General features: G+C 33.5%; 4 protein-coding genes and 1 non-coding gene across 5 annotated transcripts; all 5 read left to right on the forward strand.

The window, feature by feature from the left end:
• Positions 1 to 3816: 3816 nt before the first annotated feature.
• On the forward strand, positions 3817 to 4746 carry LOC141516968 (olfactory receptor 4P4-like). The gene has a single exon (XM_074227917.1). The coding sequence runs from the start codon at positions 3817 to 3819 to the stop codon at positions 4744 to 4746; it is 930 nt and encodes a 309-aa protein (XP_074084018.1).
• A 24603-nt stretch (positions 4747 to 29349) lies between these two features.
• On the forward strand, positions 29350 to 30279 carry LOC141516969 (olfactory receptor 4P4-like). The gene has a single exon (XM_074227918.1). The coding sequence runs from the start codon at positions 29350 to 29352 to the stop codon at positions 30277 to 30279; it is 930 nt and encodes a 309-aa protein (XP_074084019.1).
• Positions 30280 to 33006: 2727 nt separating this feature from the next.
• LOC141519811 (U6 spliceosomal RNA) lies at positions 33007 to 33115 on the forward strand. Its single transcript, XR_012477446.1, has one exon. It is a non-coding gene; the product is annotated as a U6 spliceosomal RNA (small nuclear RNA).
• A 10572-nt stretch (positions 33116 to 43687) lies between these two features.
• LOC141516970 (olfactory receptor 4P4-like) lies at positions 43688 to 44617 on the forward strand. Its single transcript, XM_074227919.1, has one exon. It carries the CDS (start codon positions 43688 to 43690, stop codon positions 44615 to 44617), a length of 930 nt encoding a protein of 309 aa, XP_074084020.1.
• Positions 44618 to 61867: 17250 nt separating this feature from the next.
• LOC141519637 (olfactory receptor 4P4-like) lies at positions 61868 to 62797 on the forward strand. The gene has a single exon (XM_074231817.1). The coding sequence runs from the start codon at positions 61868 to 61870 to the stop codon at positions 62795 to 62797; it is 930 nt and encodes a 309-aa protein (XP_074087918.1).
• Positions 62798 to 72089: the final 9292 nt, after the last annotated feature.

Here is a 72089-nt window from a genome sequence, read left to right on the forward strand (position 1 = left end):
AAACCTATGAATAGCATAAAGAAAAAACTGAGAGCAAGTAGTTTAACAGTATTGACTGGTTGCAAGATGCACTCACTCATTTGAACTAGCATGCATTAAGTCTTTAATTATGTGCCAGTCATTTTCTTAAGTTTTGAAGATTCAAAGAAAAGTAAAAATTCTTCATTTCACAAAACCCTCATTCAAATGAGGGAAACAATAGATAAATAACTATCTTAAAGTAAGATATTTAGAGAATAAATTTGGGTTACAGTAGGTTGAAAGAGAAATGGCAGTAATAAAAGGAGACCTAGGAGAAATTTCTTGCAGAAAGTACAGAAATTGATGTGACTTTTAGTAATCCAGAAAATCTAGGAGCGAGAGATAAGGGCAGAGATATTTTTAGGCATGAATGGAAATTTATGAATATTCTCAATGTTGATGGAGTGACCTCTGGGAAGAATAGGAAAAAAACACAGTGCCAAGGAATCAGAGTATTTAGCTGGGATAAAAAGAACTAGGATATAAAATTCTTTAAACATCAAAGGGAAGAATTCTTTTTTTTTCTGAAGCATGATAGAGATTTAATTAGAATTTATTTAAAATGAATAAAAGTGTTTTAAGGCAAATCAAATTAATAGATGGATTTGAGAAAAATAATATTTGTGTGAGGGAAAACAACGAAAATGCTATCTCAATTATCCAGAGAAGAGTTAATGAAGGACTTTACTATTATATTAATAATGTAAGAGGAAAGTAGAATATACCTACAAGAGATTTTGGAAAACTAAAAATCAAAGAACTTAGAAATGAATTGAATATTGAACATTTGGGGTGGATAGAGAAGTGCAGAATGATGTCCATGTTGGAACTGAGTGCTTGAGAGACCATTCATATGCTTGACATTATTAAGAATTTTAACATGAGGAGAGAGTTTAGAGGGAGAAATATTGAGTTTAGTTTTAGTTGCCTTCCCTTTAGTTGTCTACAGAAAGTTCAATTTGAGATGTCTGATACCGTTGAGGAAGTGATCAAGGAGGTTTGAGTTTACTTAGTCCAGAAAAAAGTATCGTTTTACTAGAGATCATCATGAATGATGAAATATGAGGTCTAATATATATATACATATATATATATATGTATATATATATATTCAATATAATAAAATAGCAAAAGTAAACCTGACATGGTCTTTAAAAGTCAGATGAGCAATTTCTTATTAGATTTATCATATTTTTAAAATCAATAGGAAATCATTAAAAGTTTTTTGGTCAAAACAATGGTATTATGAAAATTATGCTTTGGAGTAGCATATTGGCTGCTGAGTGAAGAGTAGATTATATACAGGAGAGTATACTCTAATGTTCATTTAAGGCTACTGTACCCTTTTAGGCAAGAGATGAAAATTTAATAATTGGTTTTCTGTGCTCTGTGTAGGAAAATGTAAGCTGATGAAAAAGATGTAGAGAGTATAGAATTGACAAGAATTGGCCAATTATCATAGGGAGATGATTAGAAAGAATAAAGAATCAAGAGACAGACAGTGAAAATGTCGTAATTTGGAAATGCTTTGGGGGATAGGGGAATTTACAAAAAATATTAGTTTAAGGCAAAAGCAACTAATTGTGCAGGGCATGTTTAGTTGTTCTTGGGAAATTCAAATAGAGTTAAACAAAATTCAAAAAGAAATGATGCATTTGAAATAGGGAAAATTATATGGTATATTTGAAAATATGAAAGCAATTTGTATCATTAATAGATAGAAGTGTCTATGGTTATAGAAAAGATTATGATGTGAATAAATGTAAATAGAGAAAAGAAAATTGTTTAAAATAGGATATATGGCAATATCTGCTTGGAGAGATAGGCGTATTGCCAAGGAAATGCAGGTTTAACTGCAGGATAGGCAGGAAAATTAGCACACTATATCCTCTTTGGGGATATATTTCAGTATTTTTTTCTGATTCTCTGTCTCTGTCTTTGTCACTCTTTCTTTCATGTGTCTGGTTTTGTTTGTGTGTTTGTGTGTGTGTGTGTCTGTGGGTGTGGGTGTGGGTGTGAAAAGGAGAAAGACTTGGAAACAGACAAAGAGAAGAGACAGAGAGAGGAAGAGATGAAGGAGGAAGAGGAGGGATCAAAGGAAAAGAGGAGAGATAGGGAGAGAATGGAAAAAGACAGAGGGAAAAAAATTGAGAAAATGAAGGGGGAGAAGAAAATGACAGGTGGAGATTTTCGAGAGAACTTCTTAATGTTTTCTCAGGTTTCACATCTTTTTAAAATTCACTCAGATATTGGAGGCATCAGTTTTGTGCAGTTTCCATATTCAGTCAATACATCTTTGAGCAGACACAATGCTACACAGAAACAGAAGGGAGCTAAAGAAAAAAGAATTTCTACTAGTTGATGTTTGTACTAATGAAGCAGTCTAATTATCACTGAAAATTAAAAGACTTAAGTGATTTCCCTATGCAGTAAAATTTGCTTGTGGTTGATCATCGTCTATATGTTGGACTGTTTTGAAAATCCTCTTGGGGCCCCTCTTGCAAGCCTCTACTCTACCTTTAAATTTAGGTAATTCACAGAAAGTCATTCCTGGACACTTATTTTCTTGTAAAGAATAAAGAGGAGACAGAGTTTCCAAATGATGACTTGATATTTTTCAGGACATTGCTCTAAATGGAGAAGGGCTGTCTACAGAACTTTAACCCAACTTTCCATCCAAAAGAGGAAGTATCACTATAAAAATATTACCTTCCTTCCAATTGAGGAAGCACCTTTTGGACAAACATTTAATCACTGTTTTGGACCACATAGGTCAAAATCTATTAACAGTCCTTCCTCAGGTAAGAATCAAATTTTTTAATGGTTATCATGAGTTTTATATAATGCAGTATAATTTGAGCTGTTTCCCATTTGATTTGATTTCCATATATTTATTTGTCCTGTTTTGAGTGTTGTATTTTTCCTTGTTTAGGGGGTGGATTTTTGCTGGAAAACCTTTGGATGTCAGGAAACACTTGAGAACTCTTAAGAATAATGTTGCTAAGTGCTTAAAAAATTCATAAAATTACAGATTTATTTGTTCCTATCCAACACCAATAAAACCCTGAAATCTCTCCCGGGTATCCAGTATATCCTTCTTATACTTAGTATCTTTCTGCTATCAGAAATATCTAAATTTTATTGTTTCTGTATATATTTATGTATATTACCTCTAATATCATAGCATTGTTATATTAAATTTTCAAAGCTCTTTAATGATGTTGGGAGAGGAATACAACTATTTCTCAAATTTTCTTGCCCCGTTACCCTTTACAAACACTTTCACCTCATTCATAGGCACATTGATGAGTGGGAAAAATATATGGCTAATTAGGCTAACATGAGTAAAGTACATTCTAAAATTGTTTTCTGTTAAATAAATATAATGTTTTATAGATTGTGGTTTACTTCTCTCATATACATTTTTGAGGCAAATGGCTCTATTAAGTTTAAAATACCATCTAATTATTCTTAGACAATTGTTATCTCTAAAACTGATGTCTTTTTTTGAACCTAAAGCTATCAATACATTTTATTGTTAAAAAGGAACTCTTGAAAGGACAATGAATTTGAGAAACTTTTACATGGCATGGAGAATATTGAGTTTCTTTAATCTTCTTTTTAAGAAGTGTTTGAAAAACAAAGTCAAATTGAAGAACAAATTGAGTTGCAGTAGTAATGTACAAAGATTTGATTTCAATTTCCCAAAAATTATGTATGTGATATTACCTAGACTTTATCATGTTACTTTATATTTTTAGATTGATTAAACATCTGGACAGGAATTGTCAATCTATGGAAAACCATAATAATGCCACTAAATTTATACTTTTGGGACTTCTTATGAAGGAAGAAATGAAGGTAACATGTTTTGCCATTTTCACAGTGTGTTACTTATCAATCTTTCTAGGGAACTTTGTTGTCTTCATCACCATCACATACAGCCATCTGATACAGCAACCCATGTACTACTTTCTTTGGCACTTGTCCATCATTGATCCATGCTTTACTTCCACCACAGCTCCTAGAATGATCAGTGACTTAATTGACTCAGATAACACTATCTCTTACAATTACTGCATGACTCAGCTGTTTGCTTTTCACTTTCTGGGAGGTGTGGAGATGTTCATTCTGGTGTTAATGGCATTTGATCGCTATGTTGCCATCTGTAAACCCTTACATTACATGATAATTGTTAACAGGCAGAGATGTAACATGCTGATCATACTTGCATGGCTGGTGGCATTTTGGCACTCTGTGGCTCAGCTATTCTTGATCCTCAGGTTACCTTTCTGTGGACCTAATCAAATAGATCACTATATGTGTGACTCAAAAGCCCTCATAAAACTTGCCTGCACAGACACACATGTTGCTAGTATTTTAGTCATTGCCAACACTGGGATGGTTGCCTTAGCAACCTTTCTTGTTTTGGTGGCATCTTATATCATCATATTATATAATCTTAGGAACAATTCATCTGAAGGTCGGCGTAAAGCTCTCTCCACCTGTGTTTCCCATATCATGGTGGTTGTTTTGTTTTTTGTACCGGCCATCTCCACCTATATCCCACCTCCCAATGCTGTAGATAATGACAAAGAGTTCTCAGTGTTTTACGCTGTGATTGCACCTATGTTGAACCCTCTTATATATACACTTAGAAATGCAGAAATGAAGAATGCAATGAGAAAGGTGTGGTGTAGAAAATTGTTTTTCTTATTTAAATAAAAAGATGAATATCACTGTGTAATTTTTTAAATGTTATATCTATTTAATTAAGACATAAGCATTTCTATCATAAAATTTTCAGCTATGACCAGTACCTGACTACTGAGATCCTGAATACCAAGAAATGAAATGTTACATTTTTTGCCTTTTCCAAGATTCTTCCAAAGCCTTAGTGAGATTTTCACTGTTGTGTTTTCCTGAAGCTATTGACTCTATCTCATTTAACTGGTCTCACTCACATCCACTCAAGTTTTATTTTAACGTTAGGCATTAGATTGAATTAATGAAGAGATATAAAAGTAATTGAAGAAATATTTATCATTAATATTTATTTCTTGAAGGGGTAATGAAAGTAGTCTCCTGCATAAGCTCAGTTGTTATATAACACACATTCCTAATTTCAAATTCAATCTCTTTGATAGACTTAAATACCAGTCACCCTTGCTTCCAAGCTCTTCCCTGCTAAATGGGCTCAATGTAATACCTTACTTGATTTCTGATTCATATGTTATTTTCACTAAAACATCCATATTGAATAGAGGTTACTCCTTAGATCTAGAAAATGAGATCAAATGAAACAGAAAATGACAAATACCCTTCCTTCATTTCTCAAGGCCACAATGTAAAAGTGAGAACAAGAAATGGAAGACCCTCTTGGATCAATGGATTATTTAGTTCGTGGTGGCCATGCCAAATGTTAGCTTTCATCCTGTCTGAAAAAACATAACCAAGAAAAAGCAACTACTATCCCTTTCCTCCTTGTTTTAGTTGCAATATGTACTAACTTTTAGGATCTTCTTATTTTTCAGCCATTCAGTGGGAATAACCCTAATCCTGTGTGAAAGAGGAATCAAGAGTTGCAGGCTTTTTCATGGGAGGCTGTTTCAATATGTTACTCTCTTTCATTATGTTTTAAAAAATCATGCTATCCTCCATAAAATGCAGTTAGCTTGCGATTGAAAGCGATTGTCCTCTGTAATATCTATATCATGCTTGTACAGAGCGGACATTTAATAAATGTAAATTGTGTCTCACTGGCAGAGATTGGCAATCTGCCTTTTTCACCTATTATCAATTAACTCTATCAAATCTAAGATAATTTTCCTTGAAAAAAGTCAATAATGCTTAGGGACAAGGCTAATCTTAGGTAAAACTGTGCATTCTTCAATTTTCCTTTCATTGTCTTCAGCTTCCCCCATCTAAAAACCACTCTGTATTTTTATTTCTTCTTCAACAATCAATATTGTCCAACTGTTGGTTTGTCTCATTCCTTTTCTTTCTCTCTGATATCTTCCAGCAACTCTTTTTAGAAGCATGCATCTTGCTTTTAGGGCCTTTAACATAAGTCAGTGCCTACTAATATCTGTTAGTTATGTTGCAAAAGGAAAGAGATAATCTCAGAAATATCTATCCAGGTTAACAGGAAGGATATTTATAATGTTGTTAACTGATTTCAAGACTAATCCTTTTCTATGTTGTGATATTTTAAGTATCTTGGAGAAATAAACATTTTATTTTTATCCACAGGGTCAAGGGTAGGAGAGGAATAAATGGGTCTTAGTCTGCTCCTTATATTTTCCAGGAAAGAAAAAAAATACTTTTTCAAGGCAATAAACTTTTTTAGCTCCTACTTTATTCTAAGCAATGAAATAAACAAGGAGGAAACAAAAGTAAATACAAGATATTACCATCTAAGTAATCTCACAATGAAATGGAGAACATAAGCAAAGATACATCTAAAAACAAGTTCTGCATAAGATTAAATAACAAATAATTAAGAGAAGGTTTTGGGAAATTCTTCCTTTAGGAGAAGTGATTTTACTTGTGATTTGAAGGAATATAAGAAAGTTAAGAGGAAAATATGAGAAGGGAGAACATTTACAAAAGATGCCCAGAACTGAGCTATGGAGTATCTGTTTTGAGAGCCTGCAAGGAGGCCAGATTTGTTGGATAGAAAAGGTTCATTTAAGACTAGATAGATATGTGGAGGTTGGAAGGAATAAAAGAAGGAAAGAAGGAAGGAATAAAGGGTTAAGGACAGGTAGCCCTTCTGAAAACATCCTGTAAATAAATATATAAAGATATTTATATGTGACTATAATTGATATATTTCCATATGCATATATGTGTCTTTATTTGTATATGCATCTTATATTTATTATATAAATATCTCATTAGTTTTTAAAACTGCATATGAAGCTAATTTATGCTAGTCTTTTCTTTTTTTATGAAGGATTTTGAGTTTTACAGATTTGTCCTTCTCTTCTCTCCCTCCCCCCTCAGAGAAGGCAATATGCTAAAGGCTTTACATTTGAAACCATGCTAAACAATGATTGAAATTGAAAGTGTTGTGAGAGAAGAAATCAATAGGAAGAAAGAAAACATTACAGATAACAAAATTACTAATCCTTAATTGAACTTTTAAATATTGAAGATAATAAGCTTTAGTCTTGATTTAAACTCCAGAGTTCCTTTCTACTATGGATGACATTCTCTATGTTAAGTTAATTAAACTTCTCTTTTATTAATGTACTCCAGAAATGAACAAGTCCATCATGGTTATTCCTCACCCCATGTTGCTGTTAACATGCACAATGATCTCTTATTTCTGCTCATTTTATTTGACATGAATTCATGCAAGTTTTTCAAGGCTTTTCTGAAATCCTGTCCCTCATGTTTTCTTATAGAACAGCAGTGTTCCATGATATTCATATACCACAATTAGTCCACTCACAACCTAATTGATGGTCATCCCTTCAATTTCCAATTCTTTGCCACTACAAAATGGCATTACTCTTTTTCATGATGCCTTTAGGGTATAGACCCATTAGCGGTATTGCGGGATCAAAGGATATACACATTTTTATTGCCTTTTGAGCATAATTAAAAATTGAAATCAAGAAAAACTGGATCAGTTCACCACTCCACCAATAATGCATTAAAGTTCCAGATTTTCCACATCTCCGTTTATGTTTTCTAGGTCTTTTATATAATCGGTGTGGTATGAGGTGGTACCACAGGGATACTTTATTGTGCATTTATCTAATCCATAAATATTTAGATCAATTTTACAAATGTGTATAGATAACTTTGATTTCTCTCTCAGAATTGCCTTTCCATATCCTTTGACCATTTATCAATTGTTTAATCACTTGTTTTTTGTTTTAATGTTTGACCCATTCTCTGTATATTTTAGAAATGCTTCCTTTCCCAGAATGACTAGTTGTAAAAATTCTTTTCCAATTTTCTTCCTTCATTTTAGTCTTGGTTTCATTGCTTTTAGCTGTCAAAAACTTTATAATTAAAGGGAATCAAATATATCCACTTTGTTTTTTTTAGTTTTTTTTTTTTTTTTTTTTTGCAAGGCAAATGGGGTTAAGTGGCTTGTTCAAGGCCACACAGCTAGGTAATTATTAAATGTCTGAGACCGGATTTGAACCCAGGTACTTCTGACTCCAATGTCGGTGCTTTATCCACTGTGCCACCTAGCTGCCCTCACTTTGTTTTTTTATAACATTCACTATCTCTTCTTGGTCATAAACTTCTTCCCTTTCCATAGTAACTGGAAAACTACTTCTTGTTCTCCTAATTGGTTTATAATATTACCACTGATTCCTAAATACGGCGCCAATTTTGACCTTATCCTGGTATAAGATGTGAGTTATTGTTCTGTTCTTAGTTTCTGCTATACAGTCTGCCAGGTTTCCCAGCTGATTTTTTTTAATTGAAGAGTGAGTTTTTATACTTGAAGTTGAAATCCTTGGGTTTATCAAGCATTAAGATACTATAGTAGGTTCTTTCTATCTCATTTGCACCTAATGTATTCTACTGATCTTAGAGAGTAGTACCAAGACAATCTTCATGTCTAATGTTATATCATTTTACATTTGTTATGGCTAGTTTTTCTACCTTTGTATTTTTTTCATTAATTCCCTTAATATTCTTGCATATGAATTTAATTATTACTTTTTCTTGTGCTTAAATAATTTTTTGGAAATTTGATTGGTAAGGCACAGAATAAGTAATTTTATTTATATATATTTTTATATATTTTATATATATATACATTTATATATTTATATATATTTTTATTATAATAGCTCAGACTATCTATGAGCCATTGATATTTCCTCAGTTATATACATCTGCTTTTATCTTTGTGAGAAGTGTTTCATACTTGTTTTCAGAGAGGTTCTGTGCCTGCCTTGGCAAGTAGACTCCCAAATATTTTAGGTTGTCTCTTGTTATTATCTCTTGCTGTTGTATATTGTTAATAATATATAGAAATACTGAGGATTTATATGCATTTATTTTAGATCCTGTGACTTTGCTAAAGTTACTAATCATTTCCAGTAGTTTTTAAGATTATTTTCTTGGGTTGTCTTAGTATATTGTCATATCATCTGCAAAGAGTGAAGGTTTTTTCAAATTCCTTCAATTTCTTTTTCTTCTCTTTTTTCCAAATTAATGTTTCTAAAACAATATTGAATAATAATCACGATAATGGACAGCATCATGTCACCCCTGATTATTTTAGGGAAGACTTTTAGCTTATCCCCATTACATAGAATCCTTGTTGATGGTTTCATATAGATACTTCTTATCATTTTCATAAAAAAAAAACATTGATGTATTCCTATGCTCTCTACTGTCTTTAGTAGGAATAGGTGCTATATTTTGTCTATATCTCTTTCATCATTTTTTGGGATAATTATGTTTTTCTGTTAGGTTTGTTATTGATATTGTCAATTATTCTGATAGTTTTACTTATATTGAACCAACCCTGCATTCTTGTTATAAATGCATGATGGTGGTGTATTATTCAAGTGGTACCTTGCTGTAATCATTTTGCTAATATTTCATTTAAATTTGTCCACTACAGGTTCATTATGGAAATTGGTGTTTGATTTTCTTTCTCTCTTTTGACCTTTCATGGCTTAGGTATCAGTACCAGATTGGTGTCATAATAAGAATTTGACAGAATTTCTTATTCACCTACTTTTCAAAAAGTTTAAATAGAATAAGAAGTAATTGCTCCTTGAATGATTGATAGAATTCATTTGTGAATCCATCTGGCCCTGAATATTATTTTTCTTATGAAGTTCATTGATGACTTGTTGAATTTCTTTTTCTTAGATTGGGTTATTTAACTTTTTAATTTTCTCTTCTTTTATCTGGGGAATTTATATTTTTGTAATTATTCTGTAACTTCACTTAGAACATCAAATTTATTGGCATAAAATTTGGCAAAATGGTTTCAAATTATTACTATTATTTTCTCATTGGCGGTGAATTCACTTTTTTCATTTTTAATAGTAGCAATTTGACTTTCTTCTTTCTTTTTTTATCTAGTTGAGCAAACATTTATATATTTTATTGGCTTTTTCATAAAATCCACTTTGTTTAATTATTAGTTCAATAATTTTTGCCATTAGTTTTGTTAATTTCACCTATAATTTCTCATTCTGTATTTAATTAGGGAATTTTAATTTATTCTCCAATTTTTTGGTTGAATGCTTCACTCATTAAACCCCTCTTTTTCTATTTTATCCATATTAGAATTTAGAGATATAAATGTCCCCCAATAAATGCTTTGGGTGTATACCACAAATTTCAGTATTTTGTCTCATTATTGTCATTGTCTGGGTGGAAATTAATAATACTTTGTACGGTTTGTTATTTGATCCACTCATTCTTTAAGATAAGTTTATTTAGTTTCCAATTTGTTTTTTTCCTATTTCTCCTTTATTGTCCATGACATTTATTGCATCATGATCTGAAAGCGGTACATTGAATATTTCTGCTTTTCTGTATCTAAATATAAGGTTTCTATACCCTAACATATGGTCAGTTTTAGTATAGATACCATGTACAAGAGGGAAAAAAGTAATATATTCCTAATTGTCACCCCCATCAATTTTCTCCAGAAATCTATTATATATGTTTTCTAATATTCTATTCTCCTCCTTAAGTTTCTTCTTGTTTATTAGATTTATCTAATTCTTAGAAAGGGAGGTTGACATCCCCCATGAGTAGAGTTAAGGTCTCGGTGTCTTCCTGTAACTCATCCTCTAAAATTTACATACTATTCCATTTGTTGTATACATTTTTAGTATTGGAATTATTTCACTATCTATAGCACCTGTAAGAAAGATGATGTTTTCTTCCTTATCTTTTTAATGAGATCCATTTCTGCAACTTCTTTGTCTGAGTTAAGGATTTATTTTGAAAGTTTTAATTAAGTTTGCATGCCCTAATACATGGCCCATTTTAGTGTAGGTGCCATGTTTAATAGAAAAATAATTATATATTCCTTGCCATCCCCAATCATTTTTTCCAGAGTTCTATTATATAAAGTTTTCTAAAATTCTATTAATCTATTTGTTTCTTCTTGTTTATGTTAAGGTTTGCTTGATCCCTTACTGAGAGAAGGTGACAGAATTTTACTGTTTATGTGTTCCTTTAACTCTGATAGCTTCTCTAAGAATGTGGATTTAATGCAATTTTATAGTCTATGGTAACTTTTAAGAGGATATGATTTCCTATCTTATCTCTTTATATGAGAATTTTTGCAACACCTTTTTTCCTGAGATAAAATTGCTCTTGCTGATTTTCTACTTCAATAAAGCATAATATATACTTCTCCAGCCTTTTACTTTTCATTTAGGTATATCTCTCTGCTTCAAATGTATTTCTTGAAAGCAGCATATTGAAGAATTCTGGTTTTGAATCTACTCTGATATATGCTTCCATTTTGTGGGAGAGTTCATCCCATTCACATTCACAGTTATAATTGGTAACTCTTTTTTACCATCCACACTATCTCTCCTCATGTTTATTTTTTCCCGACTTGCACCTTAAACTTCTTCCCCAGCATTTTGCTTCAGAATATTGCATTGCTCAATGGGTTTGCCCCCTTCTTTCTATCACTTCCATTTTCTTTTCTTTTTTTCTTTTTCACCTTCTTCCTTCCCTCCCTTCTTTCAGTCTCTTCTCTCCCTATCCATTCCCATCCTAAAACTTATAAGGAAAGATAAATTACATGTGAAAATTAATCCTTCTTTGGGCCAATTTTTTTAAGAATAAGGTTCAGACAGTTCTTGATCTGATAATTTTGGAGTTTGGCCAAAGCATTCCTTAATGTTTTCAGTTTGAAATTCCTTTTTGGTAGGGGATCTATGAATTCTTTCAATGACTGTTTTGTCCTCTGGTTCCAGGGAATCATGGTAGTTCTCCTTAACTATATTTTGAAAAATAGATTTGTTCCTTTTTTTTTTTATCAAAGTTTTGAATTAGCCCATGATTCTTAAATTGTCTCTTTAGGATCTGTTTTCCAGGTGAGTAGTTGTACCAATGTAGTATTTCTCCTTTTCTCCTAGTTTTTCATTTTCAATAGATTGTGAGCATCTCATGAAATCATTAAGATTCACAAGGCCTAATCTATTTATGAGCAAGGACTTTTCTACATTTAGTTTTTGCTTCTTCATATACATTTCACCAAATCTACTTTGAAAGGATTTTTTTGGCATTTGCCCAATTTTTTTTTTTGAGGGAATAATTTTCTTTTTGCATTTCTTCAAATGAATTTGCAAAGAATTTCATTTCCTCTGTCATTGTTGTTGTAAGATGATAATTTTCTCTTGCATAGTGTTAATTGTCTCTTAAACTTCTATCCCTGATTTTTCCATTATTAATTTAAAGTCCTTTCTGATCTCTTCTAAAAAGTCTTTCTGGGCTGGAGACCAATTCATTTTCTCCTTTGAATTGTATGTGTGCATGTGTGTACGCATATATGTATATAAACACAAGGATATCTATCTATCTATGCATCTATTTATATATGGATACACACATAGACACACACATATAATATGTATATATGCATATATATATATATATATATATATATATATATATATATATATATATATATATATATAGCAGCCTTCCTATCTTTCTTTCCCAGCTAGCACCGCTATTCCATGCAGCATTCAAATGACCCTGCTTTTGAGGGATTACCCTTCCCTAGAGTGTTATTTTGGGTGATGCATTGGTTTGCAAACCTTCAATGCTGAGAGGTCTAGATGACTTGCTTATTGGGGTTAGGAACCCCAGGGGATTGCTCAGTGGACCAATCCATAAGGAACACCAGAAACTTACTCTGTACTGCCTGTGATGTGAATGTCAAAGACTCAGTCCCCTGGCCTGGGACTGAATCTGGTTGATTCTCACCACAACTAAATTACTGGGCTAAACCAACAGGACTAGAATTGCATTGCCAGAGAGTCAGAGGTGAGGAAGTCCTGATATTCACAACAGGACTTTGGGTAAAGTTTCAAACACATGCAGTTGTTTCTTTATATGTACTAGAGCAAGACCAGCCTTCCCACAGGTAAGCCACGGACACCTCTGGGAAAACCAAGATTTGGGTTCAGGCTGATTTCCAGAGCAGTCGAGTTGGGTATGGTGGGCAACCACACAGGAGTTCTCCCAGTCTCCCCAGAAACCAGAAATACTTCTGCTCCCCCTTCCATGGTTCTCAGGTAATTCCATGCCTCACTCTGCCTCCTGGGTCTCATGCTCCACCCCACCTCAACTACCTCATGACAGGCCTTCCTATTAGATATTCCCCTTTGTTCATTTTTTTGGGTTCTGAAAATCTAAAATTTGTTCAGAGCCTTGATTCAATTTATTTTTGAGGTAAGGCCAGGAGAATGTTAAGCTTCTCCCCGCCATCTTGTGTGGAACATATGTATGATTTTCAATGTCACTTATTAGTGGATCTAGTATATACATCCACAGTAGTCCCTGAGTTAATAAGTGCCAGAAGTGCTAAAAAAATCATATTCTTTATTAAGTATTTGACTTAGCTTTCATTGTTCACATCCTAGATGTTTCTGAGTTATCTATCTTAGAGTTCATGGACTTTGATTACTGCTGTCAGCTGTAAACCATTCTGCTGCATGATCACAGTGACATAGATGTAACATCTTTTTGATTGACATTGACCAGGTATTTATGTTTGCTAGGTTAACATTTTGGAGCCCTTATCAAATAGATCACTATATATTATATATATATATATATATATATATATATATATATATATATATATATATATGATGTCAAACCCCTCTTCAAACTGGTTACTATCGACACATGTATTGCTGATATGTAGTCATAGCTAATTCTACTATGATGGTGTAAATTACTTTCTATTACTTTCTTTTCTTGGTGGCGTCTAATTTGTTCAATAATTTTGCATTAGAAAACTCTCATCAGAAGGTCTTTACAAAGCCCTCTCCATTTCTCATTCCTATGTAATGGTTGTTTGTACCCCATATTTCTGTGCATTTAAATTTAACCTTCAAGTGTCAGCAAAAATGATAAAGAGTTTCCATGTTTTACACTCCAATTGGACCCATAATGAACCTTCTTATCTACAAACTGAGATATTCAGAGATAAAGAATGCCACTCAGAAGGGTGGTAGAAAAGGTCATGACATTTAATTAAAACATGTTTATTAATTTTATTTTTTCATCTTTGTGTCTTTCATTACTGGGTGTTGTGTACTAAACATAGATTGATGAGCATTCTTCTTTTTGAAAAAATCATCAAGTGCATCTAGAAAATTCAGTGATGCATCCTGATGAAAACTTTGTACAACTATTGGTTTTTGGTGAAAGGTCATATATAATTTAATCACTTCATAATTAGTATACAATGGAAAGAATGAAAAGAAAGACAAATCTATCTTTGTTTCTTCTCTTTCATGATTCATTATCCTTTATCCAGAATATTTTCCTATTCTAATAATGGCAAATAAGTCAAATGTGACATAGGTCCTGGCTCTATCTCAAATGTGAAGTTACCAAAGTTTTTCTTTTATGGATAACCAGTTCAGTCAAATCCACAAGTATTTATCTAACACAAATTCTTTTTTCAGACATGGTGCAAAGAATAAATAATAAAAATCCAAGTAAAAACAAATATAGTCCATGCCTTCAAAAAGCCATTCTAATGATGAACATTAACATATAAAGGAGTTCAGAATTTGAGAAGAGAATGAGGTAGACCTACATAAATCTACAGGTTCTTGTTAGGAATAGAAATTCAAACCAAAAGAGCAGAGGTTTGATTTAAGTAAATGAGTAAAAATGACTAGCAGAGATCCTTAAAAGAAATGTTTAATTAGGAACTGACCAGTAAGAGAAAGGGTTTATATAAGACAGTATGTTTTGTCCAGAATATAAAGTCAAAGAATGGTGTTGAAATAAAAAAAATTAAAGAGAAACATTTTCCAATCTGTCCTTCCTTGCTTTCTGCTGTCTTTGAATAAAAGAAATTCAAGAAATAATTGCCTGTGTCCCTTTTTTCCCCTCTGATTAATATAAATGTGTCCTTTCAAAAGAAAATCTTTACATTTTAAAAATTTTATTAGAAGGTAGGGAACTCTAATTATCCCACAAATCCATAAAATGTATAATGGATGCTGGATTTGTAACTCTGGGTTTGGTATTAGAACTGAGTTGAAAGTCTATCACAGATATTAATTATGTATATTGCATCATATAAGTAACATTGCGTCATCATCACCATGATAACAATTATCATCATTTCATAAGCAATCTCAATTCAATCACTCAAAATGAAATTCTAATGAAATTACCCTATGGTTAAAAGCTATAAGTTAGAGATTGGGACAAACCAAAGAAAATGTGGTGATGGTTCTGATATCACTCTTTTTCTTCCACAGAAGAAATTATTCCTTCAAAATCATGAATGTGCACAGAGGAAAAATAACTGCTAAAAAAGTATCTGATTTTTAAACTTTCAATCTTCCTTTGTACAGAACATAAAAGAGTTAGTCTGAAGAGGAAGAGGAATAATCACATTTCTCCTCCTTCTTGAATATTGTAATTATTCCTAGACTAGTAGAGGTAAAACACCATTCAAGATACTTCTTATACTATCACATGGCTGCTTTTTTTTCCCCTACTTCAATTATTCTACTGTGGTGATTCCTGGTTGTATTAATTTAACACCAATACTTTTGAGGTCAGGGAATTCACAAGAACAAGCAGAGAAGATATCAGACCTCTACATTTTCCAAGTATTTTTTAAATTCATAGAATAGTGTATTGGCTGATGCATTTATCTCAAGTCTACTTTAATCTGTGTCAGTTATTTGTTTTTTTCTTCTTCTTTATGTGGATCAGCAATCATTGGAATTGCCTAGACTGTTCCTTATTTATTCTTCCAAACATGACCAATGACATACATTAATTAAGGCAATTAAGTGACAATTCTTAACTATTTAGGAAAAATCAGTCTTTCTGATGCAGTTAGGTTTCACAGACCTGGAGTCAAGAGGAACTGAATTCCAATCCGGCCCCAGACACTTAACAATTATCTAGCTGTGTGTCCCTGAACCCCATTGCCTTGTAAAATCAAAATAAACAAAAAACAAAAGAAAATCAATCTTTCTTCTCCTTTCCATTTTTCCATATCCTTCTACCACAGAATATTGAAGCTGAAAGGAATGGAAAGTGAATTGATATGTGAATCTTTAATATTTCATTGCTAATCTCACAGCAGATGTGTAGTAGGGGAGAACTCTGAGCCAATTATAGAAAGGAAGGAGTATGCAGAATTGCATGAGTTCTTAAACATTTTGGAATTTAAACTTTGCTAAGAAGGTGATAAGGAGTCCCTGAAACACTATAAGCAAAAGTGATACAATAATATCATAGCAGAGGAGGGATCTCTTTGGTTAAGTAAGTACAGTAGATTATATGTATTTTGCCACAGAATGGTCTAAGGAGACTAAAGACTTGTTAGGATGGTATTTAAAGAGTACAAATATATTGTGAATAGTGCATTTCCTCTGCTTGTTCCAATGAAACATAATGAATTCAGAAGTATTTCAAAGATTGTATATACATTTTATAGTTATCAAATGAATATATGAGTTTGAGAGGAAATGTAATAAGAAAAACTAGAGAAAAACCAGAAATGAATGAACCTTTATGAAAAAAACAACAAAGTGATAAGAATGAAGGTTTTTTGAATTGAATAATATACTCTATTTGAGACAGATTGACTTTGAGATATGAAAAAAATGTCAAAATGGAAATTTCAAATATGTCCTGGAAATTTTAAGTATAAACAACAGGAAGGATAGGATTGGGAAGAATTATTGGAACTTTTCAGCAAAAAAATTATATTAGATGATATTGATTAAAAGAAATGATTATAAAGAGAGACAGAAAAAACACTTTTGGAGAATCAGATGTTAAAAACAGAAAGCAGAGAGGAATATAAACCTATGAGCAGCATGAAAATAAATCTGAAATTAAGGAGTTTAAATGTGCTGAGTACTGGGTACACATGTACTCACACAGTCAACTAACAAGTATTAATATTTTGTTTGTGCCAGCCATTTTATTAAGCTTTGAAAATACAAAGAAAATAAAAAAGTATTCTCCATTTTATCAAGCTCTCATCACAATGAGTTTAATAACAGAAAAATAATTATATTAAAACATTTAGAGAATTTACTTGGGCTAACATCAGAGAAATGAAATAAAATTATAGAGACCCAGGAGAAATTTCTGGCAGAAAATGCAAACATTGATGAGACTTTTAGGAATCCAGATAATCTAGGAGACAGAGATAATGGCAGAGAGATTTCTAGGCATGAATGGCAATTTATGTTAATTCTTCATGTTGAAGGAATGTTATCAATGAAGATTAGAAAAGAAGACAATGTCACTGAAGTAGATTGTTTAGAGTGGAATAGAGTAAAAAAAGACTGGGAAGGTAGGAAGGGACTAAGTTATAAAGCTCTTTTAACATTAAAGAGCAGATTTCATACTTGTTTTCTTTTTTGTTTCCAAGGCAATGGGGTTAAGTGGCTTGCCCAAGACCACACAGCTAGGTGTCTGAGGCTGGATTTGAACTCAGGTGCTCCTGACTACACGGCCTGTACTCAATCCAGTGCATCACCAAGCTGCCCCTTGTACATGTTTTCTAAATAATTCCAGAGATAAAATTTAAACATTGCATCAGAAGATCATAAAGTTAAACGTGAGTTTTAGGAAATCAAATTGAGAGATTAATTTTGTCAGAACATTATTTGTATAGGAAACCAAACTCTTGGGAAGAGTTAATGAAGGACTGTACTATGAATATTGCAATGGAAAAGTAAAGGAGGGGACATACACAGGAGACTTTAGGAAGTAAAAATGACAAAACCTAGGAACTGTTTGGATATTGGAAGTGAATGATGGAGGAGAAAATGAGAAAGAAGTCCATTTTGGAGTCTAATGAATGAGAGATTGTTAATATTTTGACACTACCTGTTAACATAGGATGAGGAGAGAGTTTAGAGGTAGATAATAATTAGATTAGTTTCCCTTATGTTTAGATTAAGATAACTACAGAAAGTTCAGTCTGAGATGTCTGATAAACACTTAATATGTAAGTGATAATGGAGGATGAGCAAGAGGCAAGTCCAGGGGCAGCTAGTGGTGCAGTAGATAGAGCATGGGTTCTGGAGTTAGGAGAGTCAATGTTCAAATCTGACCTCAGACACTTAATAATTACGTAGCTGTGTGACTTGGGTGAATCACTTAACCCCATTTTTCCTGACCAAAAAAAGAGGCAAGTTCTGGAAAAAATATCATTTTATTCAAAATCATAAAAATTAATGAGGTCACCAAGGAAAATAGTAGAGGCAGAAGATGAAGAGCAATTTGTATTCAAACTGAAGAAAAAGTCAGTGAAACATTAACTTTAAGAGGAAAATACTGGCCATGATGGCAGAGAGAAGCCAGGCACTGTGATTTAACGTGAAACAAGCCTTTTAACAGAAATTCCATCAAAAAAACCAAGAAAAAGAAACTAGGAAAAGAATATCAGCCTCAGGGTTTATCTTCAGGGAGGGTGACTGGAGAAAGAGAGCAGAGAGCTGGGGGGGAGGGGAGGAGCAGGGAGAGAGCAAGATTAATTGAAGATCAGATCCCACTGGACAAGGAGGCATCAATTGTGGGACTGAAGGTCTGGGTTGCTCTGGCAGGGCTGGGGGGAGAGTTCCAGAGTGGAGAGCTGCAGACATAAATCCACTGGGCTCCTCTGGTCTGGATGACCTCAGACTCCATACCTTCATTTCAGCTGGACCTTCTTCCCAGAATATAGTAACATAGAAACACCCCCCACCCAACACCAGCCAGGCTCAGGCTGGAGGAGCAGAGCTCCCTCAGCTGAATAGGGAGAGTAACTGCCCTGCCCCAGGGATTAGCTCTCATTGTTCAAGGATGAAAGTATCCAGCAATGCCCCCCCACCCTCCAGGACAAGGGAAAGGGCCTCAAGTCAGTCACAAATACTCCATAGAAATCCTTTAGTAACTCCTACTGAGCAAAACCTGTAGCACCCCTTACTGGCTGGCACATTTGGAGTTATTAAACCCAATGAGCAAAGCTTCTAGGGATCTGAACAATAAAGTTCTGTGGATCAACCCCTCCCTCAATGCAAGATCTCAGATCAATGCAGAAAGGCCAGTGGCAGATTAGTTTATAGAAGAATAGCTGCTTTGTAAAGATCCTAACTCAGAGTGATCTAGAATCTCTGAGGAGAATATGATTTGGTTTCCAGCCCAGAAAGACTTCTTTGAAGAAATCAGGAAGGAGATTAAAAATCAACTGGAAAATTTCAGAGAGAATATTAATACCCTTCAAGAAGAAAAACAAATTTTTGAAAAATACAATTGGAAAAATGCAAAAAGAAAATAATTCTCTCAGAATGTCAATTGGTCAAATGGAAATAACTTTCAAAAACAGAATTGACCATTTGTAAAAAGAGTTTCAAAAGGTAAATGAAGAAAATTCTTTGGAAAAAAAGAAGGTATTCTGTGGAATCTAATGACTTCATGAAACCAAAAGCAATCTGTTAAACAAAACAAAAAAAATGTAAAAATAGAAGAAGATGCAAACTACCTCAATGGAAAAAATACTGACTTAGAGAATACAAGTAGAAGAGACAACTTAAGAATCATTGATCTCTTGGAATAGACTGAAGAGAAAAGCAGAATCCTGGACTGAATATTACAGGATTTAGTGATAGAAAATTGCCCTGTTATGATCGAACCACCAGGCAAAATAGTTATTGAAAGAATACATCTATCCCTTCTGGATAGGGATCCCAAAATTAATGCAGTAATGAATATTGTGGCCAAATTCCCGAACTATCATATAAAAGAGAAAATCTTGCAAGCAACCAGAAAAAAATGGTTTAGATACCAAAGAGCCACAGTAAGGATTATACATGATCTGGCTAAATTGACATTATGGGATCAAAAGACCTGAAATGCAATATTCTGAAAATCAAGGGAGCTTGGAATGCAGTGAATGACTCACTATCCAGCAAAACTAAACCTTCTGTTCCAGCGGAAAAGATGGACATTTAAGGAACTATGAGACTGCTAACTTTTCCTGATGAAAAGACCAGAGCTTAATAGAAAATTTGGACTTCGAATAGGGACTCAAGAGTAATATGAACAGGTAAACAGAAAGAGGGTAAATGGAAAAAATACACTGCTATCCAATAAGATGAAATTGTCTATAATTCTACCTGTGAGAAAGACTCTAATGATTCTTGAGAATTGTAATTCTATTAGAGACAATATAATTAGCTTGAAGTGATGTATACTCATAATGTTTCTGTGACTCAGATAGAAGGATTTAAAAGCAATGCTTCCTTAAAAAGGGGGATGATATAGAGACAAGAGGATAGAGGAGACTGAATGGGGTAAATCTCATTATATTAAGAGGTACAAAGGACGTATTGTGATAGAAGGAAAGAAAAGAGGAGGTAAGAACCAACCTGAATCTTACACTCATCATATTTGGCTTAAAGTAAATATTCATACACTCATTTAGATTTAAAAATATCTTACCTTTCATGTATTAAAAGGGGAACAAGGGAGGGGGGAGGAAAGAGGGAACTAACAGAAGGAAGGGAAGTAAGATGGGGTAAAGAGAAAGGAGAAAGAAAGGGGAGGGGGGTTGAATATAGGAGTGCAAACACATTTTAGGTGGTGGTATTCAGAAACAAAATACTTCAGGAATATGGATAAAATATAAAAAGGAGGAAAATACATGCAGAGGGAAAATACCATGGAGGACAATAAAGACTAAGTAATTACAACTTTGAATGTGAATGGGACAAACTCTCCCTTAAAATTTAATCCAATGTCAGGTAGAATAAAAACCAGAATCCTACAATATGCTGCTTACAAGGAACTCATTTGAAGTAGAGAGATTCATATAGAATAAAGTACAAGGTTGGAGCAAAATCTACTTTTTTTTCAGCTGAACTGAAAAACGTAAGGGGTAGAATCCTTATCTCAGACCAAATATCTGTTAAAATAGATATTATTAAAAGAGATAAGGAAGCAAACTATATGCTCCTAAAATACCATAGACAATAAAGTAACTTCAATACTAAATCTGTATACACCAAATTGTACAGCACCCAAATTCTTAGAGGGGAAGTTGAAGGAGGTACAGGATAGCATAAACAGCAAAACTCTACTAGTAGGAGATCCCAACCTCCTAAACTCCAATTTAGATAAATCAAACCATAAAATAAATAAGAAGTAAGTTAAGGAGGTAAATAGATTGTTAGAAAACCTAGACATGATAGACCTATTGAGGACACTGAATGGGGCTAGAAAGGAATGTGTGTGTGTGTGTGTGTGTGTGTGTGTGTGTGTGTGTGTGTGTGTGTGTATATACATGTGTGTGTGTGTATATATATATATATATATATATATATATATATATATATTTCTATAGTACATGTACACAAAATTGACCATGTACTAGGGCATAAAAGCTTAATATTCAGTTGCAGAAAGGCAGAAATAGTGAATACAACTTTCTCAAGTCATAATATAACAAAAATCACATGCAGTATTGGACCAGGGAGATATAGACCCAGAACTAATTGGAAACTAAATGACATCATTTTAGCGAATAAGTGGATCAAACAACAAATTATGGAAAAAATAATGATTTCATCCTAGATAATGACGATAATGAAATAACATACCAAAACTTATGAGATACAGCCAAAACAGCTGTTAGGGGATACATTATATCTTTAAATGCTTGCATGAATAAATTAGAGAAAGAAGAAATCAATGAACTAAACATGCAACTAATAAAATTAGAGAAAAAATAGATTAAAAGTTCCAATTAAATAACAAGTTAGAAATTCTTAAAACCAAAGGAGAAATTAATAATATTAAATACAAAAAATACTATGAAACTAAAAATAAAACGAAGAGTTGGTTTTATGAAAAAAAACCATAAAATTGATGAACCTCTGGTGAATTGGATTTTAAAAAGAAAGAAGAAAACCAAGTTGCTAAAATTCCTAGTATCATAAATAAAGAGGCAAACTCACCACCAAAGAAGATGAAATTAAAATAATACTTTGGAATTATTTTGCCCAATTCTATGCTAATAAATTTGATAATCTAAGTGAAATGAACAAATATTTAAAAAAATATAACTTGCCCAGGTTAAATGAAGAGGAATTTAAATACCTAAATAACCCTATCTCAGAAAAAAAGAAATTCAATAAGCCATTTTTGAACTTCCTAAGAAAAAATCTCCAGTGCCATATGGATTCACAAAGGAATTCTATTTACCATTTAGGGAACAATTGGTTCCAATTCTATATAAACATTTTGGAAAAATAGGTGAAGATGGAACTCTGCCTAACTGTCTATGACATCAATATGATGCTGATACCCAAACCAGGAAGAGTTAAAACAGAGAAAGAAAATTTTAGACCTATCTCCCTAATGAATATAGATGTAAAAATCTTAAATCAAATCTTAACAAAACAATTACAAGAAGTTATCACTAGTATAATACATTATGACAAAGTAGAATTTTTCCCAGCAATGCAGTGTTGGTTAAATATTAGCAAAACTGTTAATATAATTAATTATATTAATAAAAAACCTATCAGAAATAATATGATTATATCAATAGATTCTGAAAAAATTTTTGACAAAATATAGCACTCATTCTTACTAAAAACATTAGACAGTGTAGGAAGAAATGGATTGTTCCTTAGAATAAGCAGTATCTATCTGAAGTAATCAACATGCATTATATGCAATGTGGATAGCCTACAGACATTCCCAATAAATTCATGGGGTGAAACAAGGATGTCCATTATCACCACTACTATTTAATATTGTATTAGAAATATTAGCTTCAGATAAGATAAGAAAAAGAAATCGAAGGAATTAGAATTGGGAATGAAGAGACAAAATTCTCACTCTTTGCAGATGACATAGTGGTATACCTAGAGAATTTCAAAAACTCATCTAAAAATCTACCAGCAATAATTAAAACTTTTTCAAAGTTTGAAGATATAAAATAATCATTCATAAGCCCTCAACATTTCCACATATGACTAGTAAGATGCAGCAGAAAGGACTAGAAATTGAAATTTCATTAATGTAACTTCATACAATATAAAGTACTTGGGAGTTTCCCTGCCAAGGCAGACTCAGAAACTTTTCAAAAACTATTATAAACACTTCTCACACAAATAAAATCAGATTTAAACAACTGGTCAAATATCAACTGCTCATGGGTAGGTCGAGCTAATATGATGAAAATGACAATTCTACTTAAATTAAGTTACTTATGTGGTATCCTACCAATCAAAATTCCAAAAAATTACTTTAATGAATTCAAAACATTATCAGTAAATTCATATAGAGTTTTAAAAGCTGAAATTTCCAAGGATTTAATGAAAAAAATTCAAAAGAAGGTGGCTTTGCCCTACCAGTTCTAAAATTATATTATAAAGCAACAGTCATTAAAACTTTCTTCTGTAGCTTAAGAAATAGAGTGGTGGCTTGGTGGAATAGACTAGGTGCAATAGCAGCAAATGATTATAGTAATCTGCTGTTTGATAAACCCAAAGCGTCCAGTTATTGGAATAAGAACTTTCTCTTCAATAAAAATTGTTTGGAAAATTGGAAGTTAGTATGGCAGAAACTAAGATTAGACTAACAACTCATACCCTATACCAAGATAAGGTCATAATGGATCCCGGATTTAGACATAAATAAAAACAATATTATATACAAACTAGGAGATCAAGGGAGTGTTTACCTGTCAGATCTTTGGAAAGGGAAGCAGTTTAAGACCAAGGAAGAGATGGAGAACATCATTAAAAACAAACTGGATAATTTCATTAACATTAAATTAAAAAGCTTTTGCACAGACAAAACCACTGTAATCAAGATCAAAAGAAATGTAGTAAATTGGGAAATGCTTTTTTACAACTAGTACTTCTGACAAAGGACTCATTTTAAAAATATACAGAGAACTGAGTCAAACTTAAAAAACACACTCATTCCCCAATATGCACAGATAATTTGCAGATGTGGAAATCAAAGTGATCCATAGTCATGTGAAAAATTGCTCTAAATCACTACTTATTAGTGAAATGGAAATTAAAGCGTCTCTGAGGTACCACCTCACAACTCTCAGAATTGTCAATCATACCAGAGGACAATGATCAATGCTGGAAAGGATGAGGGTAATCTGGGACACTAATACATTGTTGGTGCAGCTGTGAACTCATCCAACCTTTCTGGAGAGCAATTTGGAATTACGCACAAAAGGCACCAAAAATGTGCATACCCTTTGATCCAGCAATACCACTACTGGTTCTACACAATGAAGAGATTATGAAAAAGGGTAAAAATCATCACTCATACAAAAATATTCATAGCAGACCAGTTTGTGGTGGAAAATAATTGGGAATTAAGTAAATGCCCTTCAATTAGGGAATGGCTTAACAAATTCTGTTATATGTAGGTCATGGAACACTATTGTTCTATTAGAAAGCAGGAGGGATGGGATTTGCATGAGCTGATGCTGAGTGAGATGAGTAGAACCATTAAAATATGGGGGTGATAATCAACCTTGATGGTCATGCTCATTCTATCAGTGCAACAATCAGGCACAATTTTGGGATATCTGTGATGGAGAGAAAGAATTGTGCAGTTTGAACTAAAAACAAAACATATTACCTTTAATTTAAAAAAATGTAATCTTATTATGTAATTTTGCTATCTCATATTTTTTTCCCTTAAGAATATGATTTTTCTATCAATGCATTCAACTTACATCAATGTATACCATGGAACCAATGTAAAGACTAACAGATTGTCTTCTGTTTGGAGTGGGGGGAGGGAAGCAAGATTAGGGGGAAAAATTTAAATTTCAAAATAAATAAATTTTTAGAAAAGAGTCAAATAGATAATTTTGCATTATTTTATCATATTTTTAAGTGAATAGAATATTATGGATGATTTCTTGTAAGAGGAATTGTATACCTCAAATTATGCTTTGGAATTCTATATTGGGTGCTGGTGGAGGGATGAATTAGTGAGGGGAGAGGATAGTCAGGTTCATTTATTTGGAGGCTATTGTAACCTTTCAGGCAAAGAGGTCATAAAGTGGGTATTAGGGAGACTGTGCTATGAGTAGCAAAATGTGATAATAAAGATGAAGAGCAGATACAATTGACAATGATTTTGGAAAATTATCATATGACAAGGTTTGGAAAGTGTTAAAAAATCAAAAGAGACAGGTTGTAAAGATAACAGTATTTAGAAGACACTTTTGGGGATAAGAAAATTTACACTGAAGACAAGTTTAAAGAAAAAAAATACCAATATGGCAGTTTAAGATGACGTTAGAAAATGAAGTATAGCTATCCAACATGCAAAATGAAATGATACATTTGAAATAAGAAAAGTTACCTGGTACATTTGCATTTTTGAAAGGAATTTTCTTCTAGTCAATAGATAGAAGTATCTTTGTTAATAAAAAAATATTACCAAGTGTCTAAGTCTAAATAAAGAAAAGCAAATTAGGCAATATTTTCTTGGAGAAATGAGGATTGTTAAGTAACTGAAAGTTTGACTTCTGGATACATGGGGAAAGGAGGACAGCCACATCCAGTTTGTATATATTTGTCTGTTTGTCCCTATGTTTCTGTTTGTGTATTGATATGTGCATGTGAATGAAAGAGAGAGAAATAGACAGAGGGACAGACAAAAGGGACAAAGACCAAAACAGGAATAAGAAGGAGGAGGAGGAAGAATTGTGAATATGGGGAAAAATGGAGAGGAAAGGAAATTGAGAACATTCAGAAGGAGATGATAAAAATTTGGAGATTCCATGAAGAGCTTTATTATGTTTTCTTAGATGTCACACACTCAGATAATGGAAGCTTCAGTTTGGTTTATTTTCTATATTCAGTTAACACATCATTTAACAGATACAATACGATTCAGTACTTATACTACACAAGAAGAAACACAGAAGATAGTTAAAGACAAAATACAATTTCTCCTTCCTGGTATTTATATTAATGAAGCAGCCTAATTATCCCTGTAAAAGTAAAAGACTAAAATGATTTCCCTAAGTAGTAAAATTTGCCTTTTTTGGTAATCATCTATATGTTCGACTGTGCTAAAAATCCTCTGGGAGCCCATCTTACCAGACTCTAATGTAATGCTCATTAAATCTTTCCTGGAAGCTTCTTGTCTTGAAAGACTCAATGAAGAGAAAGAGACTCCAAATGAGTGGCTGATATTTTTCTGGACTTTGGTCCAGATGGAGAGGGACTGTGTATAGAACCTCAGCCCTTCTTTCCATCCACTAGAGGAACTCTCATCATGAAAAACAAACCATCTTTTCAATAGAGGAGAAGACTTTTGAACAGACTTCCCGTCATTGAATTGGACCACATAGATCAATATATGTCAAATTCTTTCCAAGGTATCATTCAAATTTTTCTGTTGCTATTTCTGTAGATGTTCATTTGATTTGTTTTACATATACTTATTTTCATTGTTTTGAGTCCTGGATTTTCACTGTGCAGAAGACTATTTGTCCTGGGTAGTCTTTGGATGTCAGGGAAGGCTTGCAGATATTTAAGAATAGCATTAAATGCAAAAAACCACAATTCATAGGATTACAAAGATACATTTTCTTGCCATCCAACATCAGTGGGAAAACTGAAATCTCTCCAGGGTGCCCAGTATAATATTTCTTTCCAATTCATAGCACCATTTTACTAATATCAGAGATCTATAAATGTTATTGTTTTTGTATATATTTATGTAAATTTCCTCTAATATCATTGTGTTTATATACTAAGTAACCAAAAGCTCTTTAATGGTATTGGGAGAGGACTACACCTGCTCTGAAACATGGATGACATATTAACTGTGACACAGTCCCCAATCTCTGTACTATGATAGACCTCAAAAGTGTTTTCCCCAATTTCTAATACATTTTGCTTGTTCCTTTAACCTTCACCAACTATTTCATCTGACTCAAAGGTAAAATGTGAGTGGAAGAAAAATCTGTGAGTAATTAGGTTGACATAAGTAAAGTACAATCTAAAACTCTAATGTGTTATACAAATATAATGTTTTTAGATAATGTTTTCAGATAATGCAATTTTGAGGTATAAAAGGAGATACTTATAGTTTCAGTTAGCCACACTGATCCTTCAGTAGCATGGTACTTAATGTTTCAAATTTCATTGTCATATTTTTGTGGTCTAAATATGTCTTATTTTTCTGAGATATCAATTCATATTTTTAACATTAATTTCATTTATATTTTACAAAATAGAAAACTCATGTACACAAAAAATATAGGAGATGATTCACAAATTAAAGCAATAGCTTTTGATTACAATTAAGGCTTTATAATAAATTCTACTCTGAATTTCACTGGAAGCCTGGGATATATGAGATATGTCTTATGATTCCTATGTGGTGAGTATAGGGAGGAGCAGAGAGGTTGTATAAAGTCAAACTGCAAGGTATACAATAACTTACATGAGATATCATCTTATAAAAACTTTTTCCAACTAGGATTGCTTTCAATTTTCTTCGTAGTAGTTACCTAGGCAATAGGGAGAAAAAATGGTTTTATACAAATAGGCTTAAAAGAAAGTCCATAGTTTTAATGTGGCTTTTTCTTTGACTACTTTCAAAAGAACTAAGAATGAAAATTCAAAAAGTCTATTACTCACACTTTATTCCTTTTTTTATTTACTCCTGTGAAACATGTCATGAAAAGAAATAATGTTATATTGCATGTCACATTCAAGTGTTTCTATTTGTGAGAGAAAAAAGAATCAAAAATTTAGTGGTTCTGTAAAAATTTTAAAAGTTTCTTCTCTCCTTACATTTCTTCCCTCCTTCCTTCCTTCCTTCCTTCCTTCCTTCTTTCTTTCTTTCTTTCTTTCTTTCTTTCTTTCTTTCTTTCTTTCTTTCTTTCTTTCTTTTTCTTTCTTTCTTCTGTCCTTCCTTCTCTCTCTCTCTCTCTCTCTCTCTCTCTCTCTCTCTCTCTCTCTCTCTCTCTCCCTTTCTATGTTTCATTTAATATACATAAGGAGTTCAAACCTTGAAGAAATTTAATACTTGGGATTGGAGGGATAATTGATTGCTGAAAAGAATCCATTTTGAGGTAGTCAGATGGCATGTCCTAGGAGATCATTAGGTTTGTTTTATGCCTGGGCTGCCCTTTACTGAATGGAAAAACATTCTTATCACATAGTGACAAAAGAACCTCATAAATCATTTCTTGAAAACAATTTTTATTCATCTGATAATGTCAGTCCATATTTTCTTATACTATTTGTATGAGATAGTATGTCTTGGTGTTTTGTCTGTTTTTGTGTGTGTTATCATTTCTCTAGTGTCTCCTCAATACTATTGCCAGGGGCTTGAAAAGTCAAGAATACGTTAACTTAACTTATTCTAATAATTCACATTTTATAATAATAATAATAATAATGAACTTAACTTCTAATAATTGACTTAATGTGGAATGAGAAACAGCCTGAAAATCTATTGATTTTAAAATTTGCTTTTAATATTCTTCTTAAAATATACTGATCCTCAATTTCCTGAGTGATTTTGAATTATTACCATTGGTACTTAATGTTTGCAAGTATCATTTTTACCCCATATAGAAAGTTGAAATTTAGATAGATCTTTGATCTAGACACACATTCAGAAACATATGTCTTCTTTATTGTTCAATTTTCCTTTTTAATCAAATATGTTAAATTTTGTTATGTTGGGATGAACTTTTCAGAGTACCTAGCTCAAAGAAAAGGATATTATTAAAGTACAAACACAACTTAGTTATTCTTAGGCAACTGTTATCTCTTTAAAATTGATGGGGCTGGTTCTGAAACTAAAGATATCAATGCATTTAACTGATAAAGATGTAACTGTTGTATGGACAATGAATTTTAGAAACTGTTACATGGAATGAATAATATTAAGGCTATCTTTAATACTTTATTAAAATGTTTAAAAAGCAAGGTCAAATTGAAGAACACAGTCTAAGTACCTATACTAATGTGAAATTTGACTTTACCAAACATCATGCCTGCAGTTATCATGTCCTTTATTTTTTCAGATTAATTGAACTTCTGGATCAGAATTTCTTACTCTCAAATTATGGAAAACTATAACAATGTCACTGAATTTATACTCTCGGGACTCCTTGTGAAGGAGGAAATGAAGATAGCATGTCTTGCCATTTTCACAGTCTGTTACTTATCAATCTTTCTGGGGAACTTTATTGTCTTCATCACCATCACATACAGCCATCTGATACAGCAACCCATGTACTACTTTCTTTGTCACTTGTCTTTCATTGACCCATGCTTCACTTCTACCACAGCTCCTCGACTGATTAATGATTTAATTGCCTCAAGTACTATTATATCTTTTAATTCCTGCATGACTCAGCTCTTTACTTTTCACTTCCTGGGAGGTGTAGAGATTTTCATCCTGGTATTAATGGCCTTTGATCGCTATGTTGCCATCTGCAAACCTTTACACTACATGATAATTGTTAACAGGCAGAGATGTAACATGCTGATTCTACTTGCATGGCTGGTGGCATTTTGGCACTCTGTGGCTCAGCTTTTCCTGATCCTCAGGTTACCTTTCTGTGGGCCTAATCAAATAGATCACTATATGTGTGATTCAAAAGCCCTCATAAAGCTTGCTTGCACAGACACATATATTGCTAGTATTTTAGTAATCGCTAACACTGGAATGGTTGCCTTGGTAACCTTTCTTGTTTTGGTGGCATCTTATATCATCATATTGTATCATCTTCGGAACTATTCATCTGAAGGTCGGCGTAAAGCTCTCTCCACATGTGTCTCCCATGTCATGGTGGTTTTTTTATTTTTTGTACCCGGCATCTCCACCTATATCCCACCTCCCAATTCTGTAGATAATGACAAAGAGTTCTCAGTGTTTTACACTGTGATTGCCCCTATGTTGAACCCTCTCATCTACACACTGAGAAATGCAGAAATGAAGAATGCCATGAGAAAAGTGTGGTGCAGAAAATTAGCTTTTTTATTAAAATAAAGCAGATGAATTTCAAAGTTTTATTTTTTTCATTTATTGTCAACCAGTTAAGAAATAAATATTTGTATCACACAACTTTCATCAATAAGCAGTACCTGCCTAATGAATTCCTGAATACCAAGGAATAAACTATTATATTTCTTGAGTTTTACAGTTTTCTTATGAATCCTTAATGTGAGTTTAACAATCTAGGCTTTCTGAAACAATCGATTATAACTCGATTAGTTTTACTAATGAGTCTTCTAGTCACATGTACTCCAGATCAATTTAAACATTAGGTGGGAGCTAGGTGGTGCAGTGAATAGAGCATTGGTTCTGGAGTCAAGAGGTCCTTAGTTCAAATCTGGCTTCAGACACTTATGAAATACCTATGAGACCTTGGGCAAGTCATTTAACCCTATTGCCTTGCCTTTCCCCCCACAAGAAATAGGGATTGCATTGTATTTACAATGAGGTATAATCATAAAAGAATAAGCATTTATTCTTAACTTCTTTCTCTGGAAAGGCAAAGGGCATTAATCTCTTAGATTATCTCAGTTGGTATACAGCACAATCCTACTCATTTAGTCTCTCTAATACACTAACATCAATCTTCCCTCCTGGACTGACTCAATGTAACATCTTACTTGAAATGTTCTCCATATGTCATATGGGGTAAAACATCCATGTTGAGCACAGGTTACTCCCTGAATCTAGAAAATGAGAAAGTAAAAAAAAAAAAAACAAAAACAAAATATGACAAACACTGTACTCTCATTTCTCAGAGTTACAACATAAAAAAATGAGAACATGATAAGGATGACCCCCTTCTTGAATCAAAGGTTTATTCAGTTCATGGTGCCCATGTCAAAGGTTAACCTTCATCATTTCTGAAAAGATAAACAAGAAAAAGAAATTGATTTCTCAGGCCTTCAGTTTTAGATGCAACCATTCTGCCTTTTAGGATGCAACCTGTTCTAATTTTTCAGGCACTGAATGGTAATACCTCCCATCCATATGAAATAGGAATCAAGAGAAGCAGGGATTTCATTTTAGGTTCTTTCAACATGTCACTAGTTTTCATTATACTTTTAAAATCCATGCTGTCCTCTATGAAAAATCATTCTCCTGAGGATTGAAATAGATTGTCCCCTTTAATACGTACATAATGCTTGCACAGAAAAGGCATTTAGTAAGTGAATTGTTTGGCATTGAAAGAGATTGGCCTTTTCCTCCACCTATTACCAACTCATTCTGTCAAATCTAAGATACTTTTCTTTGCAAAGGCCAGTAATTACTAGGGATAAAGCCAACCTAAGGTAAATCCATGTATTCACCAATTTTCCTTCCATATTCATTAGCTTCCTCTAGCTGAACATCATCCTGTGTTTTGAATTCCTCTTCAAAAACCAATATTGTCCAGCTTCTGATTGGTCTGATTCCTATTCTTACTCTCTAATATCTGCCAGCAGATCTCTTTAGATGCATGCAACTAGATTTTAAGGTCCTTAATAGAAGTTAGTGTCTATCGACATCTATTTCTGATATGTACCAAGAGAAAAGAGTCAAGTTCAGAAGTTTCTATCCAGTCAGGGTACAGACCCAATAGTACAGACCCATTTTAGTCCTTTGGACATAATTCCAAACTGATTTCCAGAAACGTTGGATCAGATCAAAACTTTACCAACAATTTATTTTAATGTAACAGATTTCCCATATTTCCCATATTACCTCTAATTATCTTTTCCAGTATCTACAGTATTATAACATTCTATGTTATGATTTTTTGAGTATCCTGAAAAAACAAGCATTTCATTTATACCAAGAGAATCACAGGTAGGAGAGGATTAAATGGATCCTTAGTGTGTTTACTATGTTTTTCAAAGCATTGTATTCTTAGAAAAGAATAAATATTTTAAGTCAATAAATATTTATAGTTCCTCCTTTATTCTAAACAATGAAATAAGCAGTTAGAATACAAAAAAGAAACAAAGATATTACCATCCAAGTAATCTCACATTCTAATGGAGGATATGAGAAGCAAACAATATGGAAAAGCAAGTTCTACAGACATTATTAAATAATTAAGAAAAGCATTTGGTAAAGTCTTCATGAAGGTGTTGTAGTTGAGATTTGAAGGAATACAGAAAATGAAAAGGAAACTGTGAGAAGGGAAAACATTTCATGCACAAGAGTCAGAAAGAAAAAAATGCCAAGAGCAGAGGTATAGATTGTCTTTTTTGAGGAACTGCAAGGATGCCAGAGTCACAGGTTATAAAAGTTCAGTAAGAAAATAAGAAGAGCAGAAAGATAGGTGGTGGTAAGAAAGAAGAAAAGAAGAATGGAAAGAATAAAAGGATTTGGGTTAGGTAGACCTTCTGATACTTTCCTTTAAAGAGATATAGAGAGAAATGTGAATATGTGTCTGTGCATATAGAGGTAAATGCCCATATGCATATATATATATATATGTATTTATTTTATATAAATGTTTTATATGCTTGTTTATATTCAATAGTAGTTTCTACTAATCAATTTTTTGGAAAGATTTGAATTTTACAATTTCTCCCCCTCCCTCCCTTCCATTTCCCCATCTCTCTGAGAGAAAGCAATCTGCCTATGATTTACATTTCTAACCAATGTGAAAGTGACCTTGAGAGAAAAGAATCAGATCAAAAAGGACGAAAGAAAACATTAGAGATAACAAAATTACATAATACATAAGACAACTTTTAAAAATTCAAGATAGTGCTCACTTTGGCAGCACATATACTAAAATTGGAATGATACAGAGAAGATTAGCATGGCCCCTGCACAAGGATGACACGCAAAAAAAAAATTGAAGATAATAAGCTTTGAGCTTTATTTAAACTCCACAGGTCCTTCTCTGGATCCAGATGGCTTTCTCTACTAACAAGTCCTTTAAAATTGTCTTTGATTATTGTATTGCAGAAATGTACAAGTCCATAAGATTGATTGTCACCCCATGTTGTTATTGGTGTGCATAATGTTCTCTTTTCATTCAGCATCAGTTTATACTGAATTTCAGACTTGTCTGAAAGTCTATCTCTCATGATTTCTTATAGAAGAATCATGATTAATGACATACATTTACACCAATTTGTTCAGTCATTCCCCAACTGATGGGCATTCCTTCAATTTCTAAATCTTTGCCAATAGAAAAAGAGAGTCTGAATATTTTTGAATATGTGGCATTTTTACCCTTTTTCATTATCTCTTCAGGGTACTGACCCAATAGTACAGACCCATTTTAGGCCTTTGGGCATAATTTCAAATTGATTTCCAAGAAATGTTGGATCAGATCACAACTTTACCAACAATGATTTAATGTACCAGATTTCCCATATTATCTCTAAATATCCTTTCTAGTGTTATTGGTCAATCTGAGAGTCATGAGGTTTTATCTCAGAGATGCTTTAATTTGAACTTCTCTAATTAATAATGAGTTTTGGAAATTTTACATGTGACAATAGATTGCTTGGAGTTCTTTTTTTATCTGAGAATTGCCTTTCCATATTATTTGACAATTTCTCAAAAAGATATTTTTTTTTGTAAATTTGATTCAGCTCTCTATAGATTTTAGAAATGAGTACTTTGCCAGAAATATTAGTTGTAAAATTCCCTTCCCAATTTTCTACATTCCTTTTAATTTTGGTTTTCATTGGTTTTGGAAAAGCAAAAACTTTTAAATTTAATGTAATCAAAATTATGTAATTTGTTTGATCTTTTCCTAGGTTCTACTAGTTTCCCCAGCAGTTTTTTTCTGTATGAAATGCTTAATAATTATTTTCATAAAGCTTCTGAGTCTATCTTGGAAGAGAGACTCCCAAATATTTTATTTTGTTTTCTCTTGTTATCTCTTTTTGCTGCTGCATCTTGTCAACACTATATAGAAATGCTGAGGATTTGTGTGAGTTTAATTTATATTCTATGACTGCCAAAGTTGCTAAATTTTAGCAATTTTGAGATGATTTTCTAGCATTCTCTGGGAATATTATCATATCATCTGAAATAGCAAGAATTTTCTTTCTTCATTACCAGTTCTAATTCCTTCAATTTATTTATCTTCTCTTATTATTAAAGTTAACATTTCTTATACAATTTTGAATAACAGTGGTCATAATGGGCATCCTTATTTCACCCCTGATCTTTTTGGCAATGCTTCTAGCTTATCCCCATTACATATGATAGTTGTTGATGGCTTCAGAAAGATTCTGCTTATCATTTAAAGGAACAATCAATTTATTCCTATGTACTCTTGTGTTTTTAGCAGGTGAAGGTACTGTATTTTGTCAAAAGATTTTCAACATCTATTGAGATAGCCATGTTTTCTGTTAGGTTTGTTAATGATATAGTCAATTATGCTGATAGTTTTCCTAATATTGTACCCACCCTGAATTCCTGGTATAAATTCTACTTGAACATAATATATTATCTTCTTGAGAGCTTGCTGTAATCACTTTGCTATTATTTTACTAAATTTTCTGCATCCATATTAATAATGGAAATTGGTATATAATTGTTTTATTCTCTTCCTAGTTTAGGCATCAGCATCATATTTGTTTCATAGAAGAAAATAGGCAGAATTCCTTCCTTTTATTCAAACAGTTTACAGAAAATTGGTTTTGCTAAAGCAAAAACTTTTTAATTTAATATAATCAAATTTAGACAAGTTATTCCTTGAATGTTTGATAGAATTCAACTGGGATTCCATCTGGCCTTGAAAATGTTTTCTTAAGAATTTCACTGATAACTTGTTGAATTTCTTATTCTGTCATAGTGTTATTTAAGAATTTAATGTCCTCTTCTTTTAACCTGGACAATTTATTTTTGGAAATATTCATTCATGTTATTTAGATTATCAAATATATTGGCATACAGTGTGACAAAATAGTTACAAATTATTAAATTAATTTCCTCTTTCTTGGTGGTGAATTCACCTTTTTTTCAATTTATGAAACTTGTAATCTGATTTTCTTCATTTTTTAATAAATTAACAAAAGGTTTATCTATTTTACTTTTTTTAATAAAACTAACTCTTCATTTTATTTATTAGCTCAACAGTTTTATTGCTTTCAATTTTATTAATTTCACTTTTTATTTTAAGAATTTCTAATTTGGTACATCAATGGAGATTTTGAATCTATCCTTTCTCTAATATTTTTAGTTGTATATGCAGTTCATTGATCTTCTCTTTCTTTTATGTATGTATTATTTCAGGATATAATATATCCCTTAAAAGCTGTTTTCCATAAGTTTTGGTTTATTGTCTTTTTATTATCAATGTCTTGAATGAAAGCATGAATTCTTTCAATGATTTGTTGTTTGATCCAATCTTTCTGTAAAATTAGATTCTTTTGTTGCCAATTACTTTTAGGTCTTTCTTTCCATGGCCCTTTATTTCCTGGGACTTTTGTTACATTACTGTCTGAAAAGGATGCTTTCAATATTTCTACATTTCTGCATCTGTTAATGAGGTTTATATGCACTAATCCATGGATATTTTTGCGTAGGTGTCATGTACCATTGAAAAAAAGTAATATTATTCCTGTCTATCACCATTTAATTTTCTTCAGAAGTCTAGCATATCTAAGTTTTCTAACATTCTGTTCTTCCTTTTTATTTATTTTATGGTTAGATTTATCTAATTATGAGGGAGGGAATTGGAAGTCCCCCATTTGTAGAGTTTTGCTTCCTATGTTTTCCTGTAACTCACTTAGTTTCTCCTCTCAGAATTTTGATGCTATACCACTTTCTGTTTACATATTTAGTATTGAATTACTTCATTGGCTATGGTACCTTTTAGAAGAATGCAATTTTTTCCTTATCTCTTTTAATGAGATCTATTTTGCTACTGCTTTATCTGAGATAAAAATTGTTACCCTTACTTTATTCATACCAGATGAAACATAATATATTTTGCTCCAGTCCAGTTTATCAATTTCCTTACATTTTAAAATGTTATTAGAAAATAGGCAATCTAAATTTCCCTAATAATGAAAAAGTTGTTTAATGGATGTTGGATTTGTAATGCTGGGTTTGGAATTAAGACTACCTGAGTTAAAAGCCTGCCACAAGTAGTTATTATGCCTATTACATTATACAAGTAATGTAGCCTTTTCATCATCATCATACCATGATAACCATCAACATAATCTCCTAAGAAATCTTAATTCATTCATTCAAAATGAAGGGCTAATGAAATTAACTCATTTGACAAGGTGTGTTAGAGTTCCAAATTCTTGCACTATGAGCAATTTTAAATACACACACACACACACACACACACACACACACACACATATACACATACACAAGTTTGGATAAACCACAGATAGAATGAAGTAATATATGGTTCTGGCATCACTCTTTTTTTCCTTCCACAATAGAACTTATTTCTTCAAAATCATAATTATGCAGACTGAGAAAAAAAGGCAAAAATGCCTCTCTTTCAAACCTTCAATTTCTCCTTGTTCAAAACAAAAAGGGATGGTCTGAAGAGAAAGATCCATAATCACATTTCTCTTACTTCTTGAATATTGTGAGTATACCTGGACTAGTAGAGGTAAAATACCAGTCATACTTTTATCTTATAACAAGACATACCTGCTTTTTTTCCCTACCTCTATTATTCTACTATGGTGTTTTTCCTCTTGTATCTGAGTTCAGGTAATACAAAGCAAGGAGGAGAAATGACAAATCTCCTTTACATTCTCCAAGTAGTTTTTAAAAGCTTAGGACAGTAGATTGACTGAAACATTTACTACAAATCTATCTTAATTTTGTTTCTTCATCTTTATCTGGATCAACAGCATTTAGATTGTTCTTTATTTATTCTATCAAACATGGTCATTAGCATACAGGCAATTAAATGACAATTTCTTCCAATTTGGGTAACAATATTCTTTCTTCTCTATTTCATTTTTCCATATCCTTCTACTACATTCATTGCTGGTCTTGCAACAGAGTCTGTGGTAGGGATAACTTGGAGCTAAGTCTAGGAAAGGAATGAACATGCAGAATTACGTGACTTCTTAAATATTTTGGAATTGAACTTTGCTAACTAGGTGATAAGGAGTCATTGAAGCTCTATCAGCAAAAATGATGCAATAATATTACAACAGAAGAGGGATTTTTTGATAATGTATAGTAGATTTTTAAGATGATATAAGGAAAATAGTAAAGGGACTTAAAATTTGCTAGGATACTCTTGAAAGAGTTCAAATACGGTGCAAATAATGCCTTTGCTCTGATTGCATGAATCTGAATAAAATGTAATGAATTCACAGGCATTTCAAATATGGCATACACATTTATTATCAAGTGAATGTGAGAGGTTTGAGGAAAAAGTCTATAAAAAGATAAAAAATAAATGAATGAAATATTAAAAATGTAATATGAATGAAGATCTTTGGGATATAATGAAATGCTCTATTTTGGGCATATTGACTTTGAGATACCAAAAGAATGTCAAAAGGGAAATTGAAAAAGTAATTGAAAATGTAGGTATGGGGGCATCTAGATGGGGCAGTGAATAGAGCACTGACCCTGGAGTCAGGAGGGCCTGCGTTCAAATCTGGTCTCAGACCCTTAATAATTATCTAGCTGTGTGTCCTTGGGCAAGTCACTTAACTCCAGTGCCTTGCAAAAACCTAAATACAAACAAAAAGAAAATTTAGGTATGACTTACAGGACACAGGATAGGATGGCAAAGAATTTATGGAACTTGTCAGTCAAAAAAAATGATATGTGAAACCAAGATATTAGACGATAATGGAAAAAAATAGATTAAAAAGAGAAGGGGGAAAATCTTTTGGATAGCCAAACATTAGAAGAGACAGAAAACAGAAAGGAATTTAAACCTATAAACAACAGAAAGATAAAGTGACAGCAAGGTGGTTAAAGCTGAGTACTTGGTGCACAAGAACTCACTCATTCAACCAGAATATATTAAGTTTTTTATTATGTACCAATCATTATGATTTGAAAATACAATGAAAGGTAAAATTTCTCCTTCATTTCAATAAGATCACATTCAAATGAGGGAAATAATAGAAAAATAACTTTATTAAATGAAGGCAGAGATGAGGACAGAGAGATTTCTAGGAATGATTAATAATTTATACAAATTCTTCTTATTGATGGAGTGTTCTCTGGAAAGAATAGAAAAAAAGATAATGTCATTGCATCACAGTATTTAGAGTGGATTATAAAATAAGACAATGGGAAGGTAGGAAGGGACTAGGTTAGAAAGCTCTTTAAATAACAAGAGAAGATTTTGTATTTTTTTCTAAAGTATAATACAGATGCAATTTAAATTTATTGAAGCAGAAGACCATTAAAGTTATATTTGGGTTTTAGGAAAATCAAATTATTAGATTGATTAGAGTAGAATAATATTTATATGAGAAGAAAACAAGAAAAATGCTATTTTCAATCATCTAAGGAAGAGTTAATGAAGGATTGAACTATTATGGTGGTAATGACAGAATTAAGTAGGGACCATGCAAAAGAGATTTTAGGACCATGAAAATGACAGAAGTTTGGGACTGATTAGATATTAGAGGCATGGGGTAGAGAGTAAAATGAGAGAATCATTTAGGATCACATCAATTTGAGAGTTTAGGGTTTGAGAGAATGTTAATATGTTTGGCATTATTAGGGAATTTAGGAAGAGGAGAGCATTTAGAGGGCAAAGATAATGAGTTTAATTTTGGTTGTGTTGAGCTTAAGATAACTACAGAAAATTCAGTTTGAGATGTCTGATATACAATTGTGCAAGTGATTAATGCAATTTAAAGAGAGCCTAATCCAGTAAAAAATGTTATTTAAAGAATATAATAAATGATGAGGTCGTCAAGTGAAATAGAAGAGGGAGAAGGTGAAGAGAAATATGTATTCATGCTGAAAAAACAATCAGAGTGAAACTCACATTTTTTTAGATGTTAAACAGTTAATTCAGTATTAGATTTATCATATTTTTTAAATCGACAGAAAATCAATGAAGATTTCTGGTCAGAGGAATGGTATTCTCAAAATTGTGCTTTGGAGTAGCTTATGGGTGCTGGCTGAGGGATGGATTAGTGACAGGAGAGTGTGGTCAGGTATATTCATTTTGATGCTATTGTAATCTTTCTGACAAGAAGTCATGAAGTCGATATTAGGGTGCTATAAGTAGAACAAATGTATTGATGAAAAAGATGCAGAATTGACAAGATTTGACAAACTATGATATGGAGAGTATTAGAAAGTCAAAAGAATAAAAAGATTCAGGCTGTGAAAAATAGGTAATTAGGAAATTCTTTTGTAAAAGGGAAATTTAGAAAGAAGACTAAGGCAAAATCACTAATGTTTCAGGGCATATTTAGTTTCAGATGCCCTTGGGAAATACAAGTGGAGTTACCCAGCATAAAAAAGGAAAAGATATACTTGAGATAAGGAATATTACATGGCAAATTTTGAAATTTGGAAGCAATTTGTATCAAATTGTCTTGCAAAAACCTAAAAAAAGTAAATAAAGAAAAGTAAATTGTTTAAAATAGGGATCATGGTGATGTATTCTTGGACTGACAGGTATATTGTCAAGGAAATGCAAGTTTGTCTGCCAGATACATAGGAAAGGGAAAACAGTCACATTGTCCTTTTGTGTATTTGTCTGAATTTATCTGTGTTTGTATTTGTGTGTTTGTGTGTGTGCGTTTGAATGAGAATGAGAGTGAGAAAGAAATAGAAACACATAAACAGAGAGAAGAAACAGAGTGAAAGAGAGAGAAGAATAAGAATAAGGAAGAAAAAGGGAAAGAGGGGAGACATAGAAAGGGAGAAAGGGAGAGGGAGGGAAACTGAAAGTATGCAGAAGAAGGTGATAGAAAGTGAAGATTCTACAGAGAGCTTCTTAATGTTAGTTAGATGTCACATTTTTTTTAGGAATTCACTAAGATTTTGAAGACATAAGTTTTGGGTATTTTCAATATTTGGTCAACATATCATTTAACAGACAATATTATTCAAACATTATATCATACTACAAAGGAAGTTAACAGAAGGGAACTAAAGACAAATTACAATTTATACTTCCTTTTTTTGTTAATGAATCAGCCTAATCTTCACTGAAAAGTAAAAGACTAAAGTGATTTCCCTAAGCAATATAATTTACTTGAGATTGTTAATCATTTATAAGTTGAACAGCTTTGAAACTCCTCTGGGAGGCCATCTCTAATGTACATTTAAAACAGGTAATTCTCACTAAGTCTTTCCTGGAAACTTTTTTTTTTCTTGAAAGGTTTTATGAGGAGACATAGCTTCCAAATGACTAATTGATATATTTCTGGATTTTGGTACAAATGGAGAGGGAATGTCTGAAGAACATCAGCCCTATTTTCCATCCTAAAGAGGTACTATCACCATGAAAAGCACAACTTCCTTCCAGTTGAGAAAAAAACATTTTGGACAGTCTTTCAATCGCTGTGTTGGACTCATAGATCAATATTTGTCAACCATTCTTTCTCAGGTATTACTAAATTTTTTCAGGTGCTGTTTTTAGATTTATATCATATAGAATAATTTAAGTTGTTGCCCATTGATTTGTTTTCCATACATTTATTTCCATTGTTTTGAGTTCTGGATTTTTGCTTTTTCAAGCATTTATTTGTCTTGAATTGCCTTTGGATGTCAGGAAAACCTTGTGGATGCTTAAAAAAGGATTTTGTTAAATGCATTAAACACAATTCATAGGATTATAAAGATGTATTATTTTTCCAATCAAAGATCAATGAAAACCTGACATCTATCTTTGGTCCCTAGAATAGTATCATCTTCCTCTCCATAGCACTGTTCTTCTAATATCAGACATCTCTAAATTTTATTGTTTTGTATATATTTATGAACATTCCATCTAACATCATTGTATGTGTGTATATTAAATGATCACTGGTCTTTTATGGTGTTGGGAGAGGACTGCACCAGTTCTCAAACATGGATTATGTATTAGCTAGGCCAGCTCATCATAATCACAGTCTCCATTCTTTGTATTGTGATGCACCTCAAAAGGATTTTTCTCTATTTTTCACACATTTTGCATGCACTTCATTAACTCTCTCACCTCATTCATAGGTACAATGGCTAGAAGAAAAAAAATATCTGGCTAAGTAGGTTGACAAGAGTAAAGTGTCTAAGACTGTCATGTATTATAGATATGTAATATTTGAGGTGATTGTTTACTCCTCTCCAATACATTTTTGAGGCATGAAGGGAAGTACTTAAGTGGATATAGTTTCAGTTAGTTTCATTGACACTTCAATAGAAAAAAAGTTTCTAATATATGTTAAAGTTTTTTGTCATATATTTTCTGGTCTAACTTTCTTATTTTACTGAAGTAGTAATTCATATTTCAACATAAATTATTTTATTTTAAAAATTAAAAAATTGTCATGCACAAAACATAAGAGAGGATTAATAATTTAAAACAATAATTTTTGAATCTGAATGAACCGATATAACAAATTTCATTTTAAAGTTCACCATGAACCTGTGATGTGTCAGATGTCTTAAAATTCCCATGCTGTGGGTAAAGGGAGGATCAGAGATTAAATAATTTATATAAAGTCAAATCAAAACTTGTACCATAGCATACATGAGATATCATCTCATTAACTTTACCCATTAGGACAACTTTTTTTGTCCCTCTTAGCAGGCACTAAGAACTGGCAAGAAAGATAAATTTATCTTGATAGGTTTAAATGAAAGCACATCATTTTAATGATACTTTTTCTTTTACTATTTTCAAAAGAACTAAGATTCAAAAGTCTATTCCTCACTCTTTACTCCCTTTTTATTTACTTTTGAGAGACATAATTTCTTGAAAAAAATAATATTATATTGTCAGATGCAAGTCTTTCTTTTTGTGAGAGAAAATGAATCCAAAGGTTTCTATTTTTGTCAAAATGTGCCAAGAGTTTCTTTCTTCTCTCCTTATTTTCCTGCTTCTGTACTGCCTCCCTCCTTTCTTCCCTCCTTCCTTCTTACGTCCTTCCTCTTTTCTTCTTTCCTCCTTCCTTCCCTTTTGCCTTCCTTACCTCCATCTTTCCTGTGTTTCTCATTCTTTTTTCTTTCCTTCCTTCCTTCCTTCCTTCCTTGCTTCCCTCCCTCACTCCCTCCCTCCCCCTCCTTCCTTCCTTCCTTTCTTCCTTTCTTTCTTTCTTTCTTTCTTTCTTTCTTTCTTTCTTTCTTTCTTTCTTTCTTTCTTTCTTTCTTCCTTCCTTCCTTCCTTCCTTCCTTTCTTCCTTTCTTCCTTTCTTCCTTTCTTCATTCTCTTCCATATACATCAGTGTCACAGATCTAGAAGAAATTTAATGCTTTGGATTGGAGAGATGTTTGTAGAATGGAATCAATTTTGACATAATTGGATGGTAAAATGGGACATGGTATATGTCCTAGATGATCATCAGGTTTATCTTTTGTCAGGACTGCCTTTATGGAACATTCTCATCATTTAATGAAAAGAGAACATTGTCAACAATTCTAGAAAATAAATTTTTAATCATCTGATTACTAGTCTGAACATATTCCGTTATACTGTTTGCATGAGAATGGAATGTTTCTGTGTTTGTGTGTATGCATTCATGTGTGGGCAAATTTGTGTATATTTCCCTTTGTGTCCTCACTTGGCTATTGTTTGGGGCCTCAAAAGTCAATAATGGTTTAATTTAATTCAATCTGATTGTTCACTTAGATATTTGTGTTGGAAAATGAACTGCAAATCTATTGCTTTTAATATTTTCTCTTGATATTTCCCTTAAAATATATGTGTCCACAATTTCTTTACCAATTTTGAAATATCGTAATTTTCACTTAATGTTCATATTTATAATTCTAACCCCATATATAAAGATGATGTTTAGTTATTCTTTGGCTAAAAAAGGAATACATACACATACAGAAATATATATGTCTCCTTTCTTGTTCAATTTTCAATTTTAATCAAATATGTTAAATTTTATTATGTTGTGATGAAATTTTCAGTGTCTAGATCTAAGAAAAGGACCCTATTAATGTGAAAGTAAAATCAAAGTAGTCTTAGGCTATTGTTATCTCTTTAAAATGAATGTTACATTTTTGAAACTAAGGATAGCAATGCATTTTATTGACAAAGAAGGAACTGTTGGATGGACAGTGAATTTAAGAAACTTTTTTTTGGAATGGATAAGGTTAAAGATGTCTTTAAACATTTATTTAAAAATGTTTAATAAATGAAGTCAAATTGAAGAAAACTATAAATTGCAGAACTAAGGTTCTGCAATTTGACTTTACTTTCCCCCAAATTATGCATTTGATACTAACAAGGTTTTATGATGTCCTTTACATTTTCAGGTTAATTAAACTTCTGAACAGTCATTTCTTACTCTAATCCATGGAAAATTATAACAATGTCACGGAATTTATACTCTTGGGACTTCTCATGAAGGAAGAAATGAAAATAACATGTTTTACCATTTTCATGGCCTGTTACTTAACAATTTTCCTGGGGAACTTCATAATCTTCATCACCATCACATACAGCCATCTGATACAACAACCCATGTACTATTTTCTTTGCCACTTGTCCTTCATTGATCCATGCTTTACTTCCACCATAGTTCCAAGAATGATTAATGACTTAATTGCCTCTAGCAAAACTATCTCTTACAACTGCTGTATGACTCAGCTCTTTACTTTACACTTACTGGGAGGTGTGGAGATTTTCATCCTGGTGTTAATGGCTTTTGATCGCTTTGTTGCCATTTGTAAACCCTTACACTACATGATAATTGTCAACAGGCAGAGGTGTAACATGCTGATCCTGCTGGCCTGGGTGGTGGCATTTTGGCACTCTGTGGCCCAGTTATTCTTGATCCTTAGGTTACCATTCTGTGGGCCTAATCAAATAGATCACTATATGTGTGATTCAAAAGCCCTCATAAAACTTGCCTGCACAGACACACATGTTACTAGTATTTTAGTCATTGCTAACACTGGAATGGTTGTCTTGGCAACCTTTCTTGTTTTGGTGGCATCTTATATCATCATATTATATCATCTTAGGAATCATTCAGCTGAAGGTCGGCGTAAGGCTCTCTCCACTTGTGCTTCCCATGTCATGGTTGTTCTTTTGTTTTTTGTACCTTGTATCTCCACCTATATTCCACCACCCAATTCCTTAGATAATGACAAAGAGTTCTCAATGTTTTACACTGTGATAGCACCTATGTTGAACCCTCTCATCTACACACTGAGAAATGCAGAAATGAAGAATGCTATGAGAAAGGTATGGTGGAAAAAATTGACTTTCTCACCAAAATAAAGCATACAAATTTCACGGTTTGATTTTTTTTTTCTTTTATAGGCATCCAGTTAATTAATAAGTATTGCATTCAGCAATATGCCCTTCTTTATTGATGATCTATGGAGTAATAGAAATGTTACATTTCTTGTCTCTTCTAGGATTCTTCTGAATCCTTAAAGAGTTCTTACCTATCAAGGATTTTCGAAGCAATTGGCTCTGGACCAATTAATCTTTTTCGATAATGTGTTGGTCTAATCTCAAGTACTCCAGTTCTATTGAAATATGAGAAATTAGATTATATTTACAAAGAAGCATAACAATAAATGAATAAATATTTATCATTAGTAACTTCTTTCTCTGGAAAGAGGAAGGGAATTAATTTCATAGATTAGCTCAGTTCTTATAGAACATAGCCATAGTTTGTATTTCAGTCTCTCCAATGGACTAAAGTACCAGTAACCCTGGCTTCTTATGTCTTCTCTCTTGAATTGCATCAATGTAGCATCATACCTGCAATGCTGTTTCATATGTCATTTTACCAAAAATAACTTTGTCAAACAGAGATTACTTCTGTATCTAGAAAACGAGAACATCAAAGGAAGCAGAATATGAGAAATACCCTACCCCCAATTCTTAGAGTACAAGATAAAAGTGGAAGAGAAGGAATACCCTCTTATTGAATCAATGAACTATTCGCTTCAAGGTGCCTTGATAAACAAGACAAACAAGATAAAAACATGACTGTCCCAGTTCCTCTGTTTTAGATGCAACATGTTCCAAGTTTTCAGTCACTCAATAGGAATAAATACTACCCATGTTAAATAAGAATCAAGTGAAGCATTTAAGGCTATATTTTATATCATTTTCTAGTTTTTAGTATACTTTAAAAGCTCATGCCACCTTCTTTGAAAAAAGTTATTCAGATGATTGAAATAGATTTACCCCTTAAGGTTTAAATAATACCAGCAGAAAATAAATATTTTAAAAATGTGAATTGGTTGGCTCTGAAGCAGATTGGCAATCTGCCAGTCCCCCTATTACCAACTCATTGCATCAAAACTAAAATATTTTTTACAAAGGTCAGTATTGCCTAGGGACAAGTTAACTGATAATAAAACTGTATTCAGCGAATTTTTCTATCACACTCTTTATCTTTATCCATCTAAATATCACTCTGAATTTTTAGTTGCTCTTGAACAATCAATATAGTCCCATTGATGGTCTCTCTCACTCCTATTCTCTCTCTCTAATGGCTTCCGTGATATCTCTGTAGAAGCATGTACCTTGATTTTAAGGTCCTTATCAGAAGTCAGTGTCTACCAATACTTTTTACTGTTATGTACTAAGAGCAAAGGGATAATCTCAGAAGTATCTATCCAGGTAAACAGTAAGGTTATCTATAATGCTAACTGATCTCAGGTCAAGTCTTTTTCTAGATTATGAATTTTTTGAGTTCCTGGAGAAATAAATATTTAATTTTTTACCAACAAGTTCAAGAGTAGGAGAGGAATTAATGTTCTAGTGTGCTTCTTATCTTTCCAAGAGAGTAGTAGTCTTAGGAAAAAAGAAACATTTTCTTAGGTAATAAACATTTATTAGCTCTTACTTCATTCTAAACAATGAAATAAGCAGTGAGGATACAAAAAGAAAAACAAAATATTGCTCTCTAAGCAATCTCACAATCTAAGGAAGGAGTTAAAAAAGCAAATATGGAAAAACAAGCTCTAAACAATATTAAATAATAAAATTAAGAGAAGAATTTAGGAAAGTCTTCATGTAGAGAGGATTTTATTTAGTATTCGATGAAATACAAGAATGTAAAAAGGAAAATATGGGAAAGGAGAGCATATCCAGAATGAGATTTGTCCTGAAAAAAATGCCCAGAACAGAGGTATGGAGTGTCTTTTTTTGAGGGACTTTGAAGAGGTCAGAATCACTGGATAGAAAAGTGACAGCAAAATGTAAGAACACTGGAAAAATAGGTGCAGGTAGGAGGAAAGAAAAGAAGGGAGGAAGGAAGGAAGGAAAGAATAAAAGGTTAGGATCAGGTCGACCCTCTGATGCCTTCCTTCACATAGATAGATAGAGATGTGTATGTGTTTGCCTAAGTATATGTTCATAATGCATATATATATATATATATATATATATATATATATTTCCTTGTATTCATATCTTAATTTGCGAACTCGCACATATATACCAAAATTTTATCACCCTCATATTAGTTTTCTCATAATATGTATTCACACAAATATATATGTGATTATATACATGAATATGAATAGACCTAATGATTACATATATAGGCTTGCAATAAGCAAATTGGCAGAGAAAGGAAGGCAATACTTTCTAAAATAATGGATAGAGGAAGACTTAAAAGTATTTATACTTTAAAGAAAATGGAAAATAATTTAAAATATATGAACAATTTTGATTTTGAGTAAACTATTCAATGATTAAGCTACTTTGCATTTGTAATGCAATTATGGATTATAATTCAAGGAGCATGCTTGGTTTTTTAATATTTCATTTATTTGTTTATCCAACTACATGCAATATTATTTTTACCAATCTTTTTGACAAAGTTGTTTTTTTTTTAGATTTTTCAAGGCAATGGGGTTAAGTGGCTTACCCAAGGCCACTCGGCTAGGTAATTATTAAGTGTCTGAGGTCAGATTTGAACCCAGGTACTCCTGACTCCAAGGCCAATTCTCTATTCACTACGCCACCTAGCCACCCCAAAGTTTTTAATTTTATAATACATCTCCCTCCCTTCTCCCCCTGACAGAAAGCAATCTGATATAGGCTTCATATTTATAACTGTGTTAAACTTAGATCCATATTGATCTTGTTGAGAGGGAAGAATCAGATCCAAATGGAAAAAAGAAAATATTAGGGACAAAAAATGACAATATGTATGACAACTTTTAAAAATTGAAAATAATAAGTTAAGGTCTTCATTTAAATGTCACAGTAAGGAGTATTTTTTTAAATAGTGGTGATAGACACAGGATTCAGAATGAGAAATATTTTTGCAATGATCAATGTCCACTTTCTTTGCTTTGGTTTATATAATTTTAATTGAACACTTTGCTTCCTTTCTTTCTTATGCTTTTCCTTCCTGCCTTTTCTTCTTTCTCCCTTCCTTCTTTTTTTGTTTGAAAAATGTATCTTGAACCTATACCAAGAAATTCATAAAATATTTCTAAGAAATCATCAATTTCATCTAACAAAAGTGCAGTGAGTGAAAATAGAACAATAAATACTATGACGACAGTATAAAAATTGTATGGATTTGAATGAAAGAACTCTGATGAATGAAATAATAAATCATTTTCTGGAAGCAATATGAAACATGCTCTCCTCTTCTGACAAAAAGATGTTGTGCAAAATGTGTAGATTGAGACATATATTGCACATGACCATTGAAGTATTTTTTCTGTGACCTTAAATATTTTTTATCAATTATTTGTTTTTCTTTTTCTTTTCTTACTTATTTGTTTCTAATGGGAATGGGAGACATGCTAGATGAGAATTCAATTTAGGATCCATTATAAGATTCAATTATGCCTCACAACATGTAATTTCCACAATGATGCCCTCCATTAAAACTTGTAAAATGATGACCTCATATCTAAAATATTGAAAATACGAATATTCCTAATCTGTAAACAGTAAAACCTTGATTTGTCAAAATCGGTTTTACCTTCCCCTTAAATATTATGATGTTATAAGTTGCTCTAGATTGTCCAAGTTTTCTGTATATAAGTTGATGAATGATTGAGTAAAATGCTATAATAGGATGAATGAATATTGGACAATTTTTTTCAAGATGATGTGTAGGAGATAAGGATGGAGTTTGAGAAAGCTGATGAAAAGCTAAAGCACTAATTCAAATTCTTGGAACAAGAAACTATAAAATCCTTTTATCAATGAAAATAGATAAAGACAAATGATATCAAGTAGATTTCCTTGGTGTCCCAGGAACTGTAAGATAATAAATTTCAGGACTTGACACTGTTCCTCAGCAAAAAAATTTTTTCTCTGGAAGTTCTCTATGCAAAAATCACAGAGAAAAGAACAACAAAGCACCAATAATAATCAAAAATGCAAAAAATATCAATTCTATAGAAATAAATTAATATTTTACCACAATTAACTAATTATTAATTTATAATCTGTAATTTTCTTCTTATTTCTGTTAAAATCCTTCTTCAGAAATGGTGAGTCAGTTTCTGATGGACATGACTGATTCCTAACCCCCAAAACACATTTATAACATCCACTAGGATGGGAATGGAACCAGATATAACTTGTATCATGAAGAATTCTTGCCTCATAGGGGAGCCAAGATGGTGGAATGAAGTCAGGTACTCCTGGAAGGTCTCCCCCAAAACACCCCCAAATACCATTTAATAATGACTCTGATCAAATTCTAGAGTAGCAGAATCCACAGAATGACTAAGTGAAACAAATTTCCAACCCAAGACAACCTGAAAGATCCACAGGTAGGATCTGTTACACCAGAGTTTGAAAGGCCAGTGGAACACAGGTCTTGCTGGAACAAACTGACTCCAATCATACAGGAACAAACTGAAGGATCCAAAGTTCTCTGGGTCCCTGGGCATGCCTGGGTCTGTGACAGCAGGGATAGTTTCCAGATCCCCCAACCCAGTGATTGCCAAGGACCACTGGGAAGCTCAAAAGGAAAATTATCTGACTAGAGAGAGCACAGATTCTAAACCAGTGTGGGTCACAGGGCAGACCCAGTCCGAGAGTCTAGGAACAGGCCTGCAGAGCTACCAGACTGGGAGCCATCCAGTTGTTGCTTCCAGAAAGCTCAGGCTGTGGAAATTAAGGGGATCTGGAGAGATCGCACAGGTCTCATTGCTATCCCTGAGGCACAACTTTGTTGCTTCCATCATCCAGGTCACAGTTTTAGTTCCTAATCTTAGAATAAGGAGCAGAAGCACAACATATTTTAATACTTGTAGGGGAACAGAGATCTACATCCAGTATCCAGGACATAAAGGATTGCTTGTGATCATTCACAGTCCAGAGCACAGGCTGGTGGAGCCGTCATAAACTTTCATAAGACCTAGAGGAATTGAGAATTTACAGGCCCTTGTGGGGGGGGGGGAAGTGTCCCTCAAAGGAGAGATTCAGATGGTTTAAAACCTCCTCCCCGAATTCTGTCTATTGAAACATGTCCTTTGTACTTGGTCATGTGTTGCAATTTGCCCCATTTGACTTCCTCCTTCCCTTGTCTCTTTATTGTATCCCCTTTTTAATTATATGATTTTTTAATTGTTGTATCAAAGGCATGGACATACCATGAATGTTACACCTTCAGTCTAAGTATATTCCCTCTAATAGCATTACAATTCTCAAGAACTATGAGAATTGCTTCCTGCCAAGATGGAGGAAAGAAGACAGGCAAAGTAATAAAGTCTCCTGATCTTTCCCCATCTATGATATGAAACAAACATCTTAACAGAAACCAGATCTACAAAACCCAGAAGGAAAAGCCAGGAGAAAGAATATTTACCTCAGGATTTCTCTCTGGCAGTCATAGGTGAGTACAGGCACAAAGGGCTGATCAGCCATGGATCAGTCTGATTAGTTATTAGTTGTAGGGTTGGAACCCGGGAGCCTGAGGGCATGAGAGCCAGACCTGCCTGATCAATGGTGGGGCTTGATTGTGAGGTTGTAGATCATCTAGGGAGCAGAGGTATTGGTGTTCGCACTGACCCTCTGGAGCTTGGTGGCAGGGCTGGGGGGAGAGTTCCAGTGTGGGAGAACTGCTGACATCATCCCAAGGCTCCTCCAATCTGAGGAACTCTGAGGCCATGTCTCCATTACAGCTGAAGCTTCTTCCCAGAACACAATTACAGAACTTCTGCCCCAGATACAGGTGTGTGAGCAGAAGAATCAACTCAGCTGATAATAAGGGGAGGGATGACCTTAACCCAGGGTATAGCCCAATATTAATTGAAGACAAAAGTATTTAACAAATTCAATCAATTCCTCCAGGCCAAGGGAGAAGTCCTCAATCAAGGTCACAGACACTCCAGAGAAAGCAACCAGCACCTCCTACTGGCCAGCTGGACAAATTACACTCAGTGAGCAAAGCATTTAGCACCCCATACTGGCCATCTGGAAATATTGCACTCATTTTATAAAGCCTCTAGGGATCACAACACCAATCCTCTGTGAATGAGCCCCTTCCCAACACAAGGTCTTTACAAAATGAAGAAAGTTCAGGGAAAAGGTGGATCCATATAAAAATTCTTGGAAAGAAAAGACCCTAACTCAGAGAAACCTGGAACCTCTGAGGAGAATATGGCTTGGTCTCCAGCACAGAAAGACTTCCTTGAGGAAATAAGGAAGGAGTTTAAAAATCAACTATAAAATTTGGGAGAGTCAATTAACATTTTGATACAAGAAAACAAATCATTGGAAAATACAATTAGACAAATACAAAATGAGAATAAATCTCTCAGATCATCAATTGGACAAATACAAAATAATAACAATTCTCTCAGATTATCAATTGGGCAAATGCAAAATGAAAATAATTCTCTCAAATCCCCAATTGGTCAGATGGAAAGCTCTTTCAAAAACAGAATTGACAAATTGGAAAAGGAGTGGCCAAAGGTAAATGAAGAAAACTCCTCCCTAAAAAAGGAATGCAGTCTGCAGAAACCAATGATTTCATGTGACAGCAAGAGTCTGTTAAACAAAACCAAAAAATAGAAAAACATGGAAGAAAATGTAAAACACCTCATCAGCAGCAAAGCCACTGACCTCAAGAATAGATAGAGGAGGGGAAACCTGAGAATTATTGGACTTGTTGAAAATATTGAAGAGAGAAAAAAAGTATGAATTTAATATTACAAGATCTAGTGATGGAAAATTGCCCTGATATCCTGGAACCAGAGGGTAAAGAAGTTACTGAAAGAAAACATCTATTCTCTCCAGAAAGAGATGCTAAAATGAAAACACCAAGGAATGTTGTGGCCAAATTCCAGAACTATCAGATGAAAGAGAAAATCCTGCAAGCAGCCAGAAAGAAACAATTTAAATACCAGGGAGCCACAGGAAGCACTGTGCAGGACCAGGCTTCATCAACATTAAGGGATGGAGGGTCCTGGAACAAGATCTTCCAAAGAGCAAGGGAGCTGGAAATGTAGCCAAGAATCCAATATCCTGCAAAGCTGAACCTTCTTTTTTCAGGGGAAAAGATGGACATTTAACAAATTGGAAGAATTCAAAAAATGCTTAATGAAAAGACCAGAGATAAATAGAAAATTTGGACATCAAAAAGGAGGTTCAAGAGAAGCATGAAAAGATAAAAAAAAATAAAGGGGGGTAAAGGAAAAAAAAACTGCTATCTAAAAAGTGGCTATATCTCAGCATGGGAAAAAGATTCTCATATCTTATGAGAATTGTAACTCTAACAAAGAGAATATACATAGACAGAAGTGATGGACACTCATGACTTATCCATGAGATTGCTATCCAATGGAATGAAATGGGCTATAACCCTACTTGGGAGAAAGACTCTAATAACTCTCAAGAACTGTAACTCTATTAGATAGAATGTAATAACCTAGAAGTGATGGGTACTCAGAATTTTCTATGACTCTGATAGAATGATTGAAAAACACCTCCTCCTTAAAAAGGGGGCAGGAAGCAGATGGGAGGAGGGAGGCTATTGAATGGGGTAAATCTCATTACAATAAGAGGTACAAAAGACCCATGGTAATAGAGGGGAAGAAGGGAGGAGATGAGAAACACCTGTATCTTTTCCCCACCAGACTTGGCGTGAAATTAATTTTACACACATACTCAGTTAACTTAAAAAAACTTACCTTTCAAGTATTCAAAGGGGAAAAGGGGAGAGGGGACAAGAAAGGGAGGGGAAGAAAAAGGGGGAACTAAAAGAAGGAAGGGATGCAAAAAGGGAAAAGGGGAAAAGGGAATGAAAGGGGGAGGAGGTGGATATAGAAGGGCATACACATTGAAGGGGTAGGTATTAAGAAACAAAATACTGGGGAATATGGATAAAGTGGAGTAAAAGGGGAAAAATACAAACATAGGAAAGATAGCATGTAGAGCAATGAAGAGTTAGTAATTATAACTTTAAATGTAAATGGAATGAACTCTCACTTAAAAGTAAGTGAATAGCAGAGTGGATTAAAAAACAGAATCCTACAATATGCTGCTTACAAGAAACTCATTTGAAGCAGAAAGATACAAATAGCTTAAAGGTAAAATTGAAGTGAAATATATTTTGCTTCAGCTGAAGTGAAAAAAGGAGGGGTAGCAATTCTTATCTCAGACAAAGCAACTGCAAAAATAGACAGCATTAAAAGAGATAATGAAGGAAACTATATCCTCCTAAAAGTTCCATAGACAATAAAGGGAATTCAATATTGAATATATAAGCACCCAATGTGAAGCATCCAAATTCTTAGAGGAGAAGCTAAAATAACTCCAGGAAGACATAGACATCAAAACTCTACTAGTGAGAGACCTCAACCTCCCACTCTCAGATCTAGATAAAATGAATTATAAATATACAAGAAATAAATTAAGGAAGTAAATAGATTGTTAGAAAAACTAGATATGATAGACTCATGGAGAAAATTGAATGGAGATAGAAAGGAATATACCTTTTTCTCTGTAGTATATGGAACTTATACAAAAATTGACTATATACTAGGGCATAAAAACCTAATGACAACTGCAGCAATGCAGAAAGAGTAAATACATCTTTCTCACTTCACGAGGCAAAAGAAATCATATGCAATATTGGGCCAGGAAGATATAGAACCACAACTAATTGGAAACTGAATAACCTGATTTCAAAGAATGAGTGGATCAAAAAGCAAATTATAGAAAGAATTAATTACTTTATACTAGATAATGACAATGATAAAACAACATATCAAAACCTATGGGATTCACTCAAAGAGGCTTTCAGGGGATAAATTATACCTTTAAATGTTTACATGAATAAATTAAAGAAAGAGGAAATCCATGAACTAAATATGCAACTAAAAAAATTAGAGAAAGAACAAATTAAAAATCCTCAATTAAATACCAAATTAGAAATTCTAAAAATTAAAGTAGAAAAATTCTAAAAATTAAAGTAGAAATTGATAAAATCAAAACCAAAAACTATTGAATTAATAAATAAAACCAAAATTTGGTTTTATGAAAAAACAATAAAATTGATAAACCTTTGGTTAATTTGATTTAAAAAAAGAAAGAAGAAAAGCAAATTAGCTAGTATAATAAATGAAAAAGGTGAACTTACTACCTATGAGGAAGAAGTGAAAGTAGCAATTCAGAATTATTTTGGCCAACTCTATGACAACAAATTTGACAATCTAAGTCAAATGGATGAATATTTACAAAATATATATTGCCCAGGTTAAATGAAGAGGAGATTAAATACCTAAATAACCCTATCTCAGAAAACAAATTCAACAATCCATCATTGAAATCCCTAAGAAAAAAATCTCCAGGACCTGGTGTATTCAGAAGGTATTTCTATCAAACATTTAAGGAACAATTGGTTCCAATTCTATATAAATTTTTTGGAAAATGGGGAAGCCAGAACTCTGCCTAACTCTTGCTATGAAACCAATATGGTGCTGGTACCTAAACCAGGAAGAGTTAAAACAGAGAAAGAAAATTATAGACCTCCCTGATAAATATAGGTGCAAAAATCTTAAAATCTTAGCAAAATGATTACAACAAGTTATCACTAGGATAATACATTTTGACCAAGTGTGATTCATCCTAGGAATGCAGGGTTGGTTCAATATTAGGAAAACCATTAGGATAATCAACTATATCAATAACGAACATATCAGAAATTATATGATCATATCAACAGACACTGGAAAAGCTTTTGAAAAAATGCAGCCCCCATACCAACTAAAAACACTAGATAGTGTAGGAATAAATGGACTGTTCTTTAGAATAATAAGCAGCATCTATCTGAAACCATCAACAAACATTACATTCAATGAGGAGAGGCTAGAGGCATTCCCAATAAGATCAGGGGTAAACAAGTAATCACCACTACTATTCAATTTCATATTAGAAATGTTACCTTCAGCAATTAGAGAAGAAAAAGAAATTGAAGGAATTAGAATTTGGAAGGAACAAAACTCTCACTCTTTGTGGATGACATGATGGTATACCTAGAGAATCCAAAAAGAACCACCTAAAAATCTACTGGAAATAATTAACAATTTTCAAAAAGTTGCAGGATATGAAATAAACTGTCATAAATCCTCAATATTTCTATATATGATTAGCAAGATACAGCAGGAAGATCTAGAAAGAGAAATCTCATTCAAAGTAACCTCAGACAATATAAAATATCTGGTAGGCTATTTGCCAAGGTAGACTCAGAAACTTTTTGAAAACAATTATTATCAAACACTTTTCACACAAATTAAATCAGATTTGGATACAGAAGCTTTGATTTTGTCATCATCTGAGGATGTGTTTTGATCTTCCATGGTACTAAATTAATTCTATATGGTCACATTCTTTTTTTTCCCTGTTTACTCATTTCTTCAGCCCAAGACTAATTTATAGCACTTTGAAGGCTTTAAGGGTTTTTTTTGGGGGGTGGGGCACCCCACTGGGATCTTTTTTCCCTCTAAGGTCTTATGCTATCTAGCCTGTGCTTTGTTATGCAGATGAAAACAGCACTGCCCTCTGTCCTAAGGCTATATGGAGAGATCCAGCTTGGTTATTTAGTATGGAGGCCCAATTTCAATATGTGAGTTTTTACAATGAGCAGCATTCTAACCAAAGGGAGAGCAGAGAAATCTCTACACACTTCCCTTACCATCCCTAGGGGTGCAGGCTGCTTTCTCCAGATTCTTCCTGCAGATTCTCGGGCCATGCTCTTCCCTCTGCACTCACCCAGGTGCAGCAGAGTTCTCTCACTGCCTGTTTAAGCTGTTTCCTGTGATCTCTGGACTTGTCTGTGCTAGGCTGTGCTGTACTGGGCTGTGCTAGGCTGCCCTTTTCTGGGCTGGGCTGTGGCATTTTTTCCAATCCCAGGTCCTGGTGAAACACACCTTTCTCATAGAAGTTCTAACTTATCTAGGAGTGGGAAAATGTATCACCCAATCTTTCTGTGGGTTCTACCCCCTCTAAATTTTGGCTAGAGCCATCCTTTGTTTTGGGGGGTCAGAGTTCCCTGGAAATGGTGCCTTCATACTGCCATCTTGGCTCCGCCTCCAGGACTATTACTTTTAATTTTGAAAAAAAAACCTGATACCTTATTGTCTGATCATGCTATCTCTTATACTTTATGTTTCTTCCTTAAGGATATGATTTCTCGGGGTGGCTAGGTGGCACAGTGGATAAAGGACCAGCCCTGAAGTCAGGAGTACCCAGGTTCAAATCTGGTCTCAGACACTTAATAATTACCTAGCTGTGTGGCCTTGGGCAAGCCACTTAACCCCATTTGTCTTGCAAAAACCTAAAAAAAAAAAAGGTAGGATTTCACTCTCATAACATTCAATTTGGATCAGTGTATACCATGGAAACAATCTAAAGACTGACAAATTGCTGTAAGATTAGGGGAAAAATTGTAAAACCCAAAATAAATAAAGTCTTAAAGAATTATGAGAATCTTTCTCTTAAGTTGGGATATAAACAGGTTAAATTTATTGCATGATAACTTTGTTTTCTTTTCCCCTGTTTGCCTATCCAAGCAACTCTTTTATATACAGTTTAAAGACCCAATTTTTTGTTCAGCTCTGGTCCTTTCATTGGGAAAGTTTGAAAGTCACCTATTTCATTAAATATTAATTTTTTTTTCCCTGAAAGAGAAGACTCAGGTTGGCTGGATGGGTGACAACTGATTGTAATTCAAGTTCCCTTTCTCTCCAGAATATTCCTGGTCCTTCAACCCCTTAATGTTAATGCAGTCAGGTCTAGGGAAGTATTAAGGAAGGATTGGTTAATATGAATAATTATTATGAAAATTGGTTGTAATGTAAAAGGAATGTAGGTGACATAAGATTTTAGGAAGATATAAATGGAAGAAATTAAGAATGAATTGGATACTCTAATTGTAGGTTAGAGGTCACTATGAAAGAAAAGTCCAGAATGACATCTACATTTGGGTCTAGTAGTTGTGAACATGTTAATATTTTTGATTTCTAGGGAATTTAGGAAGATGATAGAGTTTAGAGTGAGAAGTTAATAAGTTAATTTTAATTTTGTTCAGTTTAAGATAATTTCAGATCATTCAATTTGAGAAATTTTTATGTGATAAAGGATGTTTAAAAAGAGGCTAGTCAAGGAAAAATGTAATTTTCATAGAGATTATAATAAACTATGAGGTCACCAAGTGAAATAGTAGAGGTAGACAATGAGAATTAATATTTATTCAAAATGAAAAATATAGTCCAAGTAAAGTTGACATTAAAGAATGCCTTTCAATGTCAGATAGACAATTTGCATTGTATTTTTCACATTTTAAAATTAATGAATAATCATTGAAGATATTTTGGTCAAGAGAATGTCTTACATAAAGTTTTGCTTTGTCATAGTATATTGGTTGCAGGGGTGCAGTAGAGAGGGGAGAGAGTAGTCGGGTATATTCATTTGGAGGTTCTTGTAATCATTCAGGCAAGAGACAATAAAGACTGTCTCAGCTATTCTATGAGTAGAAAAGATCTACTGATGAAAAAGATGCAGAGGAGATAGAATTGACCATAATTGACAAATTGTCATATAGAAAGGATTAGAAAGAGTAAAGAATTAAAGGAGAGACTGGCTATGGAAAACCAGGTGATTAGGAAATGCTTTCAGGGACAGGAAAATTTAAAAAGAACACTAGTTTAAGGCAAAAGTTACTAATATTTCATGGCATATACAGTTTGAATTAGCCTTGGGTGATCCAAGGACAGTTATCCAAAATCTAAAAGGAAATGAAATACTTGAGAAAAGCAATATTATGGGAAATTTAAATATGTGAAAGAAATTTGCATCAAGTCACTAGTTCTATCTATGGTAATACAGACAGGATTAGAACAACCAGGTGGTACAGTGGATCAAATAGCAGGCCTTAGAGAAGGAGGACAGAAGTTCAAATTCAGTATCAGAAATTTACTAGTTGTGTGACCTGGGGAAAGTCACCTAACATAACTGCCTAACATTCAAGGACATCCCCAGTCGTCCTGATTCATGTCTGGCCATTGGACCCATATTGTTCCTGTGATAAAAATGAGACTGTTGACATAGTTTTGCCCCTCCCCACTTGAATACAATTAATGTTTTTATCATGGCATCACCTGCTTCCTCATATGATCTTTGAGAATGAAGAACAAACATCTTCACTAGAAAAGGTTATCAAATGACTAAGTGCAAATAAAGAAAAGAAAATTGTTAAAAATAATATCTTCTTGGAAAGATAGGAACATTGTCAAGCAAAAGTAGATTTGACAGCTTAATAGGCAGGAAAAGAAGGACAATTATGTCATTTGTGTGTGTGTGTAAGTATTTATCTGTGTTTGTGTGTGTGTGTGTGTGTGTGTGTGTGTGTGTGTATTTGTGTGAAAGAGAGACTTAGAAACAGAAAACAAAAGGACAGAGATGAGTTGGTGAGAAATTTAGAGGAATTAGAATGAGGAGGAAGAAGTAAAGTCAAAGAGGGCAGTCAGGGGAAGGAAGGAAATTGAGACTATGCAGAAGGAGAAGATGATAAAATGTGGAGATTCTAAAGAGCACTTCTGAATGATTTCCTAGATGGCATATTTACTTTTGGAATTTGCTATTGCAGACATCATTTTTTTGTATTTTCAATATTAACTCAACACTTGTCCTTTAGCAGACACAATGCTATTCAGTTGTTATGACATGTTACACGGGAAGTAAACAGAATGGACCTAAAGGTAAATTACAGTTTCTACTTCCTGGTATTTGCATTAATGAAGCAGCTAATCATCATTGAAAAGTTAAAGACTAAAGTGATTTCCCTAAGCAAAAAATTTCTTTGTGTTTGGTAATCAGCTATATGTTGGACTACAGTGAAAATCCTCTGGGAGCCCATTTTACTGAACTGTAATTTTCCTTTAAATTAAGGTAATACTCAATGAGTCTTTCCTAGATAGTTTTTTTTCCTGAAAGATTTATAGTGGAGACTGAGACCCAGAATGACTGATCGATATTTTTCCCTACTTTAGTCAAGATGGACAGAAATTGTCTATAGAACACATGCCCTACATTGCAACTGAAAGAAGTACTATCACCATGAAGAACATAACTTCTTTACTTTGGGGGAATAAGCTTTTGGTAGAGGTGAATTGATATTTGTCATCCTCAGGTATCAATAACATTTTTGAAGTGCTATTTTTAGGTACATATAAAACAGCATAATTTCTATTGCTATCCATTTGATTTGTTTTCCTTATCTTTATTTTCATTGCTTTGAGCCTTGCATTTTCCCTTGTATAGGAGTGTTTTTGTACTGAATAGACTTTGAATTTCAGAAAAGAGTTATGCACTTAAGAATAATGCAAATTGCATAAAAGTCAATTCAGAGATTCACAAAGATGCATATTTTCCCATCCAGCTTTAAGGAAAACCTGAAATCTATCCTTGGTCCTCAGGATAATATCTCCCTCCTATACGTAGCACCATGCTGCTAATATCAGAAATCTCTAATTTATTTGTGTTTGTAAATATTTATATACATTCACTCGAATATCTTATTCATATGTTAAGCAATCAAATCTCTTTTATGGTGTTTGGAGAAGACTATGCCAACTCCAATATAGGAATGATGTATTAATTGAACACTTCAGTATAGTCTCTCACCATTCACTGCATTTTTGAACACCTTAAAAGTATTTTGCTCTATTTCCTATACTTATTGCTTGTCCTTGAACTTTTCTTCAGCTGGTTCACCTCATTCCTAGGAACAAAGGTTGAATGGGAAAAAATATATGGTTAATTGGTTGACAAGTGTAAAGTGCTATCTAAAGCTGTTATTCATGATAGAAATGTAATTTTTTTTAGAGGAAGACTTACTGCTCTCTAATACATTTTTGAGCTACAAAAGGAGATACTTAGGTGATGAATTTTCAGCTAGCCTCAAAGATTCTTAGAGTGGCATATTTGTTTAATGTATTTCAAAGTTCATTGTTGTATATTTTCTGGTCTTCCTTATTTTTCTAAATTATCAATTCATATTTTTAAAATTCATTTTTTAATTTTGCAAAAGAAAATAAAATCTGTAATGTGCACAAAGAAATAAGAAAATAGTTATAATATAAAAAAATAACTTTCATTTCCAAACCTTATATAATAAATTCTATTCTAAATTTCCACAGTAGCCTGTGATGTGTCAGTTATGTCTTACAATTTCCATGTGTATGGGTAAAGTGAGGAGCAGTGAGATTAAATTACTTATCTAAAGTCAAACTACACATTACATAAGAGCATATATAATTTATCTCATTAAAGTCTTTACCCACTAGGAATTTTTCTCTTTGCAATCATTGACACTAGAAGAAAAAATGGATTTATCCTAATGGGTTTACAAAAATGTCTATAGTTTTAATGAGGCTTTTACTTTTGTTACTTTCAAAACAACTAATATGTAAATTCATTCATGCTTTACTCCATTTTTATTTACTTTTGAGAGAATTGATCTCTTAAGAAGAAATAATGTGATATTGCATGTCATTTGCACATATTTGTGAGAGAAAAAGAAAGAAAAATGTTACAAGAAAGAAAAATGTTACTAGTTCTTTAAAATTGTCCCATTTCTTTCTTCTTCCTGCTTTCCTTCCTTTCTTCCTTTCCTCCTTCCTTTTTTTCCTTCCTTCATCTTCCTTTCCTTCCCTCCTTCCGTCCTCCTTCCTTCCTTCATTTTTTTTCTCTCTTTGTTCTTCATTCTTTCTTTCATTCCTTTCTACATTCCTTCCATTTTCCCCTTCTTTCTTTTCTTCCTTCCTTCCTTTCTACCTCCCTCCCTTCCTTCCTTTTTCTTTCCCTTTTTTCTTTATTTCTTCCTTTGTATTATTCTTTATCTCTCTCTCTCTCTGTCTCTGTCTGTCTGTCTGTCTGTCTGTCTGTCTGTCTCTCTCTCTCTCTCTCTCTCTGTTACTCTGTCTCTTTCTCTCTCTCTCTCTCTCTCTCTCTTTTGTGTCCCAGACCTAATAGACAATTAATGCTTCAGATAGGAGGGGGGGTTTAGATTGGAAAAAGGAAGCAATTTTGAAATTCTTTGATGGTTAAATGGAACATGATACATGCCTTTGAAGATCCTTACATTTTATTCTCTAGATGCCCTTTATTGGAAGAAAAAAAAAACCCTGTTCTTATCACTTAGTGACAAGATAACTTTTTTAAACCGTTTCTAGATAATAAATTTTTGCATTTTTATTCATCTCATTACTAGTTGGAACTTATAATATTTTTATGAGAAAGTGAGTGTATCTTGATGTGTGTGTGTTTGTGTGTGTGTGTGTGTGTGTGTTCTAATTTGGTTGTTGTTTGGGGTATCAAAACACAAAAATGATTTAATTGAATTTAATCTAATGATTCACTGAGGTATGTTGGATGGAAAATGGCCTGGCAAACCTAATTCTTTTGCTATTGGCTTTTGATATTTCCCTTTAAATGCTTTTACCCTCAATTTCCTAAGTAATTTTGAAATATTAACATTCATACTTAATGTTTATATTTATAATTTTTAGCCCACAAAGAAAGATGAAATTAGAATAGGTTTGTGTTTCATTAAAAGGGTAATATATACATATAAATTATTATTTATTTTCATATTTAATCATATCCATTAAAAGTTATTATGTTCCAATGAACTTTTCATACATCCTAGAAGAGAGAAAAAGGCCCTTTTAATGTTGATATACAATCTGGATCTTCCTAGGCTACTGTTATCCCCTTACAAATGGTGTTGTGTTTTTGGGACCAAAAAGCATTTCAATGAATAAGAAAGAACCATTGGGTGGATAATAAATTTTTGAAACTTTTGGAGGGGATAGATAATACTAAGGGTTTCTTTAATCCTTTATTTAAAAATATAAAGGGAGGTCAGGTTGCAGAACATAGTGTAATTTGCAGTACTAATATGAGATTTGACTTTACATTCACGAAAAAATATGATTTTGATATTAACTAGTCATTATCATGTCCTTTATATTTTCAGGCTAATTAAACTTCTGTATAGGAAATTCTTACTTTCAGTCCATGGAAAATAGTAACAATGTCACTGAATTTATTCTTTTGGGACTTTTCATTGAGGAAGAAATGAAGATATTCACTTTTGCCTTTTTCACAGCCTGTTACTTAGCTATCTTATTAGGGAACTTCATTGTCTTCATCACCATATTCAACAGTCATCTGATTCAGCAACCCATGTACTACTTTCTTTGTCACTTGTCCTTCATTGATACCTGCCTTACTTCTACCACAGCTCCCAGACTGATTAGTGACATAATTGCCTCAAGCAAGACTATCTCTTACAATGGCTGCATGACTCAGCTCTTTGCTTTTCATATATTGGGAGGTGTGGAGATTTTCATCCTGGTGCTAATGGCCTTTGATCGCTATGTTGCCATCTGTAAACCCTTACACTACATGATAATTGTCAACAGGCAGAGATGTAATATGTTGATCGTGCTCGTCTGGTTGGTGGGATTTTGGCATTCTATTGCCCAGCTATTCTTGATCCTCAGGTTACCTTTTTGTGGGCCTAATGTAATAGATCACTTTTTTTGTGATTCAAAACCCCTCTTAAAGCTCGCCTGCACAGACACACAAGTAGCTAGTATTTTAGTCATTGCCAACACTGGAATGTTTGTCTTGACAACTTTTCTTGCTTTGTTGACATCTTATGTCATCATATTATATCATCTCAGGAATCATTCAGCTGAAGGTCGGCGGAAAGCCCTCTCCACCTGTGCTTCCCATTTTATGGTTGTTCTTATGTTTTTTATACCCTGTATCTCCACCTATATCACACCACCCAATTCAAAAGATAATGACAAAGAGTTCTCAGTATTTTATGCCATGATTGCACCTATGCTGAACCCTCTCATCTACACACTTAGAAATGCAGAAATGAAGAATGCCATGAGAAAGGTATGGTGCAAAAATTTAGCTTTGTTATTACAGTGAATTAGAAGTTTTTAATTGTCTGGTTTTTTTTTCTTTTACAATTATGCAGTTAAGAAATAAATATTTGCCCCATGAAATTTTCAGGAATAAACTCTACCTGACTAACAAGTTCCTGAATACCAAAACATGATACACTTCTTGACTTTTTCAGATTTCTCCTGAATGCTTAATGAGATTTCACCTGTCTAGTTTTTCTGGAGGAATTTCTAGTCCAATTGAATATTTTCAATTTTACGTTGGTCTAGTCACTTGTACTCCAGTACTATTTAAACATTAGGAATTGGGGCAGCTAGGTGGCATAGTGGATAAAGCACTGGCCCTGGAGTCAGGAGTACCTGGGTTCAAATCTCATCTCAGACACTTAATAATGACCTAGCTGTATGGACTTGGGCAAGCCACTTAACCCCATTTGCCTCAAAAAAAAAAAAAATAGGAATTAGACTTCATTTGTAAGGAAGCATAAAATTAAATGCATAAGCATAAGTTAGTTTATCATTAACACCTATTTCTCTGGAAAGAGGAAGGGAAGTATTTTCAAAGATTAACTCAATTATTATATAGCACAATCCTAGTTTCAAATTAAGTCTCTTTAATGGACTAAAATACCAGTCAGCCCAGCTTCTCAGCCTTCTCTCTTGGAATGACTCAATTCACTATTCTACCTGAAATGCTGTTTCAAATATCATTTTGGTTAAAATATCTGAGTTGAGAAGAGTTTACTCCCTGAATGTAAAAAGTGAGAAGGTAAATTGATAAAGAATATGATAAATGCTCTAAGCCCATTGCTCAGGACCACAAAGTAAAAGTAAGAACAGGAGAAAGAAGACACTGAAAGAATGGACTCTTCAGTTCATCATGCTCATCCTGAAGATTGTCCTTCATACTCTCTGAAATGTACACTAGTAAAAGAGCATGACTTTCCCAATCCTCTTTATTATATGCTACCTCTTTCAAGTTTTCGCCTGCAAACTGTTCTAATTTTTCAGCCTCCCAATGGGAATAACTCCTACCCATATGGAATAGGAATCAAGAGAAGCAGGGTTTCCCCTATTAGGCTTTTTAGAATGTTATTTATCAGTTTTCATTATATGTTACAAACCCCATCAGTTCTCAAGAAAAATAGTTATCCTGGTAGAAATAGCTTGTCCCCTTTAATACCTACATAGTACTTGCCCAGAATTTGCATTTAATAAATGTGAGTAGCTTAGAAATGAAAGAGATTGACATTCAGACATTTTTTCTCATTTTGCCAATTCATTTACCCAAATCTTTACTTTGCAAAGGTCAGTAATGACTAGGGACAAGACTAATCCAAGCTACAACTGGGGAATAATCAATTTTCCTTTCAGACACTTTAGCATCTTCCGTCTAATATCACCCTATGTTTTTAGTTCCTCTTCATCCACCCCTATATTTAAGGCAAGGGATTTAGACCTAAAATCTACCCAGGGCTGAGGTATGGAGTGTAATTTTTTGAGCAACTGTAAGGAGACCAGTGTCCCTGGAAAGAAAAGTTACAGTAAGATTTAAGAAGACTAGAAAAACAGTGACAGGAAAGTAATAAGAAATAAAGGAACGAATTGGATAGGTCATGTATTTTATCTAATGCTTTCCTTTAAAGAGTTCAATTGATTGAAAGAATATATTTTATGTATATACTCATATATTTGTATGTATCTGTATGTTTATGTGTATATATGCATAAGTATGTGTCTTCATGAATGTACTCATATTATTAAATTATATGTTATTCATATATTGCACACATATACAATATGATCAAATTGAAATACCTTCATACATACATATCTCAATAACATGTACACATATATCTTGTTTATAAATATTAATGTACATATATGAATGTGTTTATAGGCTCATAAAATGTAAATTGGCTGAGTAAGGAAGGCAATGCTTTCCAAAACAATGGATTCAGGAAGACTTAAAAGTCTTCATGACTTTAAAGTTAAAGGAGAATCAGGTAAGATATATATTAGAAAATACTGAAGTTTTATAATCTAATGAAGTAACCTACCATTCATTTTTAGAGCTATTGATGAAAATTCTTCAAGAAACATAATTATTTAAAGTGCTGTGATAGACTCAGAAGTCAGAGTGGAAAACAATTTTGTGAATGATCAATGTCAACTTGCTTTGCTTTGCTATGTAAAATGTATAACTCTCTCCTTTTCTTTCTTTTCCCTTTCCATTTTCTTCTTCCTTCCTTCCTTTCCCTCCAGCCTTCTTTCCTGCCTTTGATAAATGCCTCTCAAGCAGGAACAATGATATTCTTATAGAACTTCTTAGCAATCATCAATTTTATCAACAAAATGAAGTAAGTAGAAAAAGAACAATTAATATTAAAACCACAGTTTAAATTTGAATAATTTTGAATCATGTAAGAACTCTGATGGATGGAATTATATTCATGTCTCCTGAGGAAATATGAAACATGTTGTTCCCTTCTGATACAAAAAATTTGATATAAATGTAAAGAATGAGAATTTTTTGAACATGACCACTGGAGGATTTCATTTCTCTTGACCATAAATATATATATATATATATATATATAAATTTACATTATATATATGAAAAAGACTGAAATAAAAAAATGAGACTTTAAGGAAAATCTCAAAATGATTTTCAAAAATTGTCCCTCCAAGATGTGAAACCATATATTGAGCTGGATATTTAAAAGACTTCTGCTCAATAACCAAGAAAGTACAATTCCATTTTCTTCACTACAGAGACTAAGAACATTGAAAGCTTAAATCAATATTGAAACCATATGTCATTAATATTTCTATTATTTGTGAAATGGAAAAGGTTTTCATAATTTTGGGGGGTAATTGATGTTCTCATCAATATTATGCTGTGCTTCTGTGACAGACTTGAAATTTGTTCCCCCAACTTCATGTCTCTTATTTTCCTATTTTTTATATAAGGTCTAACTTATATTCTTTTACCAAAATTACTTTTGCTCTCCCTCTATTTATTTTGTTTCACGTTATCTCTCTTGGCAAGCAGAGAAGGAGAGGGAAAAAACATTCACAGAAATCCTATCACCTCTACTTTCTCTAATCTGGAAGAAGAAGGGAATTAAAAAAGATAAGGATACCAAAGGAAGAAGGCAGGTCTTTTTAACCACACTTGTATGTCTTCTCAACTGGCAAGGTTGATTCCTTTAACTTCTGGCTACAGATTTTGATATCTTGTTCTAAAAGGACACTTTTTCTTTTTTCAAACTTCAGTCATTCAAAATCTAAATAGTACATAAATTGAAACAACAAAATCTTTTATTTTTAGATTTTTTTTTGCAAGGCAAATGGGGTTAAGTGGCTTGTCCAAGGCCACACAGCTAGGTAATTATTAAGTGTCTGAGATCGGATTTGAACCAGGGTACTCCTGACTCCAAGGCTGGTGCTTTATCCACTACAACACCTAGCCACCTGAAACAACAAAATCTTGATATTGCACATATAAATAAAGAATTTTGGAACTCTATTTAATTTCCATAAATAAGTTTTACATACATTATAATATTCAATTATCCTATACAATATGTAAATTCTGCAATTATTCCATTCTTTATAATTAATAAAATGATAATGTGAAATCTTAAATTCTGAAAATATGAATATTCCAGATCTGAAAAGGGCCAAATCTTGATACCTTATAATCTGTTTTACATTCTCCTTAAATTTTATGATATTAAACATTGATATTATATATATATGTTTTCTATAAACAAATTGATGCATGATTGGATACAATGAGAAATAACATTTACAAATATTGATGGGATATAATTTTTCAAGAAGATATATACTGTATAAAAATGCAATTTGAGAAACCTGGTAAATACCTTTAGCGCTGATTCAAATTCATGGAACAAGAGTATATGAAAATTAGGTATCAATGAGAATAATATAAAGACATGAATAATTTAAAAGCAAGTGTCATCATATCTTAGTGAAAGAACTTTTCTCTGAGAAATTGCAGAAAAAAAATCAACAAAGCACCAAAAAAACCCAAAGTGCAATAACATCTACAGCACTGAAATTAATATTTTAACATCTTAATTAAATAGTAATTCATCTGTCATTTTTCTGATTTCTGTTAAATCCTACTGCAGAAATGGTTAGGCATTTTCTGGTGGGGGTAATTGACTCCTAATTTCCCAAGTACTTATTAATTAGCTAGGTTTGATGGAAATTCAAAGAGATGCAACTTATGTCATGAAGCATCCATTTCCCTCAAAAATACAGAAGAATCATTTTCAATTACCCTGAATTAATTTCTCTTTGCCAAGCCATTTTCCCATTAGCTAAACATCTTGATCACTTTTGCCAAGGAACTATTGAATCCTGGATTTTATTTTTCTTCTTGTGTGAGAAAATACACCATTTAGCTACCTACCTCAGACACTATTTCCTACTCAGAAAAAAAGAAGTTTAATCATTCTCTAATAGTAGAGTTGGAAGGTTCTTTGAAGTGAACTAACATGACTAGATGTACATTTGTTTGAATGGTGGTTCTATTTCAATTAATCGCTCCCACTGTTTCTGTTGCTGTTCCTCTCTGTTCTCCATTGTCTCCCACTCTCTATGCATCTCTGTCTTTGTTTCTGTCTCTATGTTCTCTCTCCTCCTCCATCTTTCTATTACTTTCATTGGAACAGCTTGTTGGTGCATTGAATAGAGCACTGACATTGGGGTCAGGAGGAGAGGAGTTCAAATCCAGCCTTAGACAGTTATTAACTACCTATTTGACCATGGTCAAGTCACTTAATCCGAATTACCTCACATCAAGGACTATCTATGGTTGTCCTGATTTATATGGATCCAGAAGGCTCTGGAGAAGAAAATGAGGGACTGACTTAATACAGCACCCTGTCACTCAAATATATTCCATGTGCTTGTCATGGTGTCACCTCCCTTAGGTCGTGGTTTTCCCTGAGAATGAAATGAACGTCAAAAGTAAAGTCTCAGTTAAGTTTAGAGAGATGCAGGACATTTGACTCAGTGAGAAAATGGGTAAAATTCATTTTTATGCAGACAGCAACAAACCAAAATGCTTTTATGATGCCTTTAACACTATTTATGGATCAAAGACATATGGTTCACCTCAATTACTCAATGCTGTTGGATCCACATTCATTAACAACAGGGACATGATCCTAAATAGATGGGCTGAACATTTCCATACTGTTCTTAACCGACCATCATCAATCAATGCAGAAGCCATTTACTGTTTACCTCAAGCAGAAGTTACTCTATCTCTTGCTGAATTTCCAATTGTCAAAGAGGTTTTGAATCCCATTAGGTATTAGTAAAATGTGTACTCTTGGTACTTTTGGTGAACAAGAAATTCAAAATGATGTGCTTTGTAATCTTCTCGCTGTGATATCTTGTAATTTTTCTGTGGAGTGTCATCATATTTATCAAATGTAGCCATTTGATCCTACAAACTATGTAATTTTTTCTATTTCATCTGTCCTTAAAGGATCTAGCATAAATAATCACTATACTCCCTGGTTTTATCAGACATATTGTTGCTAATGGAAATAACCTATCCTTTATTAGTTATATGTGTCATCTCTTCATGCTTCACTTCTTGGATGTTTTGAATAATGCATCTTAGAATTCATGGCCATTGATTACTATGTTGTCACTTGAAAAACCTTACACTACCTGATCATATTGAAGCACAATATATGGTATAACATAATTCTAGAGCCTAGGGAATAGCCATTCCCAGATGCTTATGGTTATTAGATTTCCATTTTTATCCTTAATCAAATTGATCTTTATATATGTGATGTCAAACACGTTTTCAAACTTGTTTGTGAAAAGACAAATATTACTGATATCTTATCCATGACTAATTTTGATATGACAGTTTGCTTTTCTTGCCTTAATGGCATCTAGCATTGTCTTATATGAGATCAGAGTCCATAGATCTGCAAGTCTCAACCTTGGGCCTTACTGGCCATCAATCCCTTGTCAAGTTTTTTGCTTCTGGTCACATGAGTCAGCTAGAACACTGGGGAGTTGAAAGGGGTTTGAAGGGCTGGGTACAAGGCTAGCATGTCTTATAGTGGAATCTGGAAATGATCCAGAATAAAGCAGATAGGCAGCCCATGTTGATTTGTAATGGCCATTTTGGGATGGCTTGGTTCACCTGCCAAGGCTCTGTAAATGTCAGTTCTGCTTAAGTTTCACTGTCAAATCAGAGAGTTCCAGGAACTGACTCCACCTTTCAAAATCATATCAATGAGCTTTTGTTCTAAGGGAGCTTAGAGGGATTTTCTTAATCTATTCCTTTATACATCCCAGGAAGAACTGACTGGGATATGGGTAGAGTTTGATGACTAGATTATGAGACAAATAAACATGTCCTTTTAGGGATCAGATTTTTTTTTTCTGGACAATGAATCAATACCAGAGTCATTGGTTCACACTTGGATTTACTGACTATGTGAGCCTATGAGCCACAGTCACCTGCCTCACTTCTAATTTAGGCTTTCCCTTTCATCTAGTTTGGGAAGGGAAACCATCTAGCTTAGTGATAATCTCCAACCCCAAGATCTATTTGAGGAAAAGACTGGCTCTGGATGTTCTGATGTATAGATCACATTTGTAAGACTGGAGGCCTTGGGAGAGGGAGGCACAGGGAAAAGCTTCCATATCTCAAACAAGATTGGGTCTGGATATGGAAAGGATGGGGATGACATCCCTGAACATATCCTGCCTTTTTCTTGGGTGCCTGCTGCTTACCACTTTGAGAGAAGGTAGGCATCTGATTTCATGGAGACGACCTTCAGGAGAGGGGTCCTGATCACCTGAACCCTTGGAAGGTGATTTCTGGGTCCTACATTTGGCTCCTCAGATTCTGGTTATAAAAACTGTATCTACACTTTGAGAGATTCTCCTCACACTCCACCTTTCCTTGTGGCATTTCTTGGGATCCTAGAGAATAGATAGTGGAATTGGGTCAAGATTTAGGTTATTATTATTGCAATTAACTATATTCAGGTGGTTGAAGTCCTCTGACCATTGACCTCTGTATGTCATGAGAAGAACTTGATCTCATCCTTTCCAAAAAGGGGAATGAACAAGAAAAAAAGAGACAGGGCCAGAGGCAGAAAAGAGAAAGGTAAAAAGAATGAGTGAGAAAGAGAGAGATAAAAAGAAAGAGGGGAGAGAGACAGGAGAGAGCAGAGAGAGGGAAAAAAGACAGAGAAAGAGTAAAAGAGAAAATGAGCAAGAGAGTAAGAAAAAAGACAAACAGCAAGATGGAGATAGATAATGTTCATCTGCAAATGAGCTCCAAGTGTTGCCATCTACCATACAGTTATGCTTAGTAAAAGGGTGTCGACGTTTTCACTACCATATTCTATATAATCTCCAAGGGGACACAATAACCAGGAAAGAGATCCTCTGACTCAGAAGTAATTGTAATAAGCTGAAAAATATCCTAGGAAATGAAAAATGTAAATGTGGAAATGGCTTTATCTTAGCCCAGAGCACTCCCAGCAGAAAATAAAGTTGGATGCTGCCTGAATCTGGTAGGTTACCCTAGACTTGGGTGGTCTCTGAGTTACATGCAATTTTCAATTTGGAGATTTGGTAATTCATTGATAAAAAAGAGCTGCGGAGCATGGTTCATACACCATCTGAGGATCTGCTTTCAAACTTCCAAGAAGGAAGAGTCCTCTACCTCTGTTCGACACTGGGACAAGTTCAGTTCTTGAAATTTGGCCTCTTTGCAGCAACCATTGTTCTTGGATCTGCTCCCATTTCTAATTCTTCTAAGTTTATATTAGAAGTTTCTCACAGATATTTGAAACATGAGGTCACCCCAAACACTTTGAGTCATCTGCAGAATTGATAACCATTGATAAGCATTGATAAGTATTGGAATACATTATCTAAATCACTGATAGAAATCCAAATATCAAAATGGAGGCAGAACCAGATATGAGCATTGTTCTGGCCATCCAACTCAGTCCAAATCCACAATAGAAGTAAAATCAACACCTCATTTCTCCACTGCTTAAGAAGTATCACAGTGGTAACTTTTTCCAATGCCTTGCTAAGGTCCATGAAAAGCTATCCACAATGTCCTCATGTTAACAGAATCTGAAGAGAAGGGAATGAGGTCTATTTCAGGTGAGCCCAGGTTGTCTCTCTGCAATCACTGCTTCCTTTTCCAGATGTTAATTAAGTATCTCTTTCAAAATACATTCTAAAATTATGTTCCACATTTTTAAAAAAGATGGTTTTTGCTATAATTTGGAGGCTGAATTTTCTCCATTTTTGAATTTTGTATGAAGGAGCTTGGTTAACTTATGTGGTATCCATGTGCATTTTTAAATGGGTCTGAACTCCAACCTCTGCAGACCCTTCTTATTCAGGATTCTTCTGTTGAGATGAGTCCTCTTCTTGGTGTCCATGGACATGGACATCTGACACTTTGTCTCTTCTTGTTGCTGTAATAAACAAGACAAGTTGTCTCCTGGATACCCCCAGCCTCTCTGGCTATTGCTTTAAGATAATTGAGGGAAATTTAGATTGGACAGAAGCTCTTTCAAGTTGGTTTGTGGCAAATAAATAGGCCAAGTGGCCAGAAACATGTGATGGGAGTGATGAACTCACTCAACATGGGGCCAGATTAATCATGTCATGGTGAGAGCTCAAGGAGGAACAGACATATGGTATCACTGAGTACAAAGACAGAGCAGGACACACATCTCAAAAGTTGGGTCACACAGGCATTGTCCCTCCCCCTGCAGGTGCCAGCTAGTTCAGGTCTGAGGAGCTGGGGGTCAGCAGGTGCTTCAAACTCTAGTTCATGAGATTGTACAGTGGTTTATTATCTTGAGTACATAGTGATAGAAAGCAAAATATGCCCTGAAAAGGACACATTGTAAGATTTAAATTTGTGAAGCGTCACAGTCATCTGTGGGCTGCCTTATCATTAGCAGAGGAAGGGAAATATGTGTGGGTCATTCGCCTGGGGGAGCCCAGAGTAAGAGGTAGAAGGGGACTAAGGAGACAGGGGAGAGGATGGAGGTGGAGGGCTGTTATGGACTGGAGACAATCATGGGAACATGATGAGCCTTCCCTAGGAAGCTACAGTCCTTAGGATGTGAAATAATAGGTGTACCTACTTGCCATCATTGAGTGGTTTGCCCTGAGGATGCTCTGTCATTGGCTGATTATTGATGCCAACTTAGTCAGAGGCTGGTTCTCACACATGATATCTCTTCAACTATGAAGAAAAA

Source organism: Macrotis lagotis, chromosome 3, assembly GCF_037893015.1.
Source record: "Macrotis lagotis isolate mMagLag1 chromosome 3, bilby.v1.9.chrom.fasta, whole genome shotgun sequence".
Lineage (NCBI taxonomy): Eukaryota > Metazoa > Chordata > Mammalia > Peramelemorphia > Peramelidae > Macrotis > Macrotis lagotis.

Excerpts from the sequence above, each read along its gene's own strand:
- LOC141516968 (XM_074227917.1), top strand. The coding sequence starts at position 3,817 with ATGGAAAACCATAATAATGCCACTAAATTTATACTTTTGGGACTTCTT.
- LOC141516969 (XM_074227918.1), top strand. The coding sequence starts at position 29,350 with ATGGAAAACTATAACAATGTCACTGAATTTATACTCTCGGGACTCCTT.
- LOC141516970 (XM_074227919.1), top strand. The coding sequence starts at position 43,688 with ATGGAAAATTATAACAATGTCACGGAATTTATACTCTTGGGACTTCTC.
- LOC141519637 (XM_074231817.1), top strand. The coding sequence starts at position 61,868 with ATGGAAAATAGTAACAATGTCACTGAATTTATTCTTTTGGGACTTTTC.